This window comes from Ailuropoda melanoleuca, chromosome 2 (genome assembly GCF_002007445.2).
Source record: "Ailuropoda melanoleuca isolate Jingjing chromosome 2, ASM200744v2, whole genome shotgun sequence".
Classification (NCBI taxonomy): domain Eukaryota; kingdom Metazoa; phylum Chordata; class Mammalia; order Carnivora; family Ursidae; genus Ailuropoda; species Ailuropoda melanoleuca.
The window spans coordinates 170,224,594-170,296,682 of NC_048219.1; the positions used below are offsets into that span (position 1 = coordinate 170,224,594).

The 72,089-nt window shown below is 40.5% G+C and overlaps 1 protein-coding gene across 4 annotated transcripts; it reads left to right on the forward strand.

Annotated features, from left to right (window-relative positions):
- The first annotated feature begins 9,255 nt into the window (after positions 1–9,255).
- On the forward strand, positions 9,256–39,902 carry ZDBF2 (zinc finger DBF-type containing 2). 4 transcript variants are annotated; one of them, XM_034655053.1, is made up of 7 exons: positions 9,586–9,600; positions 10,129–10,218; positions 13,934–13,986; positions 14,721–14,799; positions 16,052–16,154; positions 22,110–22,237; positions 27,751–39,902. In XM_034655053.1, the coding sequence occupies exons 5-7, from the start codon at positions 16,095–16,097 to the stop codon at positions 34,937–34,939; spliced, it is 7,377 nt and encodes a 2,458-aa protein (XP_034510944.1). In that variant the 5' UTR covers positions 9,586–9,600; positions 10,129–10,218; positions 13,934–13,986; positions 14,721–14,799; positions 16,052–16,094; the 3' UTR covers positions 34,940–39,902. The 4 variants fall into 4 exon arrangements, with proteins under 4 accessions (XP_034510942.1, XP_034510943.1, XP_034510944.1 ...); XM_034655051.1 differs by lacking the exons at positions 9,586–9,600; positions 10,129–10,218 and adding an exon at positions 9,256–9,321; XM_034655052.1 differs by lacking the exon at positions 10,129–10,218 and having other exon boundaries at positions 9,444–9,600.
- Positions 39,903–72,089: the final 32,187 nt, after the last annotated feature.

Genomic DNA, 72,089 nt, shown 5'->3' on the forward strand with positions numbered 1-72,089 from the left:
CCCAGCCTGGACAGACAATTTGTCAGAAAGGAGGGAGCAAAGCAAGGTCAAGGAGACGCACAAACGTAGGATCTAACCGCTTCTTCTGTTGTGGGCATATAACTGTATAGTCCTCTCTCTGGTCCGTGGACTCCTGTGGTAGGAGTTGATGTGTCCCCTCTTTCGTTCCTGAGGGTATGAATTGGAGTCCTTCCTCCTTTTGTCTTAGTCCGTTTAATTAAAGTTTGCCAATTTTGTTTATCTTTATAAAAAGACAGCCCTTGTTCATTGATCTTTTCTTTTGTCTTTCCATTGTGTTTCTTTGAATTTTGCTGACTTTATTATTTTCTACCTACCTGCTAATTTTTGGTGACGTAGGTAGTTCTGTCTGTTGTTTCCTGTGGTTCATGTTCAATTGGTATATGAGATCTTTCTGCCTTCTTAGTGTAATTTTTCAGTAAAACATTACTGTGAAGACTGTTTCAGCTTTGTCTTATAAACTTTGTTGTGTTTTTATTTTTGTTTGTTTCAAGGTACTTTTTGGTTTCCATTTTGTTTTCCTCTTTGATTCATTGGTTGTTCTGGTATTGTGGTTTAATTCCACATATTTGTGAGTTTTCCAAAATTCTGCAAATGAACTTTACGTTCATACTACTGTGGTCAGAAAAAAAAGAACACGATACATTACCAGACCTGACACTCCAGTCTAATGGACACTCTCGGAGGCGTTCTGTGCGGTGTCTCTGCAGACCTGTGCAAATGACTATCGACATGATAGGTCATGGAGCACTCAGCTCTTTGAGTTCTCCAACTTTAGGCTAGGACATCACGGCAATAGCCGATAAAAAGAACATAGTTCAATAGGTATCAAGCAGCCAGTGTGTCAGCAGCCGCGGTGCCCTTTCCCCAGTGAGCATGGCCGCCGAGTTTAGTCGGTGAGACCAAGCAGTTCAAGGAGATACCATCTCTTTCTGGAGTGAAACGACGCTGCTGTCTGCACCAATTGTTCTAATAATGTTCCCTGGACTTGTTTTGAGGAGAAATCGTAAGAGACAGGGACATGAAAGCGGTTGCCATGAATGAAAATGTTTTCATTATACTCACGGTCCCTTAGAAACAGATGGCAGGCCGGCTAGGAAGGCCACTGGGGAAGGAGTGTGCCTGATTAGCAGAGGGAGGGAGTAGGGAGAATGCAGGCGGGAGCCTTAATGGAGATTTTCTCAGGAAGGAAGGCTAAGCAAGGTAAGCAAGGCGTACAGACTGTAATTGGAGAGTTTGAATAGTTTCTGTGGACTCTGGGCTATAGGATGGTCTCTAGTTGTCTGGTACTTTGCCCAGTAGTGATTAGGGCAAAGAATTGAGTCCTGGGCTGTTGAGGTCCCTTGAATGCATCCAGGTTGGGGGTAGGGACTCCGGGATTGGTTCGCTTGCATATCAAAGCTTTGCTAGTAGGCAAGTTGTTTGTTATCTCTTGGAATTAGTTAATCCTGGGTCGGTGGTTTCCCTGGGTCGAAAGCCTCCAAATTCCACAGTGTGGAGATTACATAAATAAGAAAATATAGTTAATACTATTGGCCCTGTGGTGTTTGGGCATCTCAAAGTGCTTTGGGGGAATTATGGGAGATATGTTAGCCCTAGTAAATCTGCAAGATAAATGTCTTCTGTGATCTGCGGGGCAGCATTGTGCTCAGAGATAATAATACTATATTATACACTAACAATCTGTTGAGAGGGTAGATCTCATGTTAAATGTTCTCACCACAATAAAATAAAATATACTATGTATAATAGTAGGGAACTGCAGTATTGCAATATTTAAAGAGGCAAACAAGGAAGAAATTGATCACTAACGTTCCCATTAGTAATATTAGTCTAATTTGGAAGCTGGTTCCTAGCCAGCCATGAAAATAAGTTAAGGATTTGCAGAATGCAAGCCAAGGAATCTTGACCCATGTTTCATAGGTGCAATGCCTCAAAATTTGGGGCAAAATTATATAAAGTCTTAGACATTTGTCGATAGTTCTGTGTGATTTGATTTTGTCTGTTGATGGCAGTGACCCTGGTTGAAAAGTCTGCAACTCCCAACGATATAACCTATTACACCTAATAGGGAACGACAATAGAGTCACGTCAATCAATGACTTTGCCAAGGTGAAGTGGAAGGGAATGGTGCTTGAGACTGATACATAGTCATGGGAAGCACCAGTGTGAGCAAGTTTAAATGGGAATCCAATTTTTATAGGGCAACACCAGGTATAGGTGACATTGATTTTTGTTGTTAGGGCCATAAGGAAAGCTCAATCCCAAAGTACATGGCCTCAGGCAAAATTGGGATCCTAAGCATAATTTTTTGTGGGTTTTTGTGAGCTGTATGAAGGCCAAAAGCACACCTGTCGGGATAGAGCAAAAAATGCCAGTAATGTTTATTAGTGAGGGTTGGTACAAATCCTATCCAGAGGATCCCCTAATTAGAACAGTTTTTTGAAATCTCAGGAGCTTGGTGTAATGGGAGTGTTGAAGTGAGTTGGACTATTTCTTGGCTGGTCCACCTTCACCAGTAAAGGGAACTCAGAACTATGTGGGTAGGATATGCGTATAGCAGGAGGATTGTGGTAGGTCTGTGGATGGTAGACCCTCACAATTGCAGGCATTTAAACTCAGTGCTGCCTTTTCTGAGAGTTGAGTGTAAACATTGCTTGTATCGGAATGACTTTGGGGAAGACAGGTTGTTTGGGCTTTGGCTTTAAACATGTGGGTCTTCAGGTTGATAGGCAAAGAATCAGTGGTTGGTGGGGTCGTGAAAAGTCTTGTGATGCAGTAGCTTTAGAAAGTTGGGTTGGTGAGGTGAAGGCGTGTGATGAAGAATGTATGGTAGCAGTCAGGAGCTAACAAGAGTCAGCGGAGATCTGTAGCACTACACAGTCTTGTGAATGGAAAATTGAACATGTCAGGGTAGTAGTATTAGAGGGTACATTTCAAGTGATAGCCATGAACATATATTGTTTATGATCCCATGTGCATGTTTTTTGTGTGCTTCGCTTCCCTCCATGCATGTCATCCTTGTTCTTCTCTGCCTAAACAGATCCTAGCCATCTCTCCAGGCTGAGCTCAAGTTTGTGCTTAACCATGGTACTGGAGGGTGAATTTTGAGAGATATCGTAAAGATACGGGTTTATGATTCCATTGTTTATCTTAATGATCCCACGTTTACTAGCATAGCTTTGCAGTGACTTCGAGTTTGAAGGCAGGATAAGATATAGCAGGGTCCTAGGTGAAGCGAACTGCCAGGTCCCAGAAATAGACATTCAGTGGGTGATACTGTTGCAAACAATCCCGGAGAAGTTCAGGGTCAGGAGTCCGGGAAGATGGCATAAGTGTGAAGCGATGCAACTGGGCTGAGTCCAAGGGATAATTTTGAATAAGAGCTTGAGCAGGAGGTAAGGTCGCGTTGAGCTGTGAACTCGTGTGCCGGCAGGGGCGACGCCTCCCGCAGTGAGGTCCTCTCCAGCAGCGAGCCAAAATTCTTTCCGAGAAGTCAGTAAGTCCTTGGTAGCCCGGCTCATTTATTTTGATGCCAGGAAGCCATGCGGGGCTGTCAGGTGGGGGGATCGTCCGTCTGTTCTCAGGCCTGTGGTGGCTTGAAGTAAAATTGTTTAGGCGAACCCAAGTTCAAATGGCAAGCCGCCCCTCAAATTTTGAAGAAAAAACAACTCCAGTTTTGACTCTAGTTTGCTTCTCACTATATAGTCCCCCAGAAGGGATCCTGAAGTCCATTTAGTTGCAAACAGTGTAAATGGCGTTTCTGAGGCTACAGACTTCCTCCGTGTCCCCGGAGAGGGCTCCTGCTCCAGAGCCCATTGCCAAAATTTGTTTCTCCTCTGTCTAATGTCTTTCATTTGAATTTTAATCTAGCTATGATTTTAAGTGGAGAAAATTCAGAAGACTCATAAACCATAACATGATAAGTACACGGTGACAAATGTCACCCTCCCCGTTTCTCACCACCTCATTTTTGCCGTAACTGATTTTATTATTTCCTGAGTTTCATTTCAGAGTTTTTTTTTAAAAAAGATTTTATTTATTTATTAGACAGAGAGAGACAGCGAGAGAGGGAACACAAACAGGGAGAGTGGGGGAGGGAGAAGCAGGCTTCCTGCTGAGCAGGGAGCCTGAAGCAGGGCTCATCCCAGGACCCTGAGATCTTGACCTGAGCCGAAGGCAGACGCTTAACGACTGAGCCACCCGCTCACCCCCATTTCAGATTTTTTTTTTTTTTGGAAATATAAATTTCTATCCCAAGATCTCCCTTTCTTACACAAAAACTTATTATGCTTTGCTGTTTTCACCTAATATATTCCAGAGGTCTTTCTAAATAATGTTTGAATGTCATCAATTAATTTTTAAAAACAGGGTCTATGGGGGGCGCCTAGGTGGCACAGCGGTTAAGCGTCTGCCTTCGGCTCAGGGCGTGATCCCGGCGTTGTGGGATCTTCTGCTGTGGGCCTGCTTCTTCCTCTCCTACTCCCCCTGCTTGTGTTCCCTCTCTCTCTGGCTGTCTCTATCTCTGTCAAATAAATAAATAAAATCTTTAAAAAAATAAAAATAAAAACAGGGTCTATGGAATTCATATTAGCTTCTAAATTTGTTCTTATAGCAACTATATTTAAGTGGAATAATTCCATATTGTTGCAAGTCGACCAATGAAAACTATCAAGAGATTTTTTTTTAAAGGTTTTACTTATTTATTTGAGAGAGAGAAAGAGAGAGCACAAGCGGGGGAGGGGCAGGGGAAGAGGGAAAAGCAGACTCCCTGCTGAGCAGGCAGCCTGATGAAGAGCATGATCCTAGGACCCCCAGATCATGACCCGGGTCAAAGGCAAATGCTTAACTGAGCCACCCAGGTGCCCCAACAATTGGGAGTTTAAATAGAAGGAAAGGCTCGAAAATATAGTTTTCGTATTGATGACTTCGTCTTATAAAAACCAATAGTAATTATTTTTTATAATGTTTGAGTTAATAAATAGTAAATTTTTAAAAGTAATACTCAGTTGAGCGGCTGACCCTTGGTTTCAGTTCAGGGCAAGATCCTCGTGGTCCTGAGACCAAGCCAGGTCCTGAGACCAAGTCAGGCTCTGTGCCCCACAGGGAGTCCGCTTCATATTCTCTCTCCCTACAGCTCGTGTGTGTGCTCTCTTTCAAATTAGTAAGTAAAATCTTAAAAAATAAAATAAATAAAAAAGAAAAAAAAACTATGTCTAACTCTGCCTATTGATGTCTTCGTGTAAAGATGTATTACGGTGTATCCACAGAACCTAAAAGTGGGAAGGAGTTGGGTTGATTAGATTGAAGCAAGAATAGAATGGGAAGAGTGTAACAATGAAGTTCAGTCTCATTGCGCATAGTTTTAAGCTGATACGGAGGAACCTGTGATGATTTTAGAGCTGTGGTCGCCTGTCCTGCTGCCGCTCTTTGCCCACATCTCCTCCGGACAAACAGAAGCAACTATTATAAAAATTTTTTATCGTCTTTAGTTCTGATGGATCATCTGTATGTTTAGTTAAAAATAGGCACATATTGGGATGCCTGGGTGGTGCAGACGGTTGGGCTTCTGACTCTTGGTTTCGGCTCAGGTTGTGAACTCAGGGTCATGAGATGGAGCCCTGTGTCCAGCTGATGCTCAGCACAGAGTTCGGAGTTCGCTTGGGATTCTCTCTCCCTCTCCCTCTGTGCTCTCTCTCTTTCTCAAATAAATCAATAGATCTTAAAAAAAAATAGGTTTATATTGCTCCGTAGTGCTTTACTGACTTCAACCATTATTAAATTCTTGTATGATGGATGAGGATTAAACTCATCTGTATGATCTCTCCCTGCACTCTTCTCCCCACAGCGCGATCCCCCGCCATGCTCCACCATGCACCTCTGCAGCTCTAAGCTACACACTTGCTCTTGTATTCCTTTTTCAAAACCTCTTTGTTCCTTCTCGTTCCAACTCCCATCCTGCCTTCTACCTTTCAAATGAAGTCAGAGATGGGGACTATCTTAAAGGGAAGAATCAAGAATAAGACAAAGTGAATAGTGGGGCGCCTGGGTGGCACAGCGGTTAAGCGTCTACCTTCGGCTCAGGGCGTGATCCCGGTGTTCTGGGATCGAGCCCCACATCAGGCTCCTCCGCTATGAGCCTGCTTCTTCCTCTCCCACTCCCCCTGCTTGTGTTCCCTCTCTCGCTGGCTGTGTCTATCTCTGTCGAATAAATAAATAAAGTCTTTAAAAAAAAAGACAAAGTGAATAGAGATATTTTATAATCATTCTTATTAATTTTTAGATTATGATTTGGATGGGGCATGTGAATGAATCCTTTTCAATAAAAGATTATGTTATATTCTTTATATACTCTTTATAAAAATGCCAGGCTAGGGGCACCTGGCTGGCTCAGTCGGGAGAGCATGAGACTCTTGATCTCAGGGTCATGAGCTCAAGTCCCAGCGTGGAGTCTACTTTAAAAAAAAAAAAAAGCCAGGCTAATGATGGGTACAAGCTTCATAATGATATCACCTATGAATCGGTAGATGTGGACTAAGAGAAATTTAGGGGAAAATAAACCGAACTCTGAACTGACAGAATCTAAATTCTTTTAGGGTTCAGGAATGAGATCTAGGTTTTCCATTTTCCCTTTTTCCTTAAGACATTAGCCTAATGTTAGCTTGAACAGCTTACAAAACACAGGCACAATTGGAATGATTTCTGATATAAAATAACAGTTTTTATTCTTCCTTTGAAGAAAGAATGTGAAATAACACATATATAGGATCTTTTTTCACCCTGGAGAAGGAATGGAGTACATACAAACCCAACCTTGATTTTTAGTGTCCTTTAAATAAATATTTGCTGATTGGGTTCAGGTCTATAACGGGTTAATAAAAGATTGTGGGGAACTGAACAATTTTAAAGCTTAACCTTATAGATAATTAAGCTCTGCCAGAGAAGTGCCCATTGCCAGTAGCCAGAAATCTAGGCTGGAAGGACTGCTAATCTGATGTAGGATGACACTGTCTTGAATTTTATATGATAGTATCATGCTGAAAACAAAAATGCTGTCAACTAAAGCACATTGATTTTTGATAATTTAGTATTTTTATTTCCTACATAGTGAAATAGCCCTTTCAGACTTAGGTTTGGTATGTATCAATCTTGCACACGCATATAAAGGGAAATGTAAGTAAGATTGGTTAAGGGATTTCAAAAACTTCTTTACATGCAGAGCCCAGCTTTTTAAAATTTATTATTATTTCCTTATTTTTAAAAGATTTACTTATTTATTTATTTGCGAGACAGAGATTGACACAGAGAGCACAAGCAGGGGAAGCAGCAGGCAGAGGGAGAAGCAGACTCCCTGCTGAGCTGGGAGCCGACCTGGGGCTCTATCCCAGGACCTGGAGATCATGACCTGAGCGGAAGGCAGACACTTAATCAACTGAGCCACCAGACATCCCTGGAACCCAACTTTTCTAAGTCACTTTTTGAATCAATTGTTGATGCCTGTGGTTTTCCATACAGTATTGTCTTCGGTGCCATCAGAAGTGTTGGTGATGCATCAAGTCTTAAAAGAGTGCTCTCCTATTGAATCTAGAATTTTTTTCCCAAGGAGCTGATCCTATTCCTCAGGTTGCGATGCTGGCATTTTCTGATCTAACCAGAAGAGGTCAATGGGTGGGTTTCCCAGTAACATACAGGACCCATTTTTTTTCTTCAATGATTTTATTTTTGACCAAAAATTAGAGGGGTTGTAATTGACAAACCATACCATCAGAAATAATACCTAAGCCATTTCACTTTTTCGGCGTGTGTGTGTTAGCCTTATCTAACTGTTCAGATGTAGGTTTCTAAAATGCATTAAGAACTGATGTACTTGGTGAGTAACTCGGGGCTCTTAGAAGTCTAAGCTCTTTCGGCCAGTCCCATCTCTTTTTTATGTGCTGAAGGAAATCGCTTTCTGGTCCTAGGAAAATCTGTTCTTTTTTCCTAGAAAAAGCTCTCCTCAAGTTTAAGAGACTGCTATGCCTGTTGATTTCCTCCTTTGAGGGTTGTGGGTTTTATTAAACAATGCACTTAACTCAGTGGAAATAAGGACAATGCGAAAAGCTACCTCCAAGTTTCTGCATGTGGAGGTGATGACAACTAGGTTAATACAGCCACCTGACCAGTACTATTAAGAGAACAGTTTGGAAAATGCACCCTGATTTTGGAGATGTGAAAGTGTGAAAAATGTGTGTCTTCGCATCTGTGAAATACATTATGTCGTGGTGGCTGGGTTAATGTATAATAGGTTTTCTTTCACCATTTCCAAGGCTGGGATGTGGAAAGAGCTTGTCTTATTGGAAATCAGTATTTTTTTGGTGTGTTAAAAAAATCTAAATAGGGTTATAAACTAAATAGTTGCAATAGCCCAGGTTTAAAATAGCAGAAAGATGTCCTGGGCAAGGCAAGAGCAGAGTAATACACAAAGAATGGAAACTATGGTTGCAAAAGCAATGGAGAATTTGAAAAAAAGGGACAAAGTCCCTAAGCTTATAAAAAAAAATGTAATGATAATTACAGCAAGAGCCAGAGAACAAGGTAGCTCCTTCTAAGATAATTTTTACCTAAAACAGAAACTCTCCCATTGGAGGCTCTCCATTTTAGCGATGATTATTTCCCTTATCACAGATTTTAATGGATTCAGGTTTGTGTCGCCCATTACAGTCCGCTGTTTTGGCACAGCACCACGTTCGCAGTGGGGGTACAGAATACCATAGAATGACTGAGGGGGTTTTGGTTAATATTTGTAACCCTTTCGTGTGCTGGGGAGGTCTTTCAATACCTAACGTCCTGCAGCCTCAGTTTTCTCCTTTGTCGAAAGGGAAGAGTAGGATTCCTAGTCGGGTCCTCTCAAGGCTTGCCCTGAGCCTGAAGCGCAAGAACGCTTGCAGAAACCTGGCACACCGTGCAGAGCACGAAGTAAGCTCTCATTAAACAGCAGCTTTTGTCTGCTGCAGCTCACTGCGGCAAACACACGCAAACGGCGCCAACGCCGAGCCCTCTCCGCCGCATTTGCTTTTCTCCGGTTCCTATGTGGCTGCGAATTGGCAAAGCAGTTCCTCTCTGGGCCCTCAAATGCTAAAACCTTGGTGTCTGCCTGGCGTCCCGAGTCCGCCGTGAGCCCAGTCATTTTGGTTAGAACAGGTTTGATTTTCCAAGCTCCCGAGTGGGGCCCTGACCCCGGAGGAAGTGTTCGCTTTAGGAGCGCGCCCACCGGTCCTCGGCCTGCGCCCAGGCCCGGAAGGAATCCTGGAGGCCTCCGCGGAGGTGAGAACCGCGCCGCAGAGCACCGCGGCAGGCGCGGGCGGGGCGGGCCGAGCCGAGGCGGCGCGCAGCCGGGGCGACGCCCGCGGGCTCTGTGCGCGCGGCCGGGGGTGGGGCCTGCTCGCCTCGCGCCCCCGGCGCCTTCTTCCTCCCGAGGGACGGCCGGACCGCTCGCCCGGCTCCTGCGCCCGCCTCGCAGGTCCTCCTCGGCTTCTCGTCTCTCCACTCCCTTTCTGCACCTCCTGCGGGAGGCACCTCCGGCGTCTCCGGGCCCGGATCGAGGTGGCTGGGGCGTGGGGTGGAGGTGGGGCGCAGGCTGCCTTGTGCTTCTGTCGGGGGCCCTGGGTCGGAGGGGCCCGCGGACAAGGCCTTGGGCTAGGCGGTGGGAAGGGGGCTGTCCGCGGAGGTCGGATTTGGGGCTTTGTACCCGCGGGGACTTGCGGGGGCACCTGTGGGGCCGAGATCCGGAGCCACCTGTCCACAAATCCCCTTCCCCCAGTGCCCTGCGCTGTGTCCTGCTGTCCCCAGACCTAGGCCTTTATCAGTCTCTGATGATTGGAATTTATTTTGGAAGCGTTAGATTTTTGTGTGAAAGATCGTTTTACTATTGTCGTGCAACAGTTGTGTAAATCTGGGCAGATTACGCCGTCGTTATTACGTGCTCCTGAGAAGGCCCTTTGCCGCTCCTAACATTTTCCGTCGCGATGATTTTGGCAGCGCCGGGAAGAAATGCATAACGAGATGCTAGCTCTCAAGGAACTAAAACGTTTTTTTACCCCCAGAATAGAATTGTATTTATTTGTTTTACAGCAGTTATATACTATCAGGGGAAAAAAATAAACCCACTGAAAAAGTCCATAGCAATTTCATCCTCAAGGGAGTCAGTATTAACAATTTGGGGTACGTAAACGCATATTCGTGTTACATAAAGGGGGATACTAATGTAATATGCCTTTTTTGCTTGATGCGTTGTGGCTTTTTTCGTATCAGTGCATAAACGTCTTTCCACTGCCTTCTTAACTTGCACTGATTTGGACCCAAAGCCTGGAAGGCAAGAATTTTCTTCTTCTCCCTGCACCTTGGCCAGTGGCCAACCTTAGTAAAACTCGTTAGAGATTTGACAAAGTATCACCGCAATGGCCAAGATATTGGATAGAAAAAAGCTGAATTCAGGGTAACAGCCATCTTCTGTAAAATATTGTCTGTTCTGCTTAATAATGTGAGGCAGTGTTTTTTTCAATTGCAGTTTTCATCCATTAGTGAATTGTGAAATTAATTTTGTGGATCATAGCTAGCACTTGAAATTAACGAAATAAGATGGCATAGAAAATACCAGGATGCGTTACATGTAGTGAGGATATTTTCTAAGCTTTGTTTTAACTGCGTGTGTGTGTGTTGGGGGGGCTGGTGCGTGTGTGGGATGCATGCGTGTGAGTGTGGCGTTGCATGTGTGACTGCGTGTGTGTGCTGGGTTGTGATATAAAATGTATTTCTTCCTCCGTGCCATGCTAATTAAGTTTGAAGGTCCCTAATCCAAGGTACTGTCAACACTCATCTCAGAATGGGAGCAATGATGCAGTTAAGCTAAATGTTATCTTTACTCTTTTCTTTGGAATATGTGACAGCGTTTATGGCAGCAAATTACATTCCTAACTATTTGTTTTCACGTAATATTAAAACAATCAATTAGCATTCTTGAAAATACAGAGACAAGAGTTTCATGGAAGTGAAGAGGTTAAGAGCATAAACTGCTCAGATTGACCTAGGGTCCAATCCCCGCTACACTGTTCATTGGTGTGTGACCTGGAACCAGATACTGCTTCTCTCTAAACCTCAGTTTCCTGATTTGTAAAGTAGGAGTTCCCGGGACACCAATTTCATAAGGCTTTTTGCTATTCAGCTGGGATAATATGTATGAAATTGTTGACATAGTGCCTAGCCCAGATTAAGTATTCACTAAAAGTTAACCATTATTATTTTATTAAGACTGAATGGAGGGTCCAGGATAATGCTTGTCACCAGATGCATAAGACGGATAATCCAAAGAAGTGGGAAGTTGAAAATGAGTTAATGTCGTAAGGAAAGGGACACTGAATTAAAATGGTCTTTTTATTTCATTTGGCCATTGTTTTGTGATCGCTCCCCAACTGTTTTCCTATTGCTAGACAGGTAATTTAGATGATCTTATTCAATAAACCAAAAGCCTTTCTGTTGTCTTTTTAAATTTAATATTAAGTTGGTGTCTCTCTTGTTAGGCAGTTGATAAATATTTCCCATAGGGATTCTGGATTTTGTTAGCTCTTATTTCAAAATACCGCAGTCGGCTTGGGAAACACACACTACAACTCTGAACTCATTTCAGTAGCGTGTTTTTCTCTGCAGTGGGTACAGATCTCAGGTGTGCAAGAAATAGTCCAAAAAAATGCAATTTTGAGACATTTATGTTGAAGTCACCACAGGCAGTTCAGAGGTCTTTGTTCACGGCCCCCATCGGTTTATGCAGTTTTAAGTGTTCCATAAACAAATGAAATAGAATGTAAGCATTATCTTTTTGTATAGCATTATTATTTTTATAAAAAATAAATTGAATCCTTTGCACTCAAAAAAAAAAAAAAACGCCATTGCAAGAGTACTTAATTGGGTGTGACAACTGTAGAAGGTTGGGGGAAGTCTTAAATGTTAATCGTAATACTGCTCTCAGTTTTAGAAATGTCTTAAGTTCTTGTTCTATTTTAGAGGACCGAAGTGAAAATTCGTTGATGGTAAATTATGATGTGGTTTATGAAAATATGAAAAAAATATGACTTGGAACTCTAGCTGACCTAGCCACAAAAAGCCTCAGTGAAACCAAAAAGCTTAACTTGACCTTAAATCAAATATACATATATTTGTGTATCTTAGGTTAGACAAAATATTGATGATGTATGTCTGTGTTTTTAAAATCCTCTTACTAATTTTTAAATAGTTAACTCACCGACTGCTAGCTCTTATCTTGTCAGATAAGAGGGCTTTTGTCTTACACGGGTAAAATGCTGTGCAATATTAAAGATTCTGTTTTGGAATCGTATATAATATCATATAGAGGTGCTCATCACATATGGTTAAGTGAGAGGAAGCTATAGAATAGACTGTGCAGGACCATTCCATTTTTGTAAAAACATGTTTAGAACAAAGAATATATGGTGAATATTAATGGTGGGTAGTGGGATTATGACTGATTTTTATGCTCTTCGTTTTTTTAATTGTACCATAATAAAAATTTTCGTAATAAAAATTAATAAAAGTAATTTTTTAAAGAAAAAAATTAATGTGTGTTTTCCTAATTTGCAAGCATAAATGAGACTAAGTCTTTGCTCTAATATTGATCCTTTGAATTTGGATATTTTGGATATTAACTAATTCTCCAGTATTCAGGAAAATGGTGCTGAATATTTTAACTTACCCTGTGAAAAGCTCCTTTGAAGAGGGAAGAACCATTGTCCCAGAATTTTCTTAAATTCTGTTCCAAAATTTTCTTAAGGCTCTCCACATACTGCTTTTCAAAAAAATATCCACACTGCCTAAACATGTAGTCTAAATTCTCAAGTTTTCTTTTAAATACAATCATGTTGAAACTGAATCTACTTTTCTTGCTTTTTTGCCCCTTAAATTTTTAAGTGAAATCTTAGCTCCAGCTGAACTTGTCAGTTTACTATCTCTAAATGTACCTTCGCTTTCTTGCTTTTGTGCTTTTGCTTCTTTGTTACTTGGAATATTTTTTCCTGATCTTTCTTTTAGCAAATCCTACCCATATTCCAATGTCTGGTTGAAAAACCATACCCACTGTGGCATTTCGCCACTTATTTGTGCATTTCTCAGATACCGCCTGGTATTTTGCATTCATTTCCTAATGCCATTTAAAACTTCTTGAGAGCAAGAAGGCTTGTCTCTTTCTATCCATTAAAGCTTCTAGCTTGGAACTCTGCACAGGGTAGGCGCTAAATATTTATTCTTTGATAATACAATGCTGTCACCAACTCTTTTGAATCCAAGTGTTGGAATTTTTTGTTAACCAGTGATTCTGAGTAAGGGACAACATACTGCCAACAATAATGTGGAAGAATAAGAAAAACTGATAATTTGGCTTAATTGTCAATTGATAGAGATAGATGATAAAGAATTGACAGGGTTTTTCATTGAAACTAACACAGGAGCAGAGTTGTGTGGTTAGTCCAGGACCCAAAGTTATTTTCATGTAAATATTTCTTTCAAACATTTCCCCCGAAAATTCTCATAGGGGGTTAGAGCATCTTTGTTCTTAACCTTACCAGAGACCCAGTTCATTCTTTTGCAGCTGCTTGTTCCCGGAACCCAGAGATGTGAAATACATGATGGTGGGTTATACTGGTGGGCCGTCACAGTTACTCTGCTCCAGAGCATCTTAGCAGGTCATGTGGGATTCAGTAAGTCAGAGTATGTAAAGTGCTTTGTGTTCAAAAGTTAATCTCTTTTTCTCCCATCGAAACATAATTGTGCTATTTTTCAGGCTTATCTATGACTTGGGGGTACTTACTTGGCCAGTGGTAGATACTTAGGGGGCTTATCTTTTTTTTTTTTTAATTGCTTTAATTTACAGATGTTTGCCAGGACTAATACAGCTGATGTAATACCTGCTCTTTCCTGCTCAAGGTAGGTGATTTGTTACTTTATGAAAATACCCCGTACCGGTAGAATTCAGAATTGGTATTAAAAGACCCATTCGGTCATGAAAAGTAATATAATCCCAGACCCCAAAGAAATGATCCCTTTAATAAGTAAGAACTTTATTAGTACATAAAAAATGACGACTTCTGTAATTGCTTCAGCCTATCTCATAACCACCTTAGAGCATTTTAAATACGCGTAATGTGCCTGTGCCTGGCTCCCCGCCAGGCGATTTTGATTCAGTAGGTTTTTCAGGTGGGGTTCCTAGCATGCAAAGTTTTAAAAATGCCCATCCGGTGCTTCTGAGTCATTTTAGTTCAGCATGTATGTGACACGAGATGATAGAAATGTTTTAGAAATGTCATATAGTAATGCAGAATGGGAATGGGAAATAAAAATGGGAAGTGAAGGCTGTAAGTGTTGCAAATCAGAAAAAAAAGGAGTTCAATTTTGTGTGTGATATTAGACTCATACTTTAATTTTGCCTTTCATTCAATGATTGTTTTAAGTATATTTTGAATAAAGCTCTAAAAAGTTTCTTACTTTATGATTTTCAAAGTTCAGGTTTAGGTGCTAGGGCTCTCTCAGCCTGAAAACTGCCATATCTATAAATACAGCTAAAGCTTGTTTCATTTTGTTGCCTCAGGTTAATAAATGAAGTAAAGTAATGGAAAAACCAAATTTTAAGGAAGTCAATTTTTATATACTCTCTATTTCAGAGGCTGGTTTTAATTGATTTATTTTCCCCATAAGCGTGGAAGTCAGAAAGTCAGAGTCTCTCATAATTAGGCGTAACAGGTAAGTGAATGTTATGGTAGCATTTTGATTTAATAAAGCTCTTCTGTTTTCATTGATTTTTAGGGCTGTGATTTCATTTTTAAAGGTTGATTTTAATGAGTAAACTTTTTGTGTTGCAGGATCATCTTATCAGAAATACTCAACACATTATAGGATCATTCTGTTACATATTCTCCAACAGACAAGAATGTTTAAAATAATTAGAATTAAAACTTGATGAATTTATTTCTTACAATTCTGTTTTCACTTTAACAAAACACAGCCAAAAAACTGAAATTGTATTTATTACTTAAAATAATCGTTAATTGTCAACACTTTGTGTCACTGAGTAAATTGGCTGTGTATCAAAATTACTTGGGGAATTAAAAAAATTCTGAATTTTAGGCTCTGTCTCAGCCCTACTAAGTCAGAATTTTGGGGAATGATTTTGATACTTAGCCTGACTTGTGAACCACTGCAGTATGTAATGTTGAAGGGTTATAGTTTTAAGGGGTAGGACCTTGGTAACTTTTTTATTTGTAGAGAAGTCTCATTTCATTGATTGGGAAAAATTCCTCGTATTTAATTTGCATTATGTGGTTGTCAGAAGAGAAGTGTCTTGTGTTTCAGACACGAATTATTTGTTATTTTGATTTTTAGCAACTCTGTCAGATAGTTTATTTTAAAATCTGCCCGTTTGTGGATTAAGCGGAAAGTACATGCATATTCTTTTTTTTTTTTTTAAAGATTTTATTTATTTATGTGACAGAGATAGACAGCCAGCGAGAGAGGGAACACAAGCAGGGGGAGTGGGAGAGGAAGAAGCAGGCTCCTAGCGGAGGAGCCTGATGTGGGACTCGATCCCGGAACGCCGGGATCACGCCCTGAGCCGAAGGCAGACGCTCAACGACTGCGCCACCCAGGCGCCCCAATACATGCATATTCTTATGACAGAATTAGACGTTAGGTGTAACAGGGAGTCTGCTTCTCCCTTTGCAGCTCCCCCTGCTTGTGCTCGCACTCTCTCTTTCTCTGTCAAATAAATAAATCTTTAAAGAGAGAGAGAGAGAGAGAGAGAAGAAGATGCCCAGCCTTCCTATCTACTCCAGGGTCACTGATGTATTCAGTAGCTCATGGCAGCCTTATGGAATTTCATAATTATTAGGAATAAGAGTGGGTCGGACTCAGGAATGCATTTCTGTTCTCTGATACTATCAGCTTTGCTCATGGTAGTAATGAATGATTGTGTTTTTGCCATTTCTCTCGTTTTCAGTGTGAGTATTCCGGGACAGTAGCCGCTTGACCGGTTACTCACCATGCAGAGCAGACAAGGGTACTGCAGCTATTGCTGCGTGCGCTATAACAGCCTGGAACAGGTGAGTGCGCCCTGCTGATGGGCTCCTACCTCAGAAGACCTCGTTTGTTTAACACATTCAGTTCATTTATTCATCCGCTGAACAGATCATGTTGTGAATCTTCTAGTTGGTAGACACTGTTTAGGGTTCCCAGCTTATGACTCTGAACAGATCCAGGTCCCCTTTTTCATGAAGCTTACTTTGTTGTGTGGTAAGACAGAAAATAAATAGTTATATAAGTGTGGGTACAGAATATGTCAGATTCAGATAAATGTTATGAGGAAAATAAGAGAGTGCAGTTTTAGCAAGGGTGGCCAGGCGAGGTGAAGGAAGTGACATTTGAGTTGAGATTTGAACGAAGTGTGGGATGCAGGCATGCCTGTCTCTGGGGGAAGAATTTCTAGGTAGAGGGGAGAGAGAACAAAGACGCCAAGGCAGAGGGTGGGTAGGGTGCTAACCCGAAGCCAGCAGCCAACCGACCACGGTGCGGGTCAGGTGGAGGGCGGATGTTAAGTGAGAGGTGAAGAATTCAGAGGATTAGATTCTAGAAGACATTACAGAATAAGGGAAGGACTTTGAAGTGTGTGCTTTCATGCACAAATGTTTTACGTTTTGCTATAGTTAAATGTAGCTTTTCCCCCCTCCTATTTTTGCTTGTGTTTTTGGTGTCATAAAAGATTGCCTAATCTGAGGTCATGAAGATTAATGCCTTGTATTTTCCTCTAAGAATTTTATAGTTTTTGTTCTTACATTTAGGTCTTTGGTTCCTTTTCAGGGAATTTTTTTTTATACATTGTGATTTTAATTGCCTCCTAAAAGCCCTGTCTCCAATGACAGTCACATTGGGAGTTAGAACTTCAACATAGGAATTTGGGCAGGTTGGGGGGGGCTCAATTCAGTCTTGAACAATTATATTGATTTGAGTTTTAGCTGTTAAACCAATTTTTTCATCCCTGGACTAAATCCCAGTTGGTCATGGTGTTTAATCCTTTTGTATGTTGCTGGATTTGGTTTGCCAGCATTTTGTGGAGGATTTTTACATCTGTATTCATAAGGGATATTGTCTGTAGCTTTCTTTTCTTGTGAGTCTTTGGTTTTGGTATTGAGGTTTCACAGAATGAGTTGAGTGGTGCTCCTTTCTTTTCTTTTTGCTGGAAGCGTTCGTAAAGCATTATATATGGACATTTTGAAATAAGTATTCATGGTAATAGTAGCTGTAGTCTTCTGACCGGGATTATTAACTTGGAAGAGTCTCAAGGTTTTCTTCAGGGTCTAAGCTGAGGAATTGTGTCATAGGTGAAGTAGTAATATAACAAAGCTCTGCCTCTTAGTGCTAAACCATTTTATCTGATATCAAAGACCAGTTGTAATACGTAAAAGTTCAGCTGTTCAGTGGCATTTGTTTTGTTTAATTGTCAACAGTCATCATTTAAATTCATACTAAGGAAAAGTTTCTATTGTGATTTCCACATCTCTGCCTTTTTACAAAAAACATACTTTCTGAGGCTGGTTATAAACAAGAGGCAGCAGGTGATAAATCTCAAAGCTTTCTTCAGTGTTTCTGTCACGATTGATAAATTATAGCATCACTTGACTGGAAGATTATTTGTTGAACCTTTGATATGAATAAAACCTACTCAATCTTTAAGTACAAGCTCTATTCAGTAAGCATTCAGTCTAACTTTTTTCTTAAGGTTTAAAATAATTTTTAGATCTTTGGATACTCATGCATTAAACAAAAAAGACTGTTGATGATAGTCGAAGTAATTTGTGCTACATATAAAGGCTTAAATAAATAAGAAAATGGGTAAATTTCATGGCTTTGGAGAACTTGTAAGGCAGTGGAGAAATATAGGACGCCACACAGAAACGATGGAAACCAAAAGATAGACTACAGCTACCCTCTTAGAATTCTGTGCTTAAGAAATACTTCCTTGAGGGGCGCCTGGGTGGCACAGCGGTTAGGCGTCTGCCTTCGGCTCAGGGCGTGATCCCGGCGTTGTGGGATCGAGCCCCACATCAGGCTCCTCCGCTGGGAGCCTGCTTCTTCCTCTCCCACTCCCCCTGCTTGTGTTCCCTCTCTCGCTGGCTGTCTCTCTCTNCTCTGTCGAAAAAAATAAAAAAAAAAAAAAAAAAGAAATACTTCTTTGAAAAAAAAGGTGAAATAGAAATATTTTCAGAAAACAAAAATTAAGGGAATTTGTCAGCAGCAGACACTTTACTAAAGGAAATCCTAGAAAGAGTTCTTCAGATAGAAGGAAAATGATTCCACTTGGAAGCCCAGAGAGATGGGAAGGCATGAAGATCAACGGAAAGGTGGTAGGTGATCTAAATGAATAGTATCTTGTACGAGCGATTAACAACAATGGCATGGAAACTGGAAAGAGTGAATCAAGTTAAGTCCTTGCTCAAGAAGAGAGTAAAAGTAACAAGTAATTTTAGATCTTGGTAGGTCAGGGCTGCTTGTTATAATCTGTTACCACTAATAGACTAGAAAAAGAGCCTAGCTTATAACTAACTGCCAAGTTAACAGAAAGGGAAAACTTGGAATAATAAAAAGCAATCCACAAGAAGGCAAGAAAGAAGAGAAATAGGGACATCGGATAGGCAAGAATAATAAAAAAACAGTTTAAAAATAAAAACAAAGATTAAATCCAAATATGCCTGTAGAATATTAAGTGAAAATAGACTTGGTGTTTGTATTAAAAACTACATTTAATATTTTATTGGAGATTGTAGCCAGGGAAATAAGGAAAGGAAAAGAAATTAAAACAGCTAAGATTAGATAAAAAGAAACAAAACTGTTATTTGTACACAGTGTGATTGTGGACACACAAAATCCTAAAGATATCTAGGTAAACTGTTAAAATTGATAAGTGAGTTTATTTTTAAATTTTTTTGGTAAGTGAGTTTAAAAAGCTTCTTGGGCCACATAAAAAGAAATTGTATTTTTATATCCAACGCCACACAGAAAATGAGATTTAAAAAAGATGCTTATTACAACAGCATCAAAGAAAATCAACTCTTCGGGAATAAATATAACAAAATACGTATAAGTCTTTTATATACAAAAGTATAAACATAAAGAGAAATTAAAGAAAAATTAAATAATTGGTGTGATATATCGTGTTCATTGATTGAGAAAATCAGTATTATAAACATGTCATTTCTTCCCAAACGTATATATTGATTCAATGAAATTCCAAACAAAATTCCAGAAAAATTCTGTGTTTAATGAAAATTAAGCCAATTCTAAAAATATGTATGTATATGCAAAAGGCTAAGAAGAACCAGGATAATTTTGAAGAAGAACAAAGTCAGAAATAGTAAATATCCAAATTTACTACTAAACTACAGTCTTTAAGACAATGGTTCAAAGTTAGAAAGATTATGGAAATCAGGAACTCCAGAAACAGAGATGTGGATATTTGATTTATGACAAATGTGTTGCTAAAGAATGGTGAGGACAGGACTTTCTTTGTAAATGGTACTTGGTCAATTGGCTATCCATATGGAGAAAAAGAAATGAAATTCTATTACTAAATCATCCTGGATACAAAAGTCAGTTCCAGGTAGATGTAAATATTGTAGGTAAAACAATAAAGCTTCTAGAAATCAATAGAAAATCTCCCATGATTTTGAGGTAGGGAGAGCTTTCTTAAACTGGTAACAGAAAGCACCGACAAAGAAAAAAAAGTTGGTAAATTGGACTGCAGTTAAGAAGCAATGAGAGGAGCGCCTGGGTGGCACAGCGGTTAAGCGTCTGCCTTCGGCTCAGGGCGTGATCCCGGCGTTCTGGGATCGAGCCCCACATCAGGCTCCTCCGCTATGAGCCTGCTTCTTCCTCTCCCACTCCCCCTGCTTGTGTTCCCTCTCTCTCTGGCTGTCTCTATTTCTGTCAAATAAATAAATAAAATCTTTAAAAAAAAAAAAAGAAGCAATGAGAGGTGATTAAGAAAGTGGAAATGTGCCCCGAAAGCTATGGATTTACGTGTGTGTGTGTGCCTCATGCGTGCGCACACACACACAAACACACAAATAAGCTTGCTGAACACCCCACCCAAAAGAAAAGAAAGTGAAAAGGTAAGCCAGAGAATGATACTTGAAACGCATGTAATTGAACCAAAGAGCTCATGTCCAGAATAAATAATTTCTGCAATTCATTAAAAAAAAAAAAAGAACATGCACTTGAAAAACCGGAAGAGACTTGGACACACTGTAAAAGAAGATATCCAGGTGGCCAGAAAAATGAAAAGCTATCACAAGAATTGCAGATTAAAGCAACAGTGATCTAACATGAACCCCCCTCTTTAGTAGCTAAAATTAAGAGACTGACAATGGCAAGTGTTGGTGAGGAGAGAGAGGAATGGAAACTATGCTACGTTGCTGGGGAGGGTACAAATCGGTACAGCCACTTTGGAAGACTAGTCAACAGAGGGTACTAAAGCTGAGCACGTGCAAACCTCACGACCCAGAAGTTCCACCCTGAGTAATATGCTCCACACAAACGCATGCACGTGGGCGCCAAAAGTCACATATGAGAAGGTATTTTGCAGCCTAATTTGTAACAGCCGTGAGCTGCGAATGACACAAATATCCATCAAGAATGGAATGAATAAATAATATATGCTATATTCATATGATGGGATACTATACAGAAATTAAAACGAACGGACTACAGCTAATATGGTCAGGTATTACAGATGTGGAGTGAAAGAAGATGAGTGTAAGAGTATATACATTGTATGGCTACACTTATATGAACTTAGAAACTTTCATACCTAATCTATATTGTTAAAATTTAGATAACAGTTAATTTGGGAGAAGAGGAAAGGAATATTAGATTGATATGAGATACTAGAGGGTTTCTGAATGCTCATTAGTTTTTCATGGATAGACAGTTGTAGACGTGTTTATTTTGTGATAATTTATTGAGCTATACATTTGTGCACTTATCTTTATGTAAATGTCAATTCAGAAAATTTAAAGAAACTGACACTCTCTGGGATGTATAGTGTGGTGTTTTCTGTGGCTTGTGTCAGTGCAAAAGTTCTCCATTCATGTTGCCTTTGTAAAATTTTTACTGAGGCAGAGAGAGGACGAGGTTGGATATTAATTGAACCTTTGTTTCCTTGAACATTTGTTTCCTTCATGAACCAGGCAGGCTAGGGAACTGGACAGTAGGGAGCTTTGAGGCCAGAGGACCTTGGGACTGTCATAATTTAGATTGTTACTGGGGCTAAGATAGCAGCAGAGTAGACCCCTGAAGTCAACGTGGAAGGAGAGAATTCCAGGGGTTGTTATAGTGGGAATGTGGTTTAAGTTCTCTTGGCATCTTTACTATGATATTTACAATATGACTTTCCCCAGGTATTGTTAAATGAAAACATGCTATTAAATTGTTGTAAATAACTCATGATTTTGGTCTATTTTCTTCCATTGATTTGTCTGTACATTTTATTTTATTGTATTTTATTTTATTTTTGTTTGTACGTTTTAAAACCACAGTTTCAGGTAAAAGCATACGTGTGATTTTTGCATCCCCCATTTTTCTCTCAATATCTAACATTTCTCCATGTTATGTAGAATTTTTCATATTATTTTAGACAGCTGCATAGTATTACATGTTATAGATTATGTTATAGATCATGTTATAGATTTTACTGTTAGACACTTTGGAGATTTCCAGTTTTTTTGTGTGTTGTAGTTAAGCTGTGATAAGCATCGGTTTTTTTGCATAAATCATCCACATTTAAGAGGATTTCCTTAGGAGAGATTTGGAGAAACGTAATTATTATATCCAAGGGAAAGATACTTCTGTGGTTTTTAGATACCCATTTTAGAATTGCTTTGCAGAAAGGCTCTATCAATTTATACTTCTACCAGCAGTATCTAAATGAATCCATTTGTGAAACTCTCACTCCTAATGAGTATTACCTGTTTAAAACTATTTAGTGTATTTTTTCTCTTTAATAGCATATGTCCAGTGCTCAGCACAGATACTTGACCACACAGAATCGACAGCGGATGGGCACCACTAGCCTGATGGAGCGTTTCTTGCAGGACGTGCTCCGGCACCACCCGTATCATTCTCAAGAAAGCAGGTAAAGAGGTTGAGTGGAATTCTGTTAGGACAGAGTTATTGTATGTTACAGTCAATGTTTGTGTGGACTTTCTAGTACTTCTTAAATGAATCTTTTCATTAAGGAATGTAAAGTGAAATTTTATAGTAACTTCTCTTTGCTGTTATTTAAAGATCTTTTCTAGCTTAAATAAGAAATTTTACTATAAAAGATATGAATCACACCAGGCTTCTTTCTAAATAAAAGTCTTAGGTCAATAAATAGTTATACATCATTAAGGTGTTCTATTAAATATGCCATAAGATTCAGCAGGGGAAGATGCTGGGGGCAAATGGGAAAGGACAAGCTGGTGACTGCCGCAGAGTAAGTAAAAACCAAGTCAGTTCCACCTTCTCTGAATTATTCGCTGACTGGGTAGAAGAGATATCAATTAGAATTGGCTTTTTAAAGATCTGTCAGTGTCTTGATAGCCTTCTCTTGTATCAATGTTTTGGTTATTTTAATAAAAATAAATATTTGATAACATTTAAGAGTTAATGTCCTGTGTCAAGGAAAACATTGCTAGAAGATTAGATTAAGTACTGTGTGCAGGTCTGCAGCTATAGCTTATGAGATAAAGCAAAACAAATTATTAGGATATCTGTGCAGAATGGTTGAGATAAGCACCGGCAGTGGAAAAAGGATAAACTTCTTGAGTGCTTTGCTGTTGCAAGTCGCAACCCAGAATTTAGCAAATGGGGAAAAAGTTTAAAATGGGAAAAAAGTTTAAAAAATAAATGTTCTTTCTTAGCTGTTGGAAAGATAGACTATTTTGGGGTCAGTATAAATTTCCAGTTTATAGCTTGTATAAGCAATGCTTCCCCAGACATATTTGTACATGCAGCTGTTTCTGTGGTGTAGAGTCCTCGAACTTGAACTTCCGGGCCAAAGTTTCTGGGGCTTAAAAAATATTTTTTATTTTTTAAACTTTCATTTTGGAATAATTTCAGGTTTACAGAAAAGTCGCAAAACTGGTACAAGGAATTCTTGTATCACTTTCCGCTGACTTCTTCAGATGTTAAATCTAAAATAATGACAGTACAATGACCAAATCCATGAAATTACATGGATGCCATACTGTTCATAGACCTTATTCAGATTTTGTCCGTTGTCTTACTAATACCCTTTTGCTGGGACCAGGGTTCAGTCCAGATTCACACGTGGCATTTCGTTGCCCCATCTCCTCAGACGCCCTTAATCAGGAACAGTTCCTCAGTCTTTGCTTTCAAGCCTTGGACACTGCTGGCCAGTTATTTTGTAGGATCTCCCCAAATTGGGGTATGCCTGACATTTTCTCATGATTAAACTTAGATTATGCATTTGGAACAAGAATAAATTAAAATTGATGTTGTGCCCTTCTCAGTGTATTAAAGAGACCCGTGATGTTGCCATGTCTCCTGGCTGGTGATGTTAACTTGGATCACTTAATTAAGGTGGCTTCTCTACTATAATGTTACTCTTTTCCCCGTTATAATTAATAAGACTTGTGGAGAAGTACTTTGAGGCTATGTAAATAAATACCGTTTCTCATGTTATTTCCACCCACTTATTGTGTTAATTATGATTCTTCCCTGAAACAGTTATTATGTATATTAATTAGCCTTCATAAAGAAGAGCTTTCTTGTTCTCTCACTTATTCGAGTATCTATTTATACCATTATATACTCATGGCTGTGTCTTCTGTGGGTTTTAATCCTTCACTGTTATTTATTTTGTTGCTCAGGTTGTGTGTGGAACTTTAAAGTTCTTGAGAGACTTCCTAGAAGGCTTTGCCAATTTATATACAATTTATATAACATCCATACACACCAGTAGTCTGTGAGCCTGCTCATTTTCTGTCGCTCTTCCTAACACTGGGATTAGCAACTTCCCCCCCCAATAACATAATAGACCGAAAAAGGGTATCCCTTCATTAGCCTTTATTTACTTAAGAATAAAAGAGAACATCTCTTTATATACGTTTATTAGCCATATGTTTATTTTATGGATTGTAGATGTCTGGTTTTCTATTGAATTGTTTATATATTTTGGATTTGTATGCAATATTTATAGAAAATAAATATATTTTATTTGTATTTTAAGTATGTTATAATTATTTTCCAGGCATCTGTCATGTGTCTTTCATCTGTGTGTATTGTCTTACTGTATAGAAATTAAACATTTTGACGTAATTAGGTGTAAGGGGAATTTTCCTTTATGGCTTCTTTCTTGTCTTTTTCTTCATATCCTTATTTCTGCTTTTAAATGTTTTTAATCTTCTTGGAATTTGTTATCATGTGTGGTGTGAGGTAGGACTTCTAATTTTTTTGTGTGTAAACTTATACTAATTATCTCTGCTGATATAAAATGTCACCTGTAAGGGCGCCTGGCTGGCTCAGTGGGTGGAGCGTGCGACTCTTGATCTCCTGAGTGTGTGAGCCCCACGTTGGGTGTGGGGATTACTTTAAAAACAAAAAAATGTCACCTGCAACAGAAACTAAATTCCTCTATTTGTGTATCTGTATTCCCATCAGTATATCCGATTTTGAATTCCATTTTCTTACCTTGAGTTTTTTTAATCCCATGGTAACACATTATTTATGTTTATAAGCATTCTAAATTATAGAGTATATTTTTAAAAATTTCTTCTCTCCCCCCCTTATCTAGACATTGTAGGTTTTTCTATTATTTTAGCCTTCCTGAAAATCAGCTCTTGCTTTATTTTTGTTTTCTATTTATTGGTTTTTCTTTTTCCTAACTGATTTCCTCAAATTTCCTGGGTGGGGGGGGGATTTGATTACTTTCTTCCTGAATTAAGTGCTCATTTAGTTAATTTGTATCTACTAATTCTTTTTTTGGTGGAAGACGTTAAAGTGTGAGGTTTCCATTTTGATCACATCTCATAGATTTGGTATGTAGTTTTTAATTTTTTTTAATAGATTTCAAAAATTTAGCACAAGAATTATATAGAAGAGAGAGTTTTTAATCTTTAATGGTTAGATTTTAAGAGGGCTTTTTTGTTGTGAAATTAGTTTAAAATGAGTAGAAATATAGATTGTGATTTAGTTGTTAATTTGAACCACATGCAAATACAGATGCAAATCAAACCATCTAGATGGTGATTCCTAACTTTTTTGGGATTTTGCCTAATTGTTTTATTTTATGATTCTGCCTTACTTCCTTTTCTTTGCCAAACATTGCAGGATTAATTTTATTTTGAGAATGTTGTGTTAGTCATTAAGACAAATAAATGGAGATGGTCTTCTAGGGTTCTGAAAAACTAGGGTAAAGTGGTAATTGTACTGCAGTTTTATTGATTAGAATTCAGAAGAGTGAAACTTTCTGAAATTTTTTTGTCCTGTCATATTATTCTGGTATCTGGGTTAACTTTTTAATTTTACAAATACCAAAAAATGTTCTTTTTAGTGTTAATTATGATAAATTTTTATGGAAAATAAATAATGATACTTATGTTAAAAAATAGTTGCATGTGGCTATCGCGTGTATATATTTCTCTTACATGATTGAAGCATCTCTCAAATTGAAAAATATTTAATAAAGGTCTTTTAGGTGTTAATCTATTTTTAAAAAACTCATTTATTTTTAATAGGACAGTTTTAGATCAACAGAAAACTTGAGAAAGTAGTACAGAGAGTTCCTAGATACCCTCTCCACGTAGTTCCCCTGTTACTAACAACTTTCATTAGTATGGCACATTTGTTAACAATTAATGAACCAACATTAATATGTTAACTAAGTTCTGTGGTTAATTCATCTGTTCTTAGTTTTTACGTAATGTCTTTTTCTGTTTCAAGTTTCCACCTGGGATAACCATGTTCCATTAACTTGTCTCCTTAGACTCCTCTTGACATTTAAAAAAAAATTTTTTTTCCCGGGGGGGAGGGAGAGAATCTTAAGCAGGCTCCACACCCAGCACAGACCATGATGCAGGGCTTGCTCTCATGGCCCTGAGATCATGACCTGAGCTGAAATCAAGAGTCAGACGTTTAACTGACTCAGCCACCCAGACACCCCTGATTTTAGCCGTCCTGACAGGTGTCAGGTGATATCTCATTGTAGTTTTGATTTGTATTTCCCTGATGATGAGTGATGTTGAGCATCTTTCCATGTGTCTGTTGGTCATCTGTATGTTTTCTTTGGAAAAATGTCTATTCGTGTCTTCTGCAGATTTTTTAAATTGGATTATTTGTTTTTGGGGTGTTGAGTTTTATTAGTTCTTTATATATTTTGGATACTAACTCTATCAGATATGTCATTTGCAAATATCTTCTCCCATTTGGTAGGTTGCCTTTTAGTTTTGTTGATTTTTTTCTTCACTGTGCAGAAGCTTTTTATTTTGATGAAGTCCCAAAAGTTTATTTTTCCAGAGACATCTAGGAAGAAGTTGCTGCAGCCGATGTCAAAGAGGTTACTGCCTGTGTCCTCCTCTAGGATTTTAATGGTTTCGTGTGTCATATTTAGGACTTTAATCCATCTTGAATTTATTTTTGTGTATGGCAGCATTATCTACAATAGCCAAATTATGGAAACAGCCCAAATGTCCATTGACTGATAAATGGATAAGGAAAATGTGGTGTGTGTATACACACACACACACACACACACACACACAGAGACACAGGAATATTACTCAGCCATAAAAAAGAATGAAATCTTGCTATTTGTAATGACGTGGATGGAGTTAGAGTATCACGCTAAGTGAAATAAGTCAGAAAGACAAATGCTGTATGATTTCACTCACGTTTGGAATTTAAGAAACAAAACAAATGAGCAAAGGGAAAAAGAGAGAGAGGCTAACCAAGAAATAGACTCTTAACTATAGAGAACAAACTGAGGGTGACCAGAGGGGAGGTGGGTGGGGGATGGGTGAAACAGGTATGGGGATTAAGGAGGGCACTTGTGATGAGCACTGAGCGTTGTATGGAAGTGTTGAATCACTATATTGTACACCTGAAACCAATATTACACTGTATGTTAACTAACTGGAATTTAAATAAAAACTTAAAAAAAACCCAACAGTGTGTTAAATAATAGCTAACATTTGTGAATGATTATATTTTCCAGGCTTTTAAAAAATGCTATTTACATACAACTAATTTACTCCTTGAAACAATCTCATGAGGGAAAACAATATTATATTCTTTTTTTGGGAGCGAACTGAAGCCTAGAAGGTTAAGTAAATTACATAACACTTGTTGCTGTTTATCACTCTGATAACTGACAAATGATATAAGGCTTATTTTAAAACAGTCTTTTATGTTTAGGAGCCATTTATGTTTATTAAGTAGCAATTAGTGGAGCTGCCTCCACTTTCTCTACTGATTCCCCTCCCTGAAAATACATACAATGTACAGCCTCCTGGGATGGCCTTGATTCTTTGTCTGCTAACAATCATCGGGCCCAGGATAGAAGGAAAGTAGCATTTATGAGCCTTTATTGTAACATTTTAAATAGGTATTAGAATGTTTTTATGGATTTTCCCCCTTGCCTTTTAGATCAACCCAAAATGAGAGACTCCTTACGAATACTGCATCACCTCCTGAAGTGGTTCCTGTCGATGATTCGGTTTCTGAAGAAGCAACTGAGGATGCTACTGGAGTCAAAGGAGAGGGCTCCACCAAGGGTTTTGAACCTAGTAAAGAGTTACAGGCTAGACCTGGCAAATCTCAGGAGTATATACAGGGTGTTTCAGTTAGACCATCGGTTATTCAAAAACTGGAGAAGGGACAGCAACAGCCGCTGGGGTTCATTCAGAAAGTTGGGAGTGGCATGAAAGAATTTAATCCAGTTGGTATTGGTCAAGCTACACACACTAGACCAAACTTAATATGTCCATCAGTGATTTCTAGTGCCCCTGCTAGTTGTTTAGCTGGAAGTTCCTTTGATAGACCAGTTAAAACTATGACGACTAGGTTACCAGCTGCAGCCAGTTTGGATTCAGTCAGAAAATGTGACCCAAACAAAGTTGACAGATACCTTGACCAGCCAGACAGGGGCTCTAGAAATCCTGTGCTGTCATCCAATCTAGAAACTTCTCCAGTTTCATATCAGAAACCTAAAGAACCAAATAGGAAATCTTTAGGTACAAATTCAGATAAATTGATCATACAGGAAGATGTAAAATCTCAGCGTAGAACTTTGTCAGCTGGCGCTAAAGCCCGTGAATTTATGGGTACTGAAGGCTCTTTAAAATCTGAATCCCTTTCCAAATTAGCTGTCAGCCAAGCAATCAACCTGAATAAAACTGGCCTGCCTTCTAAGAAAGGAATCTTTGAAGATGCTGCTGCAAAGCACGGGGAGAAATTCTTTTCTGGTGTGGATCATACCCAAGAGGAAGAGCGTTTGGTTTTTAATAAGTCAGCCTTTTTGGAACAGAAGAGCTCAGTGATTTCTGAAGTGAAGTTTGCTCGTGGCTCCCGTCAGTCAGGGTCTGATCAACCCAAAGAGGCCGCCCAAGTCCTGTGGAAGGAGGAGCAAATTGACCAAGAAGATAAAAACTATGAATCGAGAGCTTCTGAAATGAGCTTTGACTGCAGTTCCCCTTTTCATTCACCAACTGGCGAGTCTAAGGTGACTGACAAAGAAATAAACCTTTCGAAGGAAGAATACGCTGATTTGCAGTGTAAGAATAATAAATCTTTTGTTTCTGAAATCAGTTCTGATCGTGATGGCTCTCTTCCGTTGGCTACCAACCGAACTCAAGTCATTGTTAAAGGTGTAAGTGTTCAGAAGGCAAAGCCTATTAGCCTGGTTGATGAAAGCTATGAATCTAGTGATTCTGAGATTAATTTTGAATGTGATGCCTTACTTCGATCAACTGATGACTACCCCCAACAACCTGCAAAAGAAGGAAGCCTTCCTAAAGAGGAACACGTTGACTTGGTTGATAAGAACTATGGCTCTAGTAGCTCTGAAGTTAGTACGGATTCTGCTTTTCCTCTTCAATCAGTGGGTGACCGACTCCCAGTGGCTGTCACCGAAGCAAAACTTCAGAAGGTTCACATTGGCTTGGTTGATAAGAACTATGGTTCAAGTTGTTCTGAAACCAGTATTGATAATGATGCTTCTCCTCAGTCAGTAGTTGAGCACCCCCACCTGGTTGTCAAAGAAAGAAACCTAAAAGATAGACAGGTCTACCTGAAAGATAAGAACCTTAAATCCAGTAGCGCTAAAGCACATCTTGATTATGCTGTCTCCCTTGAGACAGTGACTGATGAATCTCCCAGGGCTGTTGAGGAAATGAATCTTCTGGAAGAGAAGAATGAACCTGTGGATATGAACTACGATTCTCATGGTTCTGAAATGAGTTTTCACACTGATGCACGATTAGTGGCTGGCCAATCTGGAGTAATAGTTAAAAAAGGGAACCCTCGAGAAATAGCTGTTGACCTGGAGGAGAAGAGTGTTAAATCCAGCAATTCTGATCAAAGTTCTGATTCTCAAGCTTCTCTTTATCAGTCAGCTAGTGATCAACGTGAAATAAATCTGAAAGAGTTAAATGTTGACATGGAAGTTAAGAGCTATGGGTGCTCCAGTTCTGAGCTGACTTTTGAATCTGATCCCCCTGCTCTGTCAGGTACTGAGCAGTCTGAGATGGACATGGAAGAAATAAGAAAAAGGCACATTAACTTGGAAGGTGAGCACTCTGGGTCAAATAGTTCGGCAATAACTTTTGATTCTGATATTCTTCTTCGCTCAGGAGTTGACCAATCTCAAGTAGCTATTTATGTGGAGGAACCTAGTCATCTGGAAAATAAGACTAATCAACCTTGTGCTGCTGAAATAACTTTTGATTCTGATGTACCTGTTCATTCCGGGACTAATCAACCTGAACTGGCCGTTAAAGACATGATCATTCAGAAAGAAGAATATATACACTTAGGGAGGAAAAATGATGAACCCAGTGGTCCTGAAATAAGTTTGGATTTTTATGTCCCTCCTCATTCAATGGCTGAGCCTCCTGAAGTAGCTATGGAAAAGCTACATCTTCAAAAAGAAGAGCAGATATACTTAGAAAATAAGGACAATGAACCTAGTGGTTCCGAATTAAGTTTGAATTATGGTATTTTTCATTCAATGACTGGACATTCTAAAGATCCCATTAAAGAAATGAACCTTCAGGAAGAGCACATTCACTTAGGAAATAAAGGTAATGTGCCTAGTGTTTCTGAAATCAGTTTGAAGTCTGACTTTTCTTACCATTTAATGACCGATCATCCTAACATAGCTGTTAAAGAAATGAGCCATCAGAAAGAACACATACACTTCCAAGGTAAGGATAATGCATTAAGTGTTTATGAAACAAGTTTGGATTCTGGTGTCCATCTTCATCAGTCAGTGACTCCCAAGCCTGAAACAGCTGTCAAAGAAATATGGCTTCAAAAAGAAAGACATGCTAAATTCAAAAGTAAAAGTGCTAAATTTAGTGGTTCTGAAACAGATTCTAACATCCCTCATTATTTAGTGACTGAACCTCCAATAGCTGTCAAAGAAATCAATGTTCAGAAAGAAGAACACGTTCTAGAAAAAAAGAGTGATAAATATAGCAGTTCTGGAATAATGTTTGGTTCTGGTGTCCTTCCTCACTTAATGACTGAAACACCTCACATTGCTGTTTTGAAGGAGGACCATGTTGACCCAGAAGGTAAAAAAAGTACTGGATCTAGAGGTTTTGCAGTAAATTTGGATATTGGTGCCCCTTTTCATTCAGTCATTGGCCCACCTCAGCTAACCCATTTGAAGGAACAAAGTGTTCCTCTGGAAGATAAAAACCGTGAATCTAGTCACTGTAAAATACGATATGATTCTGGTGACCCTCTTCAGCTATTGACTGGAAAATTTCAGGAAGTGGTTAAGAAAACAAACCTGAGGAAGGAAGGGAAAGTTGTAATGAAAAATAAAATGGTTCAAACTAAAGGTTCTAAATTAATACGTGCTTCCCTTCCGTCTGTGGCTGATAAACCCGAAGGGGCTGTTAAACGAGTAAACCTTGAGAATGAAGGTCATGTGACCGTGGAAGATAAGAACAGCCAATGTAGTGGTTCTGAAATGAGTTTGGATTCTGATTTCTTGGTTGAGTCAATAATTGATCAACCTCAAATAACTATTTTGGATCAGGACCATATTGAGCTAGAAGATAAGCACAGTCAGTCCGGTGGTTCTGAAATGAGTTTTGATTCTGAGGATCCTCTTCAGTCAGTGGCTGAGCAGGTTAGAGAAACTGTGAAAGAAATAAGCCTTTGGAAGGACGAAGTTGATGTGGAAGATAAGAGGGATGAACCCAAGGGTTTTGAAATGATGTATGATTCTAACGTCCTTTTTCAGTCAGTGGCTGCCCAAACTGAAGAAGTCGTTAAGGGGATGGACCTTTGGAAGGAGCAGGTTGACTTGCAAGGGAAGATTGGGGAACCTAGTGATCCTAAAATAAATTTTGATTCTAACGAACCTCTTCAGTCTGTGGCCAATGAAATTCAAGATGCTATTGCAGAAATTAATCTTCTGAGGGAAGGACATGTTTGTCTGGGTGATAAGGGATATGAACCCAGTGATTCTGAAATAATTTATGTTTCAAATGTCCCTCTTCAATCAATGGTTGAGCAACCACACCTTTTGGAAGGGGAGCATGCCAGTTTGGAAGATAAGAGCAATATCGCTTGTGGTCCCGAAATAACTTTTATCACTGATGATCATCTTCAGTCAGTGGCTGACCAGCTTCAAAAATCTGTGAAAGAAGTCAGCCTTTGGAAGGAAGACCATATTTACCTGGAAGACAAGAGCTATAAACTAGGCGACTTCGAAGTAAGTTATGATTCTGATGTTCCTGTTCACTTCGTGACTGATCAGTCTCCTCTAGCTGTCAAAGAAATAAACTTGCAAAAGAGGGGTCATCATGACCTAGAAGATAAGAGCTGTAGGCCTAGTGTTTCTGAAATAAAATGTGATTCTGGTATTCATTTTCAGTTAGAAGTTGACCAATCTGAAGTGGTGTGCAAAGAAATCGATCTTCCAAAGGAAGGGCATCTTGGCATGGAAGTAAAGACCAGTGAACCAAGTGACTCTGAATTAATGTGTGATTCTGATGTCCCTCTTGAAATAGTGGTTAATGAACTTCAAGTGTCAGTTAAAGAAGCAAATCTTCGAAAGATGCTATTTGTGGACCTAGTGACCAGTGATAGTGATTGCGAAGTGATTGCTGAGTCTGATATGCCATTTCAGCCAGTGATTGACTCACCTCACATGACTGTCAAAGAAATCAATTGTATAAATACGGAAGGTTTTGATCTAGAAGGTGAGTGCTGTGACTCTTGTGGTTCTGAAATAGGATATGTTTGTGAAGCGTCTCCTCAGTCACTGGCAAACCAATCCAAAGAGACTTTCAAAGTAGTAAACCAGAAGAAAGACTATATTATTCTGCAGGAGTCAAGCTGTGAGTCTTACGGTTCTGAAATAAATTTTCAAATTGATCCCCCAGATCGGTCTGTTACTTACTCATCACAAGGGTCTGATAAAGAAATGGTGAAGTATATCGACTCGGAAGAGAAGAGTTGTGGATCTGATAGTCCTAAAACAAATTTTAAATGGGAAGACGATTCTCAGCCAATGGCTGACCAGCTTCAGAAAGAAGACAAAGCAATCACCATTTGTCAAAGGAAGGGTCTAGAAAATACTGGCCGAAAAGATAAGCACGGTGAATGTTGTGTTTCTGCGGTGCGTTGTAATGCCTCTTCTGGGTCGGCAGCCCATCAAAGGGCTAGTAAAGGAAAACTGTTGAAGTTAAAACATGCGGATCCAGAGAGTATGAGCTGTGAACCCTGTGGTTCCGGAATGAGTTTTCAGTGTGCTCCCTCTCTTCAGTCTGACACTGACCAGCCTCAAGAAACTGTTAATAAAACAGGACTATATAAGAAGATGTCTCTGGACCTAGAAGAAATAAACCGTGATCCCCTTTCAAGCTCTATTTTCGTGGTTGATCCTGTCAGGAACCTGGAAAAGGCAAAGGAGGTCATTGAAGACAATCCTGATGAACCCGTTCTTGAAGCCTTGCCTCATGTCCCTCCTTCGTTTGTAGGGAAAACATGGTCTCAAATAATGAGAGAAGATGACATGAAAATTAATGCTCTTGTGAAGGAATTTAAGGAAGGTCGTTTCCATTGTTACTTTGATGATGACTGTGAGACCAGGAAAATAAAAAAAAAAAATTTGAATGAAGGAAAAAAGATTACCTGGACTGACGCGAGTCAGGACACTGCAACAATTCAAGTTCTTTCAGATTGTGATGATAATGCAGGTGGCATTTCAGATACTGATGACTTTTCAGTGGCCTTAGATAAAACTAGCCATCATTCTACAGTAAAGAGGCCTTATTATGAGCAATCATGGCGAGTGGCTTCTCGATGTCAGGCAGTAAAAGTCAGCCATGGAACTCAAACCAATTTCACACATCAGTCAGATGCACAAGACAGTGGACAGGAGGATGACTCGCCAACAGGGAAGCGATCGCTTCTACAGGACAAAAAAACAAAAAAGAAAGTGAAAATCGGAACACTTGAATTTCCTGAAACATGTACTAAAGTTTTGAAGCCTTTGCAACCCAATGCCTTAGTCTATGTTATTTCTTCAAATATGAAATTTCAGGACAGTGAAACCGCCAACTTCTCTAAAAAGTACCGCACCCCCAGAAGTCGAGATGTTAGCATACAGTACAAATATAAACGGAGCTCCTTTAATTACTATGACCCATTGAGTAAGAAAATTGTAATTAATCCTCCTCTGAGCATAGATGTATCGGACCCTGACAGAACTAACTGGCTTCAAGCTAATCTTAGCGACCTAAGCTCCAGTTCAGGCGATGAAGATGCTGAAGGCTGTGACCCAACAGCTGTTTTGACCATAAGAGATGAATTACTGGCTTATCCGGGGGCTCCTGTGTCTCCCGAGCGAGCGCCCCAACCAGGGACCTCGAGCGCTAGTGCGGCTCCAAAGGAAAGTAATTATCAGTTCACGCTTGTCAACCGCGAGGCTGCCGGGACCTCTTCAAAAGCAGTTACACGTACGTTCTTAGAAGGTAAAAAGAAAATTCAGAGGAGGATGACAGCGAATGAGAATAAGCCAGATTTCCCCCAGAAAGTTTACAAACCCATTAGTCTCCACCCACAACCCAGAATCGCTTCAGAAAAACGGCCGATTTGGATTCAGACCAAACTGAACGATATCATTCGGAAGTATCTTTCAAAATACTCTGCTTTTTTGCGTCGCAAATACCAGTCCAGGAGCGCCTTTAGTAGACTGCATCTCCAGAAGAAAAAAGGCGACGTCCCGAAGGTAAAAGTGGCGAAGAGCCCCGCCCAAATGGTTTTGAGGTCGTCGGTGCCGCGGGTTCCCTCGGAGCCTCCGGTTTCCTCGGGGCCGCCGGTTCCCTCGGTTCCTCCGGGGCCGTCGGTGGCGGCTGCTGGGGAGCGGTTAATCGCTGCCCCCAGCTCTGCTCCCAAGCAGCCTGGGCAGGGTTCTTGCCCCCCTGCAGGAAGAAAGAGGAATGGTAGTAGGAAACGCCCTAGGAAGAAGAGAAGAAAGCTTTCGCGACCTGTGAAAATATATGCTTTGAGAAGCTTGTATTCTCAGGTACCGTACTCTGATAGGATGAGGACTCGGCTATCAAACAAACAGCGGGCCAATGAGACCGCCTAGAAGTGTTAAGGCGAGCTGAGGAATCAGTACTTCACTTGAAATATATCTGTGCACATAGCTTTCCCAGATTTGGTGAAAAAAAAATTAACCTTCAACTATTTTGCTACAGACATTATTTTTCAGAACTTTTATAATTCATTTAAAATTAGTGTTTAAGGTCCTTTTTTTTTTAAAAGAGATTCAAACACATCATTTGCCGTAGAAGAGCTTCCTCTTAATTTATATCCATAATTTAGCACAGTATATATACATTTTTTCCTCCCTCAAATCATGTTCCTCTTATTTATTTTTATGATTGTATCTCATGTCAGCAGATTATAATATTGCAAAAATGAATGTGGCAAACTTTAAATGCTATCTTATTTTTACTTTTTAAAAACCGAAACAAAGGAATATGTACTTCTGTGCGTTTCAGAGTGGCATTGTCAGTATCGTATTCTAACGATAATTAAAAAAAAACTAGATTAAGTCATCTCAACTTTTGAGAGAGGTTGATTTAAATAATCCCAAACAAAATATAATTTACCCTTCTTTTAAGAGCATCCAAGAAAATAAGATTCCATAATCTTTAATCCAGTTTTTAAAAACTGCCTAGTGATTTTGTATACATAAACACAAACTCTTTCTGCTTCGTTTAAATTGGATTTGCAAGTCTCTAATTTTCCTTATTTGGACACATGCACATATGCGATCTCTGTAGGTTTTTCTTTAGCATTGTTAGATCTTAAGGGGAAAATGATCTTGCCAGTGTAATTATGTTTTCTACCACCTTTATTCCCCTCCACCTGAAGTGTTGGTGGTTTAATATGAAAATCTGGGTTATCTTTATGGCCTTACCTCTTGAAAATGTTTCAGCCACTATCATATCATTTTCTGTAATTATTGAACTGAAATTGAACTGAAATTATTGGTTTGGTAATTTGGGCAGACCATTAGTCGTCATTAACAAATTAGTTGTAATCTTAATATTTCGAAAGATCTAATAAAACTGATAACCTAAGTGGAGGCCAGTTTTGCAAAGGAAAAACTACATATTTGTACATTAGTTTGGCTTTCCTTAAACTTGCTAACTGATTTTAATAGTTCAAACAAAATACGTTAAGATAAGCAGTTGGGTCTGAGATACTCAGAATATGTTTCGATCCTTTATTTAGCAACACTGGTTGAGCTGGTACGGACGCATCCAATTACCCTGTTAAGACAAGGATCCAGGATCCTTTTCTATCGTTAATGTTAAAGGAAACATGAATTTCAACTATCTTGTAAAAACCATATTTTATTGAAACTAGATCAGTGTACCATGATTTCAGAGATAAAAATGTGTTACTTTAGAATTAATGAAATATAGTGTAACAGTTGGTGTCTAAATGTAGTCTTATTTCAGGGGCCATTTTTAACCTGTGGGTATGTTATGATGGTGTTCTGTTGTAATTTCTTTACTTCTAAATTTAAAACAGTAATTCTGTTGAAAAACAAATGGACACATGTTTATATTTTTAGTTGCAAAGCAACTTCAACCTTGCCTCATACACAAGCGTATTTTAATTCCCTTTCTTAAAATGATACTATGGGCCACTAGTTTAAAATAATCCTCCAATTTTAATTTAGAAAGAAAACTGTCCTACTGATTAGGAAGTAAACAAGCAGCTAATATATAAAAATATTCTATTTGTGGATATTGGTGTCTTTTTTTTCCTATAAAGTAGACACGGTAATTTCCTGAAGTACTGTTAGTAGGCATTCTGGATGCTTTAGGTTTAAGTTTAAAAGCAGGAGATCGTATGGAAATAATATACTCAATGATTATGATATGTCATATCTGTTGTGATTGCATCACACAGGGAGGACAGTTCTTACAAGCCAAATGACCAAAAGCAGTTAAAAAATTTTACTACTTTTTTCACATTGGAGACTCTTCTAAATACCATTTTTTTGAGAGAAAAAAGATTTATATTTAAAATTTATATTACTAAAAATATCAAAGTATAATACAGTCCTGATTTTTTTTAACATTTTGGAAATGTTTATAAGTTCCTGTAGTCATTATTTTAGACAAGCTTGAAAACTTGAAATTGTAAAAATTATAATTTAAATTAAATTAGAAATGAATTACTTTCAGAATTTGGTAGGATAACAAGATGGGCCCCTTTGTCAAAATATATTTTGGCTTCATTTGCAGATTAGATGAAACAGTTGGATGTTTTTTGTGTATTCAAGAGTGCATTAAATTATTTTAATAGTGAAAAATCAAGTTATAACCACAATGAATATTTTATTAATCTTGTCCTTGTTCAGTATCTTGCATAAATTTTTATTATAATTGTCCCAAGTTATACAGTATGTGGACAATATTGTGTGAAGTGTGTTTTGCATTTGTGCATTTAAATTATTTGTGTAATTAGGGCTCTGAGTGACACTTTTTGGTAAAGAGAAACTATATTTAAATATTCAAGCAAGTATATATTTCCATGTAAAGCTAATGTGAAGACTAATGTATTTTTTATAATGCAGTTTAAAGAGTAAATTTGTTTTCAAAGTTGCCAAGATAAAATTTATCAAATATTGAAATTTGTCTCTACTTTCTCCTCATGTTAAGAAGTTTTTTCTGGGAATACTTAAGGAATCAGAATAATGAAAATGAGTTCATTTTATAAATGGTCTTAGAGATAATAAATAAGAGAATATAAATGTTGATGCTGGTGAGGAAATAGTTTAACCAAAGATATACAGGTATGTTCATGGAGTACTTATTTCAAAGGATTAAAATTAAACAACTATTTATTTCTCTGGTGGAGTAGCGGGTTAGCAACTTTACACTTTGTATACCTGTATCGAAAGAGTCAATGAACAGGACTGAGTTCAGGAGGCAGAAGCTAGATCATTATTTGATATCTGCTGGGAAGAGAGAACTTCAGTGCCTCCAGTATCATAGCGTATGTTATAAAGGACAAGAAAACATGGAAAAGTATACATATGTCACTGAGGTCGGGGCCTTGGGCCTCAATAGTATTGATTTCTGGGCGTTTTTGGTCCAGGATTCTATTGCTAAGATGTAACAACAGCCTACTCTCTGTGATAAAAAATTACTAAAGTAAAAATATGTGATGGATGTCCATATTCACTAAAGGACTTTTACATATAGAAATAAAATGTGGTACATATTGAAAAATCATGTAATTAGGGAATTAACACATCAAAATGTCAACTTGAGAAGATGAGAGGCTGAGGAAGAGTCTCAACATTTCCTTTTTTTTTTTTTTAAAGATTTTGTTTATTTATTCGACAGAGATAGAGACAGCCAGCGAGAGAGGGAACAAGCAGGGGGAGTGGGAGAGGAAGAAGCAGGCTCATAGCAGAGGAGCCTGACGTGGGGGCTCGATCCCATAACGCCGGGATCACGCCCTGAGCCGAAAGCAGACGCTTAACCGCTGTGCCACCCAGGCGCCCCTCAACATTTCCTTAAACTTTATTTAGACCCAAAATACTAGGGAAATGATTAGTAAGTTTCCTTTGTTCTTCTTTTACTTTATATGTATATTTAAAAAGTCCTCCCAAAATATTTTAAACTATTTACCTTGATTAAGAAATAGGTCTAGGATGAACTATGATTTGTTGCTGAATCTTTAAATAAGTATGAACTTATACTTTATTTACGTTTATAATTTATTATATGCATGTTGTTTTTTTACATGCATTTTATTTTCTAAGTTTTTAAGCTGGACGTGCGTGTGTGTGTGTGTGTGTGTGTGCGTGTGCGCGTGCGTGTACATCTTGAGCCCTTACTAAGTGCCGGGCATTGTTCTGAGCTTTTAACCTGTATTATCTCATTTGATCTTCAAAGAGCCCTATGAGTTAGGTACTGTGATTGTCACTAAATAGCTCTATGCCTCAATTTTGGGATTACAAATGAGTTGTTATTTACTGTAATCAAGTGGGGATTACAGTCAATCCCCAGTGCCAGGACACCACTAACCTACTGTCTGTATAGTTTAGCCTTTTCTGGACATTTCATGTAAATGGCATCATACAATACGTGGTGTTTGTGTCTGGCTTTCTTCATTTACTATAGTGTGTTTGAGGGTCATTCATGTTGTGGCATGTATCAGTATTTTGTTCTTTTTTTATTGCTGAATAGTATTTATAATTAGTTTTTAATGAAGCTGGTAACAGAATGCTGGTCTCCTGATAAATATGATAAAAAGCTGTTAGGCTTGAGGCTAGCTGTTCCTTTATGACTCTCATACCTGTTACCCTTGATTATTACCCCCATTCCAAGACCAACTGGATATCTGCCTTTTTAAGTGCCCTTATCCCATACTTGAATGCTTTATACTTCCTCTGTCTTTGACTCTCACTCCCTTTACTGCCCATCCTGGCATTCCTTTCACTGTGCTCTGTGAATTCTCATTTTCACTGTCAACACATTATCCTGTGTTTTCTCAGTCTTTTCACAGTGGATTGCTTGAATGTAACCGAACTGAGAATCACATCCAAGTTAGCCATTCTAATCTCCACGGGCTGGAGAGCCAGGCAGTGTTGGTGATGGTACTGGTCGTGGTGAACATTCTTCTTTACAGTTACACTTCTCCAACGCCCCAGTACACACCATCAAAATCAAGAAATGAGCATTGATATGGTATAACTACTCCACAGACCTCATTTGGATTTTACAGATTGTGCTGAAATTTCCTCTATAGGTCCAGGATTTGATCCAGGACCACACAGTGTCATGACTGTTCAGTTTCCTTCTGTATGGAGCAGTTCCTCAGCCTTTCTTTGTATTTAATAACTTGACATTTTGAAGTGTACAAACCAGTTTCTTTGTGGAATGTCCCTCAGTTTGAGTTTGTCTGGTGTTTCTTTATAGTTAATGCTTTGCGGGGATGGGGGGCAGAAATTCTGTGAACTTTTCAATGTATCATAACCGCAGCCATGTGATGTCAGTTTGAATAAAAGTGGTGATTGAAAATATCCAGTCTTCGTCTCTATCTTAGAGGAAAAACTTTTAATAATCTGAAATGGGGGCTCTCATAGTGGGTAAGTTGAGTTATCAATGGTTACATTTTATACAACTGAATTTTGAGACCCTTAGGATGGAAAATTTTGTATATTTATTGTCCAACTCATAGATAAGACAGTGGCTTATGTGTCCACTTAACAAATGTTACTCTCCATAACCCCAGTGCCTCTGGTCCTATGCTGAGTCCTCTGGTGGGTGCCGAGGATCCAAGCATCAATCACACAAGCCTCTAGTTGCTCACTTTCATTCGCTGGTGTGAGTGAAAGAGAATTTCAGTAGTGGTAAGTTAGTGAACATGCAACAATTCTTACACTTTCAAAAGATCGTTAATAAACCTACATAGATAACACAGGATACCGCTCTTTGGCATGGAAAAATGCCTCAACTTTCTGCACTGAGACCATTTGCAAGGCATTTCTCATCATTATCTGGAAAGATTGCTTTCCTGTGTTGGCATTGTTATGAATAGTCTCACCTGTGTTGGTTTGATGCATCAAGATGAGTTGTTACACAGACTCCCTTCGTTATTTGTCTTATCAGGGCACGGAGAGGATTTCCTAAGGACAAGCTGACATATGCATCAGCTGTTTAGTTTTTGAGTTGAGCTATTGTCAGCTCTTTTGAACTGGAAAAATAGAGGGTTTATTAATTTTTCTTGGAGACTTGTTGATACTGGTCACAGACAATGAATACATGATTTCATTATCCATTGAGCTGAAATTATTTTACGAGGTGAATGACCACTTGAAAATAGGGTTGTTATCTACCATGATTATTTCACTGTAGCAAATGGTGGTAGCCTCGTCACTGATTACTACTGTGGTTTCACACAGTGTCCTTCTTATATCTAGAACATATTAAGTGAGTATTTCAGGGAGCATTGATGGCTCCACAGAGTTAGGGAATCCACTTGACCCTTAGAAGTGATAATCTTCAGGTTTTCATTCTGGGTATACTTCTTCACGTGTCCATAACCTAGCAGAACTAGAACGTTCTTTCTTTTCCTACAGAGAAAGAATCTCAAGTCAAATATGACAAACTGCATGACAATGTATGATATGTGACAGTCTTGAGAACAAACAGTAACCCCAAAATTTGCCCAGCATAAACAGTAGTGACTGCCAGGTCGCATTTGGAGCTAGGACTTTTCTTCAGCTGTGCTGACTGACTGTGAGGTGGCTAACATGAGGGTAGTTCTAAGTGGCAGAATAAGAGGGGTGGTGTGTGTGGGGGGGAGGTGGTAAAAAAAAAATCGCAGAATAAAAAAAGCTAGATTTTAGTATTTTCTATAACCAAGTGGTCCTTTTAAAAGTTGATCATAGCGATCCCAGGAACCCGGGATCATGACCTGAGTGGAAGGCAGTTGCTTAACCGACTGAGCCACCCAGGCGCCCCTAAATGATTTTAACATTTAAAACATTTTTTAAAAAATATTTTATTTATTTATTCCACAGAGATAGAGACAGCCAGGGAGAGAGGGAACACAAGCAGGAGGAGTGGGAGAGGAAGAAGCAGGCTCATAGCGGAGGAGCCTGATGTGGGGCTCGATCCCACAACGCCAGGATCACGCCCTGAGCCGAAGGTAGACGCTTAACTGCTGTGCCACCCAGGCGCCCCAACATTTAAAACATTTTTAAAATTTATTTTATTATATTTTATATGACCATTTTATTGAAATAGAATTCATATACCATAGAATTTACCCATTTAGAGTACAATTCAATGGTTTTTAGTATATTCACAGAGTTGTGTAGCCATTGCCACAATCCATTTTATAACATTTTTGTCAGTGAAACCCCATGCACACCAGCAGTCAAGAAATTGCATTTGAAACCAAAAAGAAACCACAGGGGCACCTGGGTGGCTCCGTCGGTTAAGCGACTGCCTTCGGCTCAGGTCATGATCCTGGAGTCCAGGGATTGAGTCCCGCATTGGGCTCCCTGCTCAGTGGGGAGTCTGCTGCTCCCTCTGACCCTCCCCCTCCTTGTGCTCTCTCTCACTCTCTCTTAAATAAATAAATAAAATTAAAAAAAAAGAAAAAGAAACCCCATACTTGTTTACAGTTGCCTTCCACTCCCTCAACCTCCATTTATCCCAGCTTCCCAGAAGTCACTAATCCGCTTCCTGTCTCTACGGATTTGCCTATCCAGGCCATTTTATAAAAACAGGATCATATGATATGTGGCCTATATGTGACTGGCTTCTTTCAGCTAGCGTAATGTTAAAGTTCATCTATGGTGCAGTATGGATTGCTGCTTCATTTCTTCTTATCGTCAAGTACCATCTCATCGTATGGATAGATCACATTTAATTTATCCCCTCATCAGGTGATGGGTGCCAGCCCTGATTCTTAATGGCGGCTCTGGTCTCACCTCCTCCAAGGCGGCTTTTCCAGCTCACCTCTGCCACAGAACCGTGAACGTATCTTTTCTCAATCTAACGGTTGACCATGACATGGTGAGGGCAGGAATGTGCCTTTCATTTCTGCATCCCTGCAACGTGGCAACTGGCCTAGCCTGGTGTCGCCCACCTTCAGCTGTCCCTTCTGGGTGAATTTTGCACATCTTAATACCATCTACGTTATTGTTTATATTGAGAGATTAATAAAATAAAGGAGAAAGCAAGAATATTTAATAAACCTCCATGTTGCTTTCATCTAGGTTACTAACATAGTGTTATATTTCCTTCAAGTCACTTCTTATTTACAAAAAAGGAATTGAAACTTTTAATAATTTTTATTTCCTTAGCTCATCAATTTTAGCCATATTCCTTCCTCTCTTCTCTTCTTTCTGAGGGAGAAATTTTTAGGGAAAGGTGTCAAGAGTGGGGGCTGGATGGCTCAGCCTGTCCCTCTGCCTGCTGCTCCCCCTTCTTGTGCTTTCTCTCCCTAATAAATAAATAAAATCTTAACAAAATTTAACAGTAACTAGTAATAAAATAGAACAATTCTAACAATACACTGTAATAGAAGTTATGTGAATGTAGTCTCTTTTAAAATATCTTACCGTAATCTCACCCTTCTTGCATTGCTGTGAGATGATAAAACACCTACGTGAGGAGGTGTGGTGAACGGCGGAGGTTACTGAAGTCCAGTGAGGCTACGATTGACCTTCTGGGGACTCGCCAGCAGGCAGCCATTGGCTTCCAGACCGAGGTTGACCGCGGAGAACTGAGCCTGCCGATGAGGGCAAACTGCCGTATAATCACTTGATGTATTCTTGCCACTTTTTAAAAAATATTTATTTATTTGAGAGGGAGAGAGCAGAGGAGAGAGAGAGAGAGAGAACAGGAACGGGGGTTGGGGTGAAGGTCAGAGGCAAAGGGAGAAGCAGGCTCCCCGCTGACCAGGGAGCCCGATGTGGGACTCGATCCCAGGACCCCGGGATCATGACCTGAGCTGAAGGCAGACGCTCAACCAACTGAGCCACCCACTCTCCTAATTTATAAATTAAACTTTATTGTCGGTGTGGATGCATAGGAGAACACAGGATGTAGAGAGCCCCGTCCTCTCCATGGTTTCAGGCTTCTGTGAGTGGTCTCGGAATGTATACCCTGCAGATAAGGGGCAAAGCAACCATCTCTGCAGACTTTTGAACAAAAGCACAAAGCCCGCACAGGGGAGGCCGCGGCTGGGTCCCTGCAGGGCACTCACCCTAATTCAGATAGACATGCCTCCATTTGGAGATAACTTCTTTCAGAGAGAACACGTATGAAGTTCCTGTTAAATGAATGATGTCGATGAGGATTATTTTGAAGAAAAATGGCCACTTCATTTTAGGTGTTAATCAAGGATGAGTGGCTGCTTCTCCGATAATGTTGTTATACTCTTTCCAAATGATGTGGCTTAAGTTATATAAATTTAAACTCTCTGGAATACGTGTGTTCTTATTTCTACGTCCTTTTCAATCATGAAGCAGCTAATTCTGCTTGCCCTCGGTGAGACTATGGGCAAAAATTCCTTTTAGTTACGTGCAAGCTTATTGTGGCCACAGATCTTTTGTTCGACAGGCTAAGTCCTTAAAGAACTATTGGTCCAGATTCAGTGAGTTAAATTACCCTAAGGAATAACCATGAGGCCTTATATTGTTCCTCAACCCCCGTCCAATGGAAGAGCTTGTGACAGGGTTTTCGATAAGTGACCTTTGTCCCAGACACACAGAAAGGTTTACATTACATAGAACTTAGGGCTTAGCATTCATGCCAAAGGAATTCTCTTTTCCTTCAGAACCACAACAGAACTATGTGGAAATTGTTCAGGAAATATTTGCTTGAGAGGCAAGTGCCTGATGATCACTAGAGGCCCTGAGTGCTTGTCCTGGGAAGACGTAAGCAGAGGCCACTCTGCCTGTGAATCACGCCAGCCTCTGAGTGAACTGGTCAGGGAGAATATCACAGTAGGCTCGGCTCATCTCTGTCTCCTCACTTCTTTCTTGGCCACCATATCCCAGTGCAAAGTTGTATTAAATATTTACTTATAGTTTCTCACATCTCCCCTCCTGTAGCCACTAACCTGGTCTTGAACTCCTTCGTCTTAGCCTAATGGATTCTAAAAGAGGCCAGGGTCTCTGGAATGACGGAATGAAGACCTCTATAAATCTTCCCTTCCATAAAAACAAGGGAAATACTGAGAAAATATGTCAAAATCAACTTTTTCACAACTCGGGACATTAACCAAAGGCTTGCAATCCTACGAGGAATGCTCACCCAGGAAAACTGCTGAATCTCAGTAGGAACGGTGGGCTTTGTGGCGTTTGAACCTGTCCTGGTCCCCTTCCCGTTTCCCCAGCGCCGCTGTCGTGTTGTACACCCGCAGCCCTGCGGCTTCTGGAGGGGCCAGAGTGTGTATCGAGCTCCCCAAGAAGTCCTGCCTCTGGAACACAGACTCTATTTCACCTGCCCGTCCTGAGGCTCCCCAGAGGAAAACCCATGAGGGGAGTGGCTTTTTCTGTTGGTTTTTTAAATTTATTTTTTGTCCTTTTCCGAGTTTAATCTGCAGAAAAGCCCCCCCCTCAGGGCCCTTGTCGATGACCACCAGTGGCAATCGTGTCACGCCACAGCTGTGATACCAGTTGGGGCAAACAAGAGCCTGGCCCAAACTTAAAAGGCAGATCTGGGGAACGAGGTGTCCGTAGGAGGGCTTGAAAAGCTCTGATATATTTCTGGGGTTCTAAAAGGCTCTGCAAATGTTCAAGGCTGTGTGCATGCCTGGAAAAGACCCGAGAGGATCCCCAGGCTCTCACCTCTGGCTGGCTGGAGCTGGCTGGAGGCCCTGCGCACGGAGGGGACGGTAGGGCCGAATTATAAACAGCCTGCATGTCGAGGTCATGCCCCAACATACCTACACACACAGCTTCTCACAAAAGGTGGCAATTCCTATTGGTTCGAGGCGTTTCAGGAAATCTCTGGCCAATCATTAGCTGGCCATGAAGCTAATTGAAAGGAGAATTCAGTGGCTGTGTACTCTAGAGATTTATAAAATTAGTCTCTATAGAAAAGCCACTAGTATAACCTAGTATAACAAACAGCAGCCCCGACAACAATGAAACAGCAACAACAGACACTGGGGTGGGGGAAGTCTGATTTCCAGAGTTGTCATATTATCTAAAATGTCTACTTTATTTAAAAAAATTAAGTAATCTCTACATCCAACATGAGGGTTGAACTCGCAACTCTGAGAGCAAGAGTCACATACCCCTCTCACTGAGCCAGTCAGGCACTTTTCAATAAAATGTCCACTTTTCAATAAAAAATTTCTTTTTTTTAATTTTTTTTAATTTTTTAAAAGATTTTATTTATTTATTTGAGAGAGAGAGAAAACAGCACAAGTAGGGGGTAGGGGTAGAGGGAGAAGCAGACTCCCCACTGAGTAGGAGCCTTATGAGGCTTGATCTGGGGCTCAATGTGGGGCTTGATCCCAGGACCCCAAAATCATGACCTGAGCCAAAAGCAGACGCCTAACTGACTGAGCCACTCAGATGTCCCAGGAATTTTAATTATAGTGGTGGTTAGGTACAGGCATTCATCAAAATTTATTAACTGAACATTTAAAATGGGTGTATTTAAATCTTATGTAAATTATACTGAGATAAAGTTATTTCTTAAAAAGTCTGAGAACTAGTAAGAGGAAAATATTTATAAGGGTTAGGTAAAAAGAAAAAAAACTATAGGTCATAATAATAACAGAGTCAACAAAATAAAGCTAAGTATGGGAAACAGCACAGTATAGAGGTGAAAGGGCCACGCTTAGAAGACCAATTCCCTGGATTCAAGTTCTTACAGTAAGTTTCTTAATTTCACCATGTTTCAGTTTCCTCATCTGCAAAATAGGGATAACAGTATCTATATCATAAAATAGTTGAGAAGATCAAACACATTATTAGATGCAAAATATTAAGAACAGTACCTATAACAAATATTCAATGAATGTTAACTATCATTACTAGAAATAATGCACATGAGAAAAAAACAGGAAAGAAAAATGATATGGTACCTGTGTTAGAATGGCTAATTATGGCAGAATTGGGCATATCTATTTCTCTAATCAAAATGACTGTAAATTGTAGCTTTATTATTAATAAAAAATTTCTATATAGTTGCAAAGAAACAGGAAAGCATGGCCCATGCCCAGGGGAAAAAACCCCACTCTTAGAAAACTATTCCTGAGAGGTCTGAATTTTGGACTTACATTTCTAAGATAAATATAAACATGAATACTTATAAATTTTAATATTATAAATACATAAATGTAAACAACTAAAGGAAACCATATCTAAAGAATTAAAGTGTGAGAACAATGCTTCACCAAATAGTATCAATAAAGGGAAATTGAAAAAAAAAACTAACCAGATAGAAGTTCTGGAGTTGAGAAGTATTTTCAGTAAAATTTTTCTATAAAAAACACAAATATCATGTCCTCCTTACTAGGTAGGCTCCTTCAGGATGTAATGGTTGTCATGCACATTACATTTTTGTGTCTCTCCATGGGGCTAGTGTAATACCTGGTTTTCCTGCTTAGCACTTAGCATACATACATATATATATATATATATATATATATATATATATATATATTTTAAATATCTTATTCATTTGAGAGAGAGAGAAAACAAGCAGGGGAGAAGGGTAGAGGGAAAGGGAGAAGCAGACTCCCCACTGAGCATGGAGCCCAATGTGGGGCTTGATCCCAGGACCCTGGGATCATGACCTGAGCCAAAGGCAGACGCTTAATGACTGAGCCACCCAGGCGCCCCTCAAATAAATAAAATCTTTAAAAAAAGGTTTAAAAAGTAAATTATAAGCAAACTAATGAATGAAAGAAGCTATCATTTGCCGAGCATCTGCTGCATACTATCTCTGTGCTCACTTTTTATATATATTATCCAAATTAGTCTTTATAATCACTCCATCATGGGTGTCATTATCTCTACAATCCCGATGAATTTCCTTATCTTGGAGGTGGTAAAACCATGAGTAAAATTGGTTTGGTTAGTGTACTATTTGCAGGCTAACGACCAGATCATCTGGAAGCCAGGAAATTCTGGACCTCCCTGGTTCTCCCTACTGAGTATTGTTGGTTGGGTGTTTGGTTTCCTCCTACCCTTTGCAACTAAGCATCCACAGAATTCCAGATGTTTATTTGAGTCTTTACATACGACTCACAGTGATAGAATTTATGTGGGGTTTGCAGACGAAGGACTGCACATAGCACTCTAGCAACCTTACACACCCCCACATAAGTCATGTCTGCAAAAGTCCGGGCTACAGCTACTCTGATGGCAGAATGCTTTATTATTCTCCCACAACATGAGAGGACAGGAGGTCTGTGATGAGGTGGCCCAAGGCCATCACCCCTGAGCTCCTCATTGCTGTGGGGGTACAGTGAGGTATGGAGTTTTCTGCCATGCCCCTTTGGAATACAGCTGCACACTATACAACGTCTAGCTGCAGTCTAGAATTTGCTCTGCAGCACCGGGACACCCCACGGTGTATTGCTGCAATCTTCTGTCTCTGATTATTTGGGGCTCATCCTCTTTGTTGTGTGGGACAAGGATGACAGGGAGCTGGAGTTTTGGCTACTCTTTTGCGGTCTGTGTAAGTTATAAACCACCTTACTCTAAAAAGGGCTAGTGTGTTTTTACCACTTGAATCTGTCAGCTGGTCTTGGCCTTGGCCCTCCTTGCTGCTGTGTGCTTTACAGGGCCCTGATCCCGGGGTGGGGGTCCTCTCCACCCAGATCTGTGGGGTGCCTCTCCCTCCACTGGCTATGCTTTCCCTCCTCTGTGGAACTCAGCCTGTAGGCTTTGAAGTCCAGATCCTGGTTGTTTCTCCTAGATTCCTTTTAATTTTTAAGACTTTGTGGGGTGGGGTCTGAGTCACTGTCTTTTTTTTTTTTTTTTTTTTTTTCAATTTGGAAGTTGAGTAGAAGGAGATGCTAGGAATTGGTGAGGGGAAAATTTACTGAGACATACACACTTGGAGTGGCAGCCTGCTTTTTTTTTTTCTTANAAAAAAAACTATAGGTCATAATAATAACAGAGTCAACAAAATAAAGCTAAGTATGGGAAACAGCACAGTATAGAGGTGAAAGGGCCACGCTTAGAAGACCAATTCCCTGGATTCAAGTTCTTACAGTAAGTTTCTTAATTTCACCATGTTTCAGTTTCCTCATCTGCAAAATAGGGATAACAGTATCTATATCATAAAATAGTTGAGAAGATCAAACACATTATTAGATGCAAAATATTAAGAACAGTACCTATAACAAATATTCAATGAATGTTAACTATCATTACTAGAAATAATGCACATGAGAAAAAAACAGGAAAGAAAAATGATATGGTACCTGTGTTAGAATGGCTAATTATGGCAGAATTGGGCATATCTATTTCTCTAATCAAAATGACTGTAAATTGTAGCTTTATTATTAATAAAAAATTTCTATATAGTTGCAAAGAAACAGGAAAGCATGGCCCATGCCCAGGGGAAAAAACCCCACTCTTAGAAAACTATTCCTGAGAGGTCTGAATTTTGGACTTACATTTCTAAGATAAATATAAACATGAATACTTATAAATTTTAATATTATAAATACATAAATGTAAACAACTAAAGGAAACCATATCTAAAGAATTAAAGTGTGAGAACAATGCTTCACCAAATAGTATCAATAAAGGGAAATTGAAAAAAAAAACTAACCAGATAGAAGTTCTGGAGTTGAGAAGTATTTTCAGTAAAATTTTTCTATAAAAAACACAAATATCATGTCCTCCTTACTAGGTAGGCTCCTTCAGGATGTAATGGTTGTCATGCACATTACATTTTTGTGTCTCTCCATGGGGCTAGTGTAATACCTGGTTTTCCTGCTTAGCACTTAGCATACATACATATACATATATATATATATATATATATATATATATATATTTTAAATATCTTATTCATTTGAGAGAGAGAGAAAACAAGCAGGGGAGAAGGGTAGAGGGAAAGGGAGAAGCAGACTCCCCACTGAGCATGGAGCCCAATGTGGGGCTTGATCCCAGGACCCTGGGATCATGACCTGAGCCAAAGGCAGACGCTTAATGACTGAGCCACCCAGGCGCCCCTCAAATAAATAAAATCTTTAAAAAAAGGTTTAAAAAGTAAATTATAAGCAAACTAATGAATGAAAGAAGCTATCATTTGCCGAGCATCTGCTGCATACTATCTCTGTGCTCACTTTTTATATATATTATCCAAATTAGTCTTTATAATCACTCCATCATGGGTGTCATTATCTCTACAATCCCGATGAATTTCCTTATCTTGGAGGTGGTAAAACCATGAGTAAAATTGGTTTGGTTAGTGTACTATTTGCAGGCTAACGACCAGATCATCTGGAAGCCAGGAAATTCTGGACCTCCCTGGTTCTCCCTACTGAGTATTGTTGGTTGGGTGTTTGGTTTCCTCCTACCCTTTGCAACTAAGCATCCACAGAATTCCAGATGTTTATTTGAGTCTTTACATACGACTCACAGTGATAGAATTTATGTGGGGTTTGCAGACGAAGGACTGCACATAGCACTCTAGCAACCTTACACACCCCCACATAAGTCATGTCTGCAAAAGTCCGGGCTACAGCTACTCTGATGGCAGAATGCTTTATTATTCTCCCACAACATGAGAGGACAGGAGGTCTGTGATGAGGTGGCCCAAGGCCATCACCCCTGAGCTCCTCATTGCTGTGGGGGTACAGTGAGGTATGGAGTTTTCTGCCATGCCCCTTTGGAATACAGCTGCACACTATACAACGTCTAGCTGCAGTCTAGAATTTGCTCTGCAGCACCGGGACACCCCACGGTGTATTGCTGCAATCTTCTGTCTCTGATTATTTGGGGCTCATCCTCTTTGTTGTGTGGGACAAGGATGACAGGGAGCTGGAGTTTTGGCTACTCTTTTGCGGTCTGTGTAAGTTATAAACCACCTTACTCTAAAAAGGGCTAGTGTGTTTTTACCACTTGAATCTGTCAGCTGGTCTTGGCCTTGGCCCTCCTTGCTGCTGTGTGCTTTACAGGGCCCTGATCCCGGGGTGGGGGTCCTCTCCACCCAGATCTGTGGGGTGCCTCTCCCTCCACTGGCTATGCTTTCCCTCCTCTGTGGAACTCAGCCTGTAGGCTTTGAAGTCCAGATCCTGGTTGTTTCTCCTAGATTCCTTTTAATTTTTAAGACTTTGTGGGGTGGGGTCTGAGTCACTGTCTTTTTTTTTTTTTTTTTTTTCAATTTGGAAGTTGAGTAGAAGGAGATGCTAGGAATTGGTGAGGGGAAAATTTACTGAGACATACACACTTGGAGTGGCAGCCTGCTTTTTTTTTTTCTTATGATTGGCCTTGAAAAAAAAACATGTATATATTATATATACAATTAATAGCTTTAATTATTTATAAAACGTATATTAAAATTCAAACACCTAGCATTGGGATTCTGGAAGGGTTCATCTCTTTTCAGTTCCCACACAGCTTTTGACTTCTTATTATGTGGAAGAGAAGGCTTTTTCCCTTCCTTGAATTTCATTAAAAATCCTCTCAAAAAAAAATCCTTTCAAAAAAATCCTCTCTAATAACCTGATATTGCAGAATGCTGTATGTGTGTGTGTGTGTATGCATATGTGTGTTTTTTCTTAATTTAGGAGAGGTAGGGGAGAGGAAAAGACCTCTTAAATGAGAGAAAACTGAGACATAGAGAGGGAAGAGCAATTACTATCGATCAGTGAACGTGGAGGGAACACCGTGTCCCTCAGCAGCTTCTCCGCTGTGGCTTTCTGCATCCTGGGCGGAGGCTTCTGAGGACACGGGTGTTTGGGGACTAGTTTTCCTTCAGGCTGGTCACTGGAGAGTACAAGACACTTCAGCTCCTTTCTCAGAGCGCCGTGAGGGGGAGGGCTGTGGCCATTAGAAATATTTAGTTCTAGAACATCTCCAGCTAACCTGAAAGTCATTTGAAAGATTTACTTATGGATATTTAAGTCAGAGATGTTGACTGACTTTTTGTTACCAAAACCAAAAATGAAAACACAAGTGTAAGAAATTTAAGGTAGCCGATTAGAAAATTCATCTGTTTATTGTAGAAAATGTTGAAGCTATGAATGAGCAAACCGGGACAATTAAAATGACTCATAATCCCATCGTCCCAGAAATAACACAGTTGGTATTTTGGTGTATGTTCTTCCAGATAGACATTTTATGGGATGATCCTATCACTAGTGTATGAAGTATTGTTTTGTAACTAGCTTCCCTCCTCCGACTACATATACTGTGAAGATCTTTCCTTGGCATGTTTTCTATGACATCCTCCTTAATGGCTGTGCAGTATTGCATTGCATGGTCAGCCAAATGTTCATGTAAATGGTTCTAGATAGTCATATGTTAGGTTGTTTTCAGTTTATTTTTGCAAGTATAAAAACCCTGCAACTAATATTCCTATGAGTAAAGCTTTTTGAATATCCATGATAATCTACTTGGGATAAATTCTTAAAAGTGGAAGCTGGATCAAAGCCTATGTGCATTTTTTTTAAAGATTATTTATTTATTTGACAGAGAGACAGCCAGCGAGAGGGGGAACACAAGCAGGGGGAGTGCGAGAGGAAGAAGCAGGCTCCCAGCGGAGGAGCCTGATGTGGGGCTCGATCCCAGGACCCCAGATCACGCCCTGAGCCGAAGGCAGACGCTTAACGACTGAGCCACCCAGGTGCCCCCGCCTACGTGCATTTTTAATAAGTATTTTTTCTTACATAGACCGAATTGGATTTATAATTAGTTTTTTTTTTTTAAAGATTTTATTTATTTATTTGACAGAGATAGAGACAGGCAGTGAGAGAGGGAGCACAAGCAGGGGGAGTGGGAGAGGAAGAAGCAGGCTCCTAGAGGAGGAGCCTGATGTGGGGCTCGATCCCATAACGCCGGGATCACGCCCTGAGCCGAAGGCAGATGCTTAACCACTGTGCCACCCAGGCACCCCTATAATTAGTTTTTTTAGCCAAAAAATTGCAGTGGAGATTTTACATATGGCTCTCTCTTATATTGGTCCGTAATAAAAACCTCGGACTAACTTCTGGGTGTCGTATTGTGAAAGGCAATTTCATTGAGGAAAAAACCAATATACAATAGATTTGCATTTTGCTGGTGATCTTTTTTTATTGTCTGTCTGCTCCATGTGAATGAAGTTCCAGGGGGCACCTGAGTGGCATAGTTGGTTAAGTGTCTGACTTTGGGTCAGGTCATGATCCCAGGGTCCTGGGATTGAGCCCCGCATTGGGCTCCTTGCTCAGTGGGGAGTCTGCTTCTTCCTTTCCTCTGCCCCTCCCTCCCTTCTCATGCTCACACACTCTCTCTCTCAAATAAAGAAATAAAATCTTTTAAAAAAAGAATATAAATTCCATGAAGAGAAGGACTTTTTTTTCTTCTGGTTTATTACTATATTTCTAGTGCTTGTACCTACCACAGAGTAGGTATTAAATAAATAATTGTTGAATGAATACATTAATGACTCGGCTTTTTATAGGAGCTGAAGCTAACAACACAAATTGAGGTCATTAGTAAGTGCTTGAACTGCACGGTGTTAAGTAGGGGCCCACTGATGAGGCAGGAAATGTAAGTTAATTTTATTGTATTTACTGGTAAGAAAAATGTGATTATTGTATGTGTCAGCTCAGCCCTCCAGGAAGAACGCTGGGATAGAGTACAAATATAAGAGACTCACAGGGAAACATCACTGTCAGGTAAAAGTCCCCGCGAAACTGGGTGGGGGGGGAACAGGGAAGCAAGATTAGGCACAGAAGTCTTCAGATACAATGTCTGTCTGACACCTCTGAGAGGAGAGAGGGAAAGAAAAAGGGCTGAATGAGAAGAGCCTCGGCCTGTGGCGCAGGGGGATAAAGACTCGGCCCCTGTCGCCTGCCTCCAAAGGGAGCCCCAATATAAAGATGACCCAGAGAAGAGCTTCACGCCGTGCAGCAACGGCTCAGTCATTGGCAGGGGGTGCCCAGGAGGCTCACGGGCTCAGCTCATTCAGACCCGAAGGGGCTGCGGCGAGGGGCGGTCCGATAACTGCGCTTCTGACTGCGGACCAGCAAGCTCTTCCTAAGTGAGATCGGGAGGTGCAGCTCCGTGGTTCCCACGGTCCTCTCCGAGCCATGCTGGTGCACTTCTCCATACACATCGGGGGAGCTGTCCCTCCGGGGGCGGGGGGTATTACGGAGTATTGCCTTTAAGCTTGCACCCTGGTTGGCCATGTCACTGCTGTGGCAGGTTGGTTGCTTTTTGGATAGGATTGTATAGGATACAACCATTGGATCTCGCGTTCGTGGGCCCACTACTGTACTTCCTTTGTTGTGAAGTCGTTCGGACGTTGTGTCCTGTGTGATTTCATGGCTGCAGCCGAGTCACACTAAGCCTTCAAATCATGGTTTTGGCAGGAAAGGTATAGGCAGGAAAGACAACCTTTTACTTTAAATAAGGATCTTTGCTGAGAGAATGAATCACACTGGCCCTTCCAGGACTTAAGGGACCCAAAGTATTAACTTGCCACCAGTGGCTAGTTGGTCCTCTCAAGAAATAGTACCGTATCATGGGTTCAGCGTTGGTCTCTATTATTGGCAGGTTAGACAATCAAGGGTTACAGTACCTAAATCAGCCTTGTTAAGTAGAAGTCCACGCTGTCGGGCCCATGCATGGACTCCATCTCTGACATGGTTACTTTATTTGTATGCCCATCTTTCCAGTTCTCAAGTAACTGATGATGAAGTCTGGCTAGTAATCAACTGGCTTATCCATTTTATCCACCCAGTTGTTTATTGCCTCTTCCATGGTGAATGCTTCCTTTTTTTTTATTCATTTAAAAAAATATTTTATTTAGCACGCGTGCGCGCGAGAGAGATAGAGAGGGAGAGTGTGCACGCGCATAAGCAGGGGAGAGGGGTAGAGGAAAGGGAGAAGCAAACTCCCCGCTGAGCAGGGAGCCTGATGTGGGACTTGATCCCAGGACCCTGGCCGAAGGCAGACGCATAACCAAGTGATGCTTCCTGATAGGTGTTAATATGAAATACAAAGATCTTTACAGTTTGTGCCCCTTCTCGTATATCCATCCACTTGCCTCTACTCCAGAAATCCTTGCTCCAATCTTCCAGAATTTTTCCTCCAGTCCCTTGACCAGCCTACCAGGCCATTCATTATCGTCCATGATTCTATGTTCCTACCTTGGACCCTTTCTCCTTCTGTGCAAGGCGAATGATCACGTGTACCATCGAAGCTCTAGCCATCATAAAGATTTTTCTCTCACCCCTGTCCTTCAAAGTCACCCCTGAATGAGACCGTAATGCAGCCTCCATTTGTTTTCAACTTTCACTCACATTCAGAGCCAATCCATTTTCAAACCAAGGGCAGGCTCCCTCCTCTTGCTTCAGTTGGTCATGCAAGGCCCTCCACATGACCAGGAGGCATAAACCAAAGGGGGAGCATTGGTGCAACTAGGGAAGGTACATGGGAGCCTGGACTACCTCCTCACACAGCTCACACGTGCTCTGGTCCTGCTTCAGCTTCATCCCTGGTGTACCTTTCCTATCTTAAAGGGGCTTCTGCTGGGCAGTTGTGTGCCACGACCTGGCCTCTACTATTTCGGGGACCCATTCTCACCATTGCTATGAAGCAGCTGCTCTCTGTGACTGCCTGTCCCGCAGTCAGCACTAATGGGCAGAGGAGGACCGGCACGGAATTTTTAGTGACGTCACTGCCTCCTCACCACTGCATTTCTTTTTTTTTTTATGATTTTTTTTATTATATTATGTTAATCACCATACAGTACATCCCCAGATTCCGATGTAAAGTTCGATGCTTCATTAGTTGCGTATAACACCCAGTGCACCACACCACTGCATTTATGATGGCCTTTGTGAGTGATGGCCTTCAGTCCTCTGTGGAATATGATCCTCTGAGTGGTCTTTTGGCCCCACATAATATATGCATCCCAGCATGTCCAATTCCCCAAGTCTTTTAATTATTTTCTCCACCGCCTGCCATGGCAACTCATGCATTTCAAATTCACTTAGCACGGGCCATTGCTTTCTTCGGAATTTTAAAACCACCCTACCAGTGAATTTGTCCCATCCCTTTGGGTCCTACCAGAGTGTTAACTCTTGTGTTCTGAGAGAGTGCCAGTAAGTCAGTGAATGCTTGCTTATACATGACTTGGCCAAGCACACTCAAAATCCGATCCTATGGTGTCCACTAGTACATCCTAGCTAATCCTTGAAGCTCATTTAGGATGTAATCTCTTCTTCCCTTCTTATTTCCGGCATGTGCTTGGTTGTATTTTGCTGGGATTTTGCCCTAGGTATTGATCTGGCAGCCTGGTGAGGAGGAGGGGTGACCAGTTGTCTTGAAGGAGACAGGTCTTTCTGCGTAGAGGCAATGCTAACTCCGAATAGGGTCTCATGGAGGAAAAACTAACTGTAAATAGGGAGGGGTAGGTAGCTTCTGCAGTCTCTGAAGGTTCAGGGGAGTCCACAGAGCTCAAGTCTTTTAGGGGCCATATCCCCATTCAATGTTTCAGCGTTCCGTATTTTCTAGCCAGAGCCCCAAACTTAGCATAACAGACTTGCCTTGGCTAAGTGTTCAATAGCCTTTGAAGTTTGACTCCCCTGAATTTGTTCTACGGCTGTGTCTGTTCTCTTACTGCAGGAGATGAGTCTCTTTATTAGCTGCCAGAGAGGTCCTTTGGCTCTTGTGCTTAGTTTTAAAATATTAAGTGCCTTCAGTTTTCCATTATCTCTTCATATCCCTTCATAGTAACCAGTTGATTCCATTGTTCTTGTATGTATTGTTCACTCCCAAGCTCCTGTATCGTGGCACTGGCCGGAGAAGTCTCCACCAGAACCCTTTCCTGAGTTACCACTGGTAAAAGTTTAGTGAACAGGCTGCCATCTTGTGCCATCTTGTATTATCGATGCCACTGGGGCATGGGGTCGTCATTTACAGCTGGGCAGCGAGTAACCTAGTTGGGAAAGTCCATCTCGCTATGGGCTGTCTTGGACCACTCTTAGTATTAACTGACTGAGTTTGGATCCTCTGGGAAGATGATATCAAGCCCAAGTTGGCAATGCAACAGATTCATGGGAGTAACCCTGTGAAATATAAAAAGGAGAGAAAATAGGAATAGGCAGGAAAGGAGAGAAAGAAGAAGATGGATTTAGTAGGAAGAGCTAAATCTTAGCCAACTCCATGAAGAGCTCTGGTGTAAAGACAGCTGGTAGAGAGGTTCTATGTTGCGCAGATTACCAGTCCCTAGTACACCTGCCACACTCAGTTATTGGCTTGGGGCTGCTGGGGAGAGTATGGCCCATCCTGAAGGTGGTGTGGCTGGAGGCTGTCAGCTAATGGCACTCCTTATGCTGACTGACAAGTTCTTTCTCAAAGGCAGATCCAGGTGGTGCTCATCTTTGGCTGCCATCCCACATCAATTTTTTAAGTATAAACCAGGTGTGGTGGGTTAATAATGATTCTCAAAGATATGTCCACCTCCCAATCCCTGGAACTTGTGAAATGCCTGGTTTGTAAAAAGAATCTTTGCAGATATGATTGAATTAAGGATCTTGAGATAAGATTATCAGGGTGATCTTCAATGCCATCACAAGTGCCCTTATTAAAAGAGGCAGAGGGAGACCGCACGCAGGCACGCACACAGGCATGCACACACGCACACACGCACGGAAGCACGCACAGAAGCTCGCATGGAAGCACACACACACGGAAGCATGCACACACAAAGCAGTGTGAGGACAGAGACAGAGATTGGAGTAATGTGGCCAAGGAATGCCTGTAACCACCAAAGCTGGTAAAGAAGAGGGACGGGTTCTTTCCCAGAAGTTCCAGAGGGCTGCCCTCTGACACCTTGATTTCAGACTTTCGGTCTCCAGAACTGTGAGAAAACACATTACTGTCGTTTTAAGTCACAAGTTTGTGTTTGGTTGGTATAGCAGCCGTAGGAAACTAATACACCAGGTTTATGATTTCTATTTTAATGTTTTTTTAATTGATATATAATTCACATGCCATAAAATTCTCCCTTTAAAAATGTATAACTGATTTTCTAGAATAGTCACAAAGTTGTGCAAGCTTTACCACTAATTCCAGAATGTTTCATCACCCCCAAAAGAAACCCATTCCTGTTTGCAGCAACTCCCCATTTCCCCTTACCCCAGTCCCTGACAACCATTAATCTACTTTATATCTCTGTGAATATGCCTGTTCTGAACCTTGCATATCAATGGAATCATAGAAATGTGGCCTTTTGGTCTGGCTTCTCTCACTTAGCATAATGCTTTCAAGGTTCATCATGTTATAGCATGAATCAGTACCTCATTCTGTTTTATGGCCAAATATATTTTTTTAAAGATTTTATTTATTTATTTATTTCAGAGAGAGAGATTGTGCATGAGTGGGGTGGGGGGCAGGGGGCAGAGGGCAGAGGGAGAAGCAGACCCCCGCTGAACAGGGAGTCCGATGTGGGGCTCGATCCCAGGACCCCAGGATCATGACCCGAGCCCAAGGCAGACGCTTAACTGACTGAGCCCGAAGGCACCCCCAACATTCCATTCTCTGGATGTACCACATTTTGTTTACCTCTTCATCAGGGATGGACATGTGGGCATTATTTCTTGAAATGAAGTTTCTATAGCAGAATTTTTTCTATTAGAATATATGTTATCCAGGGGGCGCCTGGGTGGCGCAGTCGTTGAGCGTCTGCCTTCGGCTCAGGGCGTGATCCTGGTGTTCTGGGATCAAGCCCCACATCGGGCTCCTCTGCTGGGAGCCTGCTTCTTCCTCTCCCACTCCCCCTGCTTGTGTTCCCTCTCTCGCTGGCTGTCTCTCTCTCTATCTCTCTCAAAAAAAAGTGTATGTTATCCAGGGGCACCTGGGTGACTCGGTCAGTGAAGCATCTGTCTTCCGCTCAGGTCGTGATCTGGAGCCTGTTTTTCTCTCTCCCTATCCCCACCCCCTTCTTCTCTCTGTCTCTCTCTCCCTCTCTCTGTCTCTCAAATAAATAAATAAAATCTTTCTCTAAAAAAAGTAAATAACTTTTGTTACCCAGATGTCAGTTTCAATCATCCTTCTTCATATTTTGAGTAAATCCCAATATCAGATCTGAGAATCCTCAATATTTCTACATATCCTTAAGTAGGTGGAGTGAGAAAACTTCCATTTTCAGTCACCTCTGGCTCCCGTGTCCTGTACTGACTGGATTCTTGTTCTTTTTTCGGAATTCTGAGTCTGTATTGATGAAATTGCCTTTTCCTCGGTATCAGTTCTGACATCGTTGCCAGTGACAAAAAGCAGACTCCAGCTTCAGCACAATAAGGACTTCAGCATCTTAAGCATTGATTCCCAAACTTTCTGGACTCAGGACCTCTTTATATTCTTAAACATTTTGGAGGATCCCAAGGAGCTTTTGTTCATGTAGGTTACATCTATTGAGATTTACTGTGTTAGAAATTAAAACTAGAAGAATTTAAAAATATTTGCATATAAATTCAATTAAAAATAGCAAAAACCGATTTGACTACATGCTAACATAAACAACACGTTTTTAATGAAATATAACTGTGTTTCCCCCCACAAAAAAAGAGTGACAAGCGTGGCTTATTTTATGATTTTAAAAATCTTTATTAGTGTTTGATTTAATAGAAGACACTTGCATTTTCATGTCTCCATCTGCATTCAATCTGTGGCTTTGGTTGAATTATGAAGAAAATTTGCTCTCACGGAGATATAAATTGGAACAAAGAGGACCATTTTAATAGCATTGTCATGTAATTGTGAAGATTTGTCTTTGAAATTACACCAAAACATGACAAGTGGTAGTTTTTTAAAGGATAGTTGCAGTGTGGAATCTAAAACCACACCAATGATCTTTTTATGGTTTGCTGCATTAAAATCCATTGATCTGTCTTGCACTTTGAATGGATCTTTTACCCATACGTGATTTTGTAACATCATGCATTGGTGTGGAAAATACCATCTCATTGAGTTATGCAGATCTCCCAAATGTTGACACATTTCATTATACAGTATTGAAAAATCACGTTTGTTTATATTACTACCGGTTTCATCAGAAAAGTCTTTAAATACTGGTAAGCTGTTAAGCTCACAGTGTGGGATACAGATTTCTAAAATTATAATTTTCACTTGAAAGCTTGCATTTTATCATTGGCAACAATATTGTCGGTTGTTTTCCTTGAAGCTAAAGGCTCACTTTATTTTCAGTAAAATGTCTGCCAAATATCCAAGTCTGAATAAGCATACTTTGCTTGTCAGTTGTTCTTTCAAATAAAATGGTATCACATGAAAAAGCAGCCATCCAGTTTGCAAATCAGCTGCTAACAAATGCTCTTCCTGGGGACAACTGTTTTACTTTAATATACAGTCATTCTTTTCTTTTTTTGAGAGAGTATGGATTTTATTCTTAAAATATTTTTTATAATTAAAAATCTTTTTGTTGAAGTATAGTTGACATACAATGTTAATTTCGGGTATACAACATAGGGACTCAAGAATTCTATACATTGTGTAGGGCTCGCGATGGTAACTCTAGTTACCATCTGTCACCATGCAAAGTTATTACAGTATTACTGACTATATTCCCTATGTTGTACCTTTCATCCCCATGACTGACTTATTTCACATCTGGAATTTTGTATCTCTTAATTCCCTTCACCTACTTCTTTGCCCATCGCCCCCTTACCACCGTAACCACCAGTTTGTTCTCAGTAAACTCGTTCTTTATGTGTACTTCTCATTTCATCTTACAGAATATTTAAAAGACATGTTCTCAACCATCCAGCTTTATTTATTGATTCTTGAAAATATTTTAGTGGCATGCTTTATTTGTTTTTATTTTCTTATTCTTTAAAGATTTTATTTATTTATTTGACAGAGACAGAGAGAGAGAGCACAAGCAGGGGGAGGGTCAGAGGGAGAGGGAGAAGCAGACTCTTCACTGAGCAGGGAGCCTGATGCGGGGGCTTGATCCCTGGACCCTGGGATCATGATCTGAGCTGAAGGCAGACACTTAACCGACTGAGCTACCCAGATGCCCCTCAACCACCCAGATTTAATAAAAATAATAACTTTTACTGCTTCATCAAGCACATTCTTAAGTGACACTGTTTTTGTTTTTGTTTTCAGTAAGTGCATTTTGGTAAAGAATATCATGGCTGCTAGCACAGTTTGGTGCTGCCATCATGATATGTACTTAGGTGCCAGTGGTTTCCTTCACTACTGTTTTGTGCTATCAACAGAAGTGTTAGCAAGGTGAGTCAAAATCCTCAAATAATGTGTTAATAGTATTGTGAAATTGATTTATCTCATCAGCCCCTGAAAGGGTCCCCCGGATCTCCAGTGGTCCTCGGGTCGTGTTACTGCTGCCTTAGCACAGCCTTCTTCCACAAGCAGCTCCTTGGGGCTGGACACGCTCATCGTCTTAGCCAGAGAGCCTGACAGCGTAGGTGAGAGGACTGTTAACGTCACAGTTCTGCACTGAAGTTGGCCAGAGACGAAGGAATTTTGACCTGTTTAATTCACCAACTATCTACTTATCATCTGGCTCATTTGCTTATTTATTTCTGTCACATAGATCATATATATGGCTTATATTATAAGCTACAGCAGTGAAATCATGAATAAAATTGTTATATCATAGTTTGTATGAAATAGATTGATGAGATAATGGTAATTTTTCAGCTTGGCAAGTGAAGCTGATCAGCTTCTATAGGTTGTAGATGGTCCAAGGATATAAAGTCTCTTATAAAGCGGGCGCCTGTGTGGCTCAGTCGGTTAAGCATCTGACTCTTGATTTCAGCTCAGGTCATGATCTCAGTGTCATGAGATGGAGCCCTGCATTGTGCTCTGCTCTGAGTGTGCAGCCTGCTTAAGATTCTCTTTCCCCCTCCACCCCTCCCCAGCTCAAGTGTGCTCTCTCTCTGTCTAAAAGTCACATAAATAAATAAAATAGAAAACAAAACAGCTTTGATTTAAAAAGAAAAGTCTCTTATAAGAACAAAGAACAAGGGCAAGATTAATTTTGGTATCTCCATGTTTGCCAAATTCATTTTCATGTTCCAAATTTAATGATCATTATACCAGAATCTAAAAGCATGGCATTTCAATATGAATTCTGTCTTTGTGAATTGCTGTTCAGAATGGATAATGTTTACTGATAAGTAACTTCACACAAGTTCCTGTGTTTTTTTAAGCATATGTTTTAATTTAGGCCAGTTTCAGTTTAAGCATCAACAAGATCAAAAAGCTGTTATGTGGGTGGGGAGTTTCACATAAAGATTTTTATTATGGTCATGAGGAGATATAAAAAGAGAATTTCAGTGTGTCTTCAAATGATACGAAAGGATGTGCTTTATTCTAGTAGTAGCAAGTGAGAAAAAAAAATAGAAATTCACAGATAATACTATCTTAAGGGAATCAAGATGTGATATGCAGTTGCCTTGAGAGAAATTGGAAGGTTTGACCAAAAATTGCTACAGTTTCTTCTAGAGAAAGGGCTCTGATCCTAAGAATTTAAAATCTCCTTGTCAGGGTACTTGTCTGAAATAGTGACCCTTGAAATGGTGATATAGCTCATTCTTTCTGACAACACTTTTTTTTTTTTTAAAGGGAGGGCCTGTTGTATTTCAGTGAACTTGATCTGATGGAAAATCATGAATATGCATCAACTCTGAGTGTTGGCATTAACCACATGCTTAACAATAGTTCAGCAATATAATGATATGGTACAGGAGAATGGAAACGTGGTGCGAGGTTGAATACGTGTGTATGGCCCTCCACTCCGTGTTTATTTTCATTCTGACTATCCTGCACTTTATCTTTTTGTTAGTTTTTCACCTTTTGAGTGGGTATCGGTGTAGCACATCTCCCTCCTTCTTGCTTCATTTATTTATTCAGCAAATATTTATTGGTCATTGCTTGTGTGCTAGGCTCTGTGCCAAGCATTAAGGATACAACAGTGAACAAGGCAAACAGGTTCATTTGGTACTTGCAATCTGGTTGAGTAGACAAAAATTAGACAAGTAACTGCATAACTGATAACAGCTATGGTAAGTGTTACAAAGGAAAAATAAAAGGGCTTTGAAAAAGAAAAGGTACAGCAGTAGATATGCCCTGGTCTTGTGGATTGAGACTTACATTCTGCCTTGCGTACAGGTCATGATCTTGCACACGATTGTGCAAGCCCACGAGGCAGAAGACATATGTTAGGGTGACTACCTGTCGAGGTTTCCTGGAACTGAGGGGTTTCCTAGGGCGTGGAACTGTTAGGGACTAGGGAAGTCTCGATGGCTTGCTCACCCTAAGCTACCCCCATCCCAGGACATTTTCTGTCCAGATAAAGGCCAGAGCCTCCTTTGGAACTGATGAACCTTAAAGAAGTGCCTGGTAGTGATACAGAATGTCTCCTCCTTGCCGTCTAAAGGGGGTGGAATATAAAGGGACAGGCTGTAAAGTGTATGAACTTGGTCACAGCAGGTGAGTCCTGAGGGCAGGTCTCTGCCGCTGCAGGAGCTCGTTCTGTGTGGCACGGGGGATTTTCAGTGGCCCCGAGCTCAGTAAGACTTCAATTACAGGGGGAGGTGTGGTTAAGTGGCTTTACTATGGTTACAGAGCTAGTTGAGAGAATAGGTGATGCAGGTCTGGTTTCCATGGAAACAGACTCTGAGCTGAAGATTCTGTTGCTGATGGATGATTCATTAGAGCTTGCTCTTGGGAGGGAGGAAGGCAGGGCGAGAAAGGTGGAACAGTGATACGGCTGAGTCACAGGCGAGCCTTAGCCGGGAAAGCGCACAGCTGGGGTGGACCTTCAGAGATAACGTGGGTTGAGGCAAGAGGTGTGTGTCCATCAGTCATTGGATGTAGCCTGACTCTGGGAGGAAGCATACATAACCTTTGAGCTGAGGGCACCCCCCCGTATTTAGCGTAGGCAGAGAGTACTTAGCCCTGAAGCGGGGATCTGGGCGGCACACGGACCAGCATGCCAGGCCTTTGGGTTTCGGTTCATTGTTTCCATGACACCACGTGTCACCACTTATCAAGAATTGCCCGTAGACATCTTTAGGCTCTTGATTTAGTGTGTAATTAAATAAATTTCCTGGCTCCAGAATGATGCTGATCAATAATGTAAAATCAGAAAGTTGTTAATAATGAATGAATCTGCAGATGCAAATGGGATATAATTATTGCGTCATGCTTTCGCTGAAGAGACGCTGATCATTTCAGGTGGAAGTTGATATTGTTCGTTTGGTGGTGGTGGTGGTTGTTATTTAAGTAGGCTCCATGCCCAGCATAGAACCCTACATGGTGCTTGAACTCAAGACCCTGAGATAAAGACCTGAGCAGAGATCAAGAGTCAGATGCTCGCTCAACTGACTGAGCCACCCAAGTACCCTGATTCTGGTTTTTAAAATATAAACTATGACATGCCTATGAGCAAATAATCAGATATCTTTGTAATGCCAGCATTTGGTAAGATCCCACAAACATGTGGGATGACAATTCCTTACCGGCTTAGCAAGTATCCTGTGGCCATCTAAGAAATTTCAACACAAAGCTAACAGAAGGAGTTGAGAAAATGTGTCTAAAAATGTAATTCTTAAAGAGTCACATCAATTATTTTTTTTGAGTGATGCCTGTGAAGTCAAGGTTTGAGATTCTGATTGATTCAATTATGGGCTTTTCTTAAATATCGATTTAGCATTATGTTAAAAAGTACTGTTTCATTATATAAAATGAGAACATTTCGAGTTGAGCCTGTGACAAAGGAAAGATAGATAATTGCTTCTTCTCCTCTAAATTGGATATGGTGACATCGCGGCAGTGCAGCACATAGCCGCACTTTACAACCGCCCAGGGATAATAAAATGCAACTTCAGGCTTCACCCTGAATGTTCTGAATTAGAATCTTGATATGGGGCCCTATAGCTTGTCATTTGGTTGAGCTCTGAAAGTGACTGCTGTGCGGCTCGCCACGCACCAGTCTAGTGTTCTGATTTACCTTTGGGAAGTGCTGGTGCAGAATACAGCTTCAGTGGTAGGCCCGGTCTTGTGGGTAAAACAAAGCTTTTTTTTTTTTTTGGTGGTAAAATATACGTAACACAAAATTTACCACTGGAACCAGTGTTAAGTGTTATAGCTCAGAAGCATCAAGTACATTCACGCCCTGCAAACACCATCATCCCTCTCCAGAATTTTTCATCTTCCCCCAACTGGAACTTTGTACCCATTAAACAATAAGTCCCCATTCTCTGCCACCCCCCACCCCTGGCAACCACCAGTCTATTTTCTGTCTCTGTGAATTTGGCTGTTCAAGGAACCTCGCATACCTGGAAGCATATCCTATTTGTCTTTGTGTGACTGTCTGAGTTCACTCTGTGTCACGCCTGCAAACTTCATCCATGCTGTGGCCTGTGTCAGAATTTCTTTCCTTTTTAAGACTAAATAATATTCCATTGTATATGTTTACCACATTTTATTTCATTTCCAGATTTTAAAAATTTTATTAAAGAGAGAGAACACAAAGGAGGGGAGGGGCAGAGGGAGAGGGACAAGCAGACTCCCAGCTGAGCGTGGAGCCCCTCGCAGGGCTCGATCCCAACACCCTGAGATCATGACTGGAGCCAAAATCAAGAGTCGGCTGCTTAACTGACTGCACCACCCAGGCGCTCCTATCGCGTTTTAGATGGACGCTTCCAGTCCCTGCCTTCAGTTCTTTTGGGTCTGTACCCAGAGTTGGCATTGTTGGATCATACGGTTGTTCTATGTTTAATTTTTTGAGGAACCACGGTAACATTTTCCACAGTAGTGGCATCATTGTACATTCACACCAGCAATGGACAGGGGTTCTAATTTTTCCACATTCTCACTAACGTGTTATTTTCTGTTGTTGTTTTTTGATAATAGCCGTCCTCATGGGTGCAAAGTGGTATCTTACTGTGGTTTCGGTTTACATTTCCCTAATGATTTGTTATGTAGAACTTCTTCTTGGGTGTTTATTAGCCATTTGTCTAACTTCTTCGGAGAAGCATCTATTCAAGTCCCTTGCCCATTTTTTTCCAGCTGTATTGAAGTATGTTTGACATAAGAAAAGCATATGTATTAAGATGGACAACGATGTTTTGGAATGCATGTACATGTGAAATGAGCACCACAGTCAAGCTAATGAGCATCTTCATCACTTCACAGAGTGAACGCCTTTTCCTTTGTGGTGAGAACACTCGAGATCTACTCTCATAGCAAATTTCAAGTATACAGTACTGTTAACTTTAATCATCATGCTATACATGAGATTCCCAGAACATATTTCCCTTTGATTGAAACTTTGTGTCCTTTGACTAACATCTCCCAGTTACTCTCATTTCCCGGTCTCTGGCAACCATCATTCCATTCTCTGTTACTACGAGTCCGACTTTTTGGATTCCCCATGTAAGTAAGATCATGCAGTATTAGTCTTTCTGTGTCTGGCTTATTTCACCTAGCATAATGTCCCTCAGGCTCATCCGTGTTGTAGCAAATGGTGGGAGTCTTTCTTTTGCTTGGTTGAGTCTGTTACTGAAGTAACTATTGAATTCTTCATTTCAGTCATTGTATTCTTCAGTTCTAAATTTCTGGGTTTGTTTTGTTGGTTCTTTGTCAAACCTCTTTGTTCCTGCATTGTTTTCTTAATTTCATTAGTTGTCTGTTCTTGCACACTACGTTCACTAGACGTTTTTAAGATTATTCTGAATTCTTTGTCAGTTCATAGATCTCCATTTCTTCATGGTTACTTATGGGAGCTTTATTAATTCCTTTGGTGGTATTATGTTCACCTAATTTTTTTGTGATCCTAGATTCCTGACTTCTGTAGCTGTGCCTTCAAGTAAGCAGTCCCGTCTCCCAGACTTTACAGGTTATCTTTGGCAGAGACAGTCCTTCACCAGTCTGCTTAGCTTGTGGTTTTAGACAGGTCAGCTGGGAGCATCCTTGGGCAGGTGGGGTCTATTTTTGGGTGAGGCCACTGCCCGAACTCTGAGGTGGAGGGTATGCCGCCGGCTGGGAATAGTTGGATAGGACTGCTGGCTTGGTTCCCTGCCCAAGTGCTGCTGCAGGATGGGCTCTGCGGTTTCCTGGATTCTCTGATCAAGCTCTGTTGGGAAGGACTGGGTACGACGTATAGGTGGGACTATGAATTGGCTCCATTGCCTGGGGAGGGGAGCAGAATGGGCCCCAACACTGGCACATTTGGTTGGGGATATGAATATGGCAGAACCATGTCCTGAGGGCCTTGGCCAGGCCAGGCCGCTGGCTTTGCTCACAGTCAGAGCTAGTAGCTGGGCTCTCTACTCAACGCGCCATTGTAAGTGGAGCTGCAGGGCGGGGTACACAGCTTTCCCGGGGCTTTGGGTGGGCTTCCTGGTCAGATGCGGCTGAAGCCGTATTCAGCAGTGGGCAAGGCTTTGAGTTGGTGTCCTGGCCTGGGCAGGGTCACAGAACAGATCTCAAAGCTGCCAGGGCTCATTGTTTGGGATCAACTGGGGGTCTAACTATGCACCGAGCCGCCTGGCCAGAAGGGGCTAACAGCTGGCTCTGCAGAAGGGCAGACCTGTTGGCTGGGCTCTCTGCCAGAGGTGTTGCTGGGCTACACAGTTTCCCAAGTGCTCTGGTCAGGCTTCCTGATGGGGCAGGGCTAGGGGGAAGGTACCATCAATGGTAGGGAGGGCTATGAATGAGCTTTTCTGCCTGGGTGGGGCAGCAGAGCAGGATGTAAGGCCAGCAAGGCTTATTGTTTGGGGTATCAAATCAGGCAGAACTATACACTGAGTACCCTGGCCAGGTGGGGCTATTGTCTTTCCTCTGCAAATGGGCAGTGCCTCTGGTTGGGATTCCTGTTCACCACCGTGAGTAGGAACTCAATCTGCTAAGATCTGAGAGTGGGTTGCTGTAAGCGCTGTCCTATTTCTCCATCGCAATCTGATCTCCTGTAGTCAAGCCCCACTGGTTTCCCCTCTAAAGGACCTTTGGGAGGCAAGACTCAAGTGGGCCCCTTGGAAAGAAATCCACAATGCTGGGGAGCTAGATACTCACCTTGGACTCTCTTTTTCCTGCTGGGGGAACTGCAGGCCCACGGGCCCTCTCGGTGTGGTGCTGTGGCGGCCTGAGAGAGGGGCAGTGTGGTCAGTGTGCAGCCAGTCTTCTGATGCTTTTGATGGAGTTCTTCATGGTTTCTGCAGTCGAAGTGTGCTTCAAGCTCACCCCCGGTTTCTGGGATTTTCACAGTGCTGTCTTGTCAATGATAGCTGCAAGCTGGTCTTCTTATTAGGAGGCTGAAGTCAGGAGTGACCCTTGTCACCATCTCAATGACTGCATTTTTCATTTAATTCATAGCATTCTTTAGCCCCCAAATTTCTCTTGGGTACTTTTTCATGATTTCTATCTCTGTTGAACTTCACATTTTGTTTATGTATCGTCTCCCTGTTTTTATTGAGTTCTTTATCTGTGTTCTCTTGCAGCTCACTGAGCTTCCTTACAACAATTATTTTGAAATACTTGACAGGTGATTTGTAGATTTCCATTTTTTTGGAGTCAGTGACTGGAAAATTATTGTATTTCTTTGGTGGTATCATGTATCCTTGATATTTCATGTTCCCTGAAGTCTCTTGTTGCTGTCTTCATATTTGAAGAAGTATTACTGACTGGCTTTGGGAGAGAGAAATACCCTCACCAGCCAGCTTGGCTAGGGAGTCTGAGGCTCTCTCAGACCTTTACTATGGATGTGTCCACGCCATATTTCTAGTTCTCTCTTTGGGGAGAATTCCTAAGATTCTTTCATTCCCACAAATCCAGGCTGGGTGCTGAGAGCTTCTCATTTCTTTTGCCTAGAGCAGTGCCCTTTATTGCTGAAGGTTGTTTGCCTTCTCTCAACCCTGCAGGTCTGGCTGGTTTTCTGCATGTGCTCACATGCCGTCTGTCAATGTTCATTCTTGCTGTCCCTGGGGGTGCACATGAGGAGCCAACCATGGCAGGGGGTGTGGGTGAGGTATTGGAGCATGGAGAGTCTCCCCAGGCCAGTTGAGGGGGATCTCCAGGCAAAGCATCTCAAGTGGCTTGTAGGCAGTCTTCTTGATGGAATCCATGAAGTGGTTTTAGAATCCATGCTCCTTTTGAGCCCTGGTGGCTGTGCAACCAGCTTCTCCTAACCTTTCAGTTATGCTAATCAGCTCAGTGTTGTGCGGGGAACAAGACAGGAGGGGGCCTTTTGGGTAGCATGCTGCATGACTGGGAAGCTGGGTGCTCACTCACTGTGCTCTCGCTTTCCCCTTTGGGAGAAATTTCAGCCTGAGGGGGTCTCCCTTGACACTGAGCTGTGCTGCCTTGGGGGAGGGGTGACATGGGTTAAGTGAAAGTATTTTTTCTTACCCTCTTTAATGCATGTTATTGGACTTTTTGCTTCAATGGTGTGCCGCAGCTTCTCTGCTGGACTCTTAGATTCCCACAAAGGTACTTGCATCTGTGGTGGTTGTCAAAATCCATATTTTGTGGGGAGGTGATGATGATAGAAAACTCCTATTCCTCCTCTTGCTGATGTTACTTGATCCTTTGCCCATTTAAAAAATCAGTTATTTGTTTGTATGTTGGTTGTAGGAGTTCTCTCTACGTTCTGGATATCAATCCTTTATCAAATATGTGATCTGCAAATATTTTCTCTCATTCTCTGAGTTGCCTTTTCACTCTTTTGATAATGTCTTTTGATGTACAGAACTTTTTTTTTTAAAGATTTTATTTATTTATTCAACAGAGATAGAGACAGCCAGCGAGAGAGGGAACACAAGCAGGGGGAGTGGGAGAGGAAGAAGCAGGCTCATAGCAGAGGAGCCTGATGTGGGGCTCGATCCCATAACGCCGGGATCACACCCTGAGCCAAAGGCAGAGGCTTAACCGCTGTGCCACCCAGGCGCCCCGATGTACAGAACTTTTAAAAGATGAAGTCTGACTGTTTTTTTGTTTTGTTGCCTGTGCTTTTGGTACTACAGCCAAAAAATCATTTCCAAGTCCAATGTCATGAAGCTTTTCTTCTATGTTTTCTTCTAAGAGTTTTACAGTTTTAGTTCTTATGCATAGTTAGGTCTTTAATTCATTTGGAGTTAGTCTTTGTGTATGGTCCAAGGTAAGACTCCAGCTTCATTTCTTTCTATGTAGACATCCAGTTTTCCCAACGCCATTTTGTTGAGAAGACTGTCCTTTCCCATTGAATGGTCTTAGCGCCTTTTTGAAAATCCTTTGATCAGTTACGTGAAGGTTTATGTCTGGGCTCTATTTTATTCCATTGGTCTTTATGTCTGTTTTAATGCCAGTACCATGCTGTTTTGATTAGTGTAGTTTTGTAGTAAGTTTTGAAATCAGGAAGTTTAAGACTTCCAACTTCGTTTTCAAGATTGGTTTTGCTATTTGGGGCCCTTTGACATTCCACACATGTAGTTGACCTTTAAACTTAAAAAAAAATTATTTAAAATTGGGGGTGCCTGGCTGGCTTGGTTGGTAGAGCATAAGACTCAATCTCGGGGTAAGTTTGAGTCCCTTGTTAGGCTTGGAGCCTACTTGAAAACAATAAATAAAAATAAAAATTCTTTAAAATTGAAGTATACTACATATAAAAAGTACATGAAACACAAATGCATTATCAAGAAATTATCACAAAGTAAATACCTGGGCAACAATTACTGGGTTCAAGAAATAGCACATTGCCAGCACACCGGAAGCCTCCTTTTTGTTCCCTCCCAACTGCCATTTCTTTTCTCCTCCGAAGTAATGACTATCTTCTTGTCTTCTAATGTTACAGTTTAGTTTTGTCTGTTTTGAACTTGATATTAACAGAATTGTCGAATATGTACTCTTTATGTCTGACTACTTTTGCTCAACATTTGTTGGTGGGAGTTAGTCATGGTTTTGCACGTAGTCCTAGTTCCTTCATTTTCATTGCTATAAGACTTGATTATTCACAAGCAGTTTTTACCTCTAACTTTAAAAGGGACGGGGAGTTTGTCTTACTTTATCTCTTAAAGAGCCACGTGTTTGACGATATGCGTGTTCTCTTGGCTTCATAATTTGTAGATCAGCTAGAATCCGCAGCCCTTACATATTTATAGAATTTATCCCAGGCAGCTGGGAAAGCCTCAGCCATTCTCACAGGAAGGATATCTAGGCAGGAAAGTAACAAGATGGTCTTGTATGTGCCAAATATAGATACTAATATTTGCATTTTTTCAGAGACTTTCCAGAATCTGTTGTAATTTAATGGCAGAGTTGTAATAGTGAGGATTTCAGGTCTAGCTGGAAGTGTGAAAATTTGGAGGCAGATGGACCTTCCACAATCTCTTAAATCACACCCACCATATGGGTAGGTGACTGCTAGTTTTGAGTTTCTGGAACAATTAGTTCCAAAGCTGAAGAACCAATGTCTTACTGAGCAAATGCATCTTATGAGGTGGAGAGTTCGTTGTCCTGAAGCAAAGCCAGTGAACTGGTATGTGAATAAAATTCTGCTTCAAATCCAGGGTCCACCTTTCTCTGAACGAATCTCTCCTCCCCTCCCCTCCACTTTCTCTCTCCTCCCTCTCCCACTTGCTCCCACATCTGCTGGAACTATTTTCAGAATTCATTGTACAGGCCAACTCCTTTTGACATAACTGGCAGGTTGACTCATGTGACTGGTTAAATTAATCATAGGTTAGAAGTCTGTCATTATGGTATCACATTAGCGCTATCATAACTCATATGTTGTCTTTGAACTAATTTTCTTCCCCTTGTCCTCTGTTTAACATCTCATCTCCATTTTAAATGAGAGGTCCTTGAAACTCTTTTCTGCCTTGTTCACTATACTGGCTTAATTCATTATCTTCATCGCTGAGCTAATTGGAGTTGGAACGTTATTTCTTCTACTTTGGAGGAGATATAAAGTGGCTGGAAAATGATTCAGAATTAAATAACATAAAATAAGAATCAAATAACATAGTTCTGCAGGAAACTATGCTATCTTATAACAAACCCAATTCTCATAATCATCTTTTGTCATATAAACTTTTCAGATCATGGTACGGTTATAGGACTTTGGAGCCCAAAGGAGTTCAGTTATAATTTAGTTAAGAGACCAACCTGTTTTAGAGCATAGTTATGTGGTCACGTTGGAGAGCTTTTTTAGTAAGTATTTAGCAGCTACTAAAACACAATGAAAATATGATGGATATATAATACGAGATTCTTGAAAGGGGGACCTGTGTTTATTCATCTTTAAATGCCTCACAGATTAGTATTTGCTAAATATATGGCAGGTCTAAAGGAGTTTCCCTAATCTATCCCCTTTCGTTTATCAACTACCTGCATAGATGGTGTGATTTAAGAGATACTGAAAGGTCTATTTGCCCCCCAATTTTTTCACTCCAGTTTGGCATGGTACCTTAAATTTTCACAGTGATGACCATTCCATTCCACTAAGTCATTTTCTGAAAGGTCTCTGGGAATACGCAGGTGTCAGTACTTCTACTTGGAACCTACTGCCTTTATCTCCCTAGTAAAA

What these genes read in the sequence shown, in the direction of transcription:
- ZDBF2 (XM_034655051.1), top strand. Translation starts at nt 16,095, where the DNA reads ATGCAGAGCAGACAAGGGTACTGCAGCTATTGCTGCGTGCGCTATAAC. An exon ending in GCTATAACAGCCTGGAACAG is followed by an intron (nt 16,155 to 22,109) that starts GTGAGTGCGCCC and finishes TCTCTTTAATAG; the next exon opens with CATATGTCCAGTGCTCAGCA. An exon ending in TATCATTCTCAAGAAAGCAG is followed by an intron (nt 22,238 to 27,750) that starts GTAAAGAGGTTG and finishes CTTGCCTTTTAG; the next exon opens with ATCAACCCAAAATGAGAGAC.